Source organism: Hermetia illucens, chromosome 4 (genome assembly GCF_905115235.1).
Source record: "Hermetia illucens chromosome 4, iHerIll2.2.curated.20191125, whole genome shotgun sequence".
Lineage (NCBI taxonomy): Eukaryota > Metazoa > Arthropoda > Insecta > Diptera > Stratiomyidae > Hermetia > Hermetia illucens.
Window position 1 is genome coordinate 157,984,027 of NC_051852.1, and position 72,089 is coordinate 158,056,115.

At 46.0% G+C, this 72,089-nt stretch overlaps 2 protein-coding genes across 2 annotated transcripts; both read right to left on the bottom strand.

Annotated features, from left to right (window-relative positions):
* Window positions 1–3,320: 3,320 nt before the first annotated feature.
* On the bottom strand, window positions 3,321–26,716 carry LOC119653562 (maltase 1-like). Its single transcript, XM_038058275.1, has 8 exons — window positions 26,576–26,716; window positions 26,173–26,516; window positions 18,790–19,368; window positions 18,594–18,701; window positions 18,270–18,417; window positions 3,709–3,907; window positions 3,493–3,636; window positions 3,321–3,433 (listed from the first exon to the last, which is right to left on the bottom strand). The coding sequence occupies exons 2-8, from the start codon at window positions 26,437–26,439 to the stop codon at window positions 3,373–3,375; spliced, it is 1,506 nt and encodes a 501-aa protein (XP_037914203.1). The 5' UTR covers window positions 26,440–26,516; window positions 26,576–26,716; the 3' UTR covers window positions 3,321–3,372.
* A 7,393-nt stretch (window positions 26,717–34,109) lies between these two features.
* Window positions 34,110–41,555, bottom strand: LOC119654734 (maltase A3-like). Its single transcript, XM_038060265.1, has 8 exons — window positions 41,379–41,555; window positions 40,975–41,318; window positions 35,475–36,053; window positions 35,279–35,386; window positions 34,947–35,094; window positions 34,522–34,720; window positions 34,306–34,449; window positions 34,110–34,245 (listed from the first exon to the last, which is right to left on the bottom strand). Exons 1-8 carry the CDS (start codon window positions 41,524–41,526, stop codon window positions 34,185–34,187), a joined length of 1,731 nt encoding a protein of 576 aa, XP_037916193.1. The 5' UTR covers window positions 41,527–41,555; the 3' UTR covers window positions 34,110–34,184.
* Window positions 41,556–72,089: the final 30,534 nt, after the last annotated feature.

The following is a 72,089-nucleotide window of genomic DNA, read 5'->3' on the forward strand; positions in this document are numbered from 1 at the left end:
CTACGGGTAAGCATCTGCCTTTGGGCAGCAAACAGCCTCCGGGAAAACAGCCTTCGAGTAAAACAATACCTCCGGGCAAAACGCCTTCGGCAACGGCCAAGTCTTCATTTGCAGCGAACATTATCAAAGACGATGGATGGGTCCTGTATGACGACACCAATCCTTCCGGTCACGATACATAGCAGTGCGAGCAGCTTAGGAGGAAATTCGTACTAGCTGCAAGGGCTGCATCCTAGCTAGGGATTATACTACGGTATATACCGTAAAATGTTACAGATAAACTTTGTCGGCGAAAGAACGAACGAGTGGCTCCGATTGTACTGCTCCTCCTTCAACGATGTGAGGGAGAGTGTGCCAGTGACCCTGAAGAAGGTTCTACCACCGTTAAAAAGTGATTTCTCTGGCTTCCAGAAGAGGAGTGTAATAGTGCTGAGGTTCTGGAACAACTTGGTGTCCAGAATAACCTGAACACCTCCACCTGGATGCTATTAGGCAGCAAAGTAGGAGGAAGAGCCGATAGGTCGGGAACTTCTCTCACTATCGGCGTTCCTGAACCAGATATTAAGAAGCTTCGAGAACAATCAGGCTGCCGGTTCTACTACGGAAATGGGACCGTCACATTACAAGTGTCGACTCCTAAAATAATCGAAGGGGAGGTGCAGCCCTCGGCATCTTCATCTGAACCATAGATGAGGTGCCATATCTCTCGGATAAATTTGTAGCATTGTAAAGTGATGACAGCACTTATCAGTCGTCGGATCGACAGCTGCAAGACCATTATACACCTCACACAAGAGCCATGGGCTGTTAGTAGGGTAGCCAGGGGCCTAAACTTCCAACATGCTGACCTGTTGTATGCCAATGGAAGTGGTAGACCCCCTTCTTGCATAGTGATCTCCAAAAACCTCTAAGCTAATCTTAGTTAACGACCTATGTTGTGGCGACACCACACCCATCAAATTGACCATAAAAAGCCAATAGGGAGATCAGGAGATTCTATGGTGCTTTGTTTATTTTCCTTATGACATGACCGAAGTTCCCAGTGGAACATTCATCAGAGCTAACCAATATGCCAAAAGTAAAGGCATGAGAATAATAGCAAGATGTGATGTTAACGCTCACCATATACGCTGCGGAAATTCCAATATCAACGTGAGAGGGTCGGGACTAGTGGAGTATTTGCTAGGAACCGAACTGGAGATCCTCAATTTCGATGATGAACTCACTTTCTTTAACGTGGTCTGGCAGGGGGTCATCGACATCACGGTGGCATCCCCTGACATTGCGGCTCTTATCGGAGAGTGGAGTGTATCAAACGATATCACACTTTCGGTCTACATCTGTGATTGATCAAGTCCTTTCCGCCTCAATGGCCTCCGTGATTCCCTGGGGGCCTCGATAAGTTTTCCACCTGTCTCCTCTGAAGTGTCTTTGCTCGGCTTTTCCCTATGCACGTGCACGGGCATGTCCCCAAATCGATGGTTCATATGACAACTCCAACATTTGATCGCCTCCAGGGATCGGTCATCCACCCTAATCGTGAGGACTCTACCCTTGTTTCTAAAGACTCTGCATGAAGATCCTCATTCTGAGCGATTAGGAGGCCTATGAGATTGGTGGATCTCGGTGCAAAACTGGGGTGTCTGGCATTCCTTACTAAGGCAGGTTTAGACCGGATACCAGTTGCTGTGCCGTTGATGATGATGATGAGACTTTCCGTCCTTAGGAAGAAACACTGTACCTATGTTTATTTGAGTGTAATTGCGCGGTGTTTCTACCGATTATTTATTTGAAATAATGAAACTTGTTTTTTCTATTCGCTAGTGGAGAGTTTTATTTGGAAATGCCGATATTTCGGGAACCACTTGTTCCCTTCATCAGTGCTAACAAGTCTCTAAAATTCTCCGCTAGCGAATAGGAAAAACAAGTTTTATTATTTCAAACTGTAACCATGTGCGCTCCTGGCATATCAGCCCCAACACACGTCGACAGTTGTGCTGCTTTTCAACCTGGAAATTTAGGAACTATACTTCTAAGCCACTCCGTAGTGTACTCCGTCGCGCAGTCGACCAGTAAGTGACCTGATCGAAAGCGTATCCCGGTAAACACCAGCTGCGCAGTCCATCCTTCACACATCTGCCTGGCGACAAGACCCTTCATACTTTCCTCACGAGTGAGTATTTTCTGGGCAAACATTTTTGGCAGTATGACCAGTCGAATGCCCTTGACCGCACTAGCATTAGCTAATGGCGGGCTTGCTGGTTCCTGCCGGGTTAAGGTTTGAATTTTTGGGAGAATTCCCCTCATGTGAACTAATCTCCACTGCTCCCTGCATTCTTGGTTCCGATAATGACTTAAGTTTGTCCTGAGACTTCCTTAGGCCCTCTTCTGGTTTTGGGCCTTCTTTCAGATAACGCGGGTACCATTTAACACCTGCGACACTGAGGCCTGTCTCTTGCATGACATCCCAACTTCTCCGTTTTTGGGCGTGATCCACTGGCACTCAGTATTTTGGAGATGTGCCTCCACTTGGTTGGCCAGTTTGTATGCGGTACGGAGTCCGGGTTGTTTAGTTGTAGTACTTTTTGTTTTTACTCGTGTCCTCATTTGATTCTCATGAGTATGGGAGTTAGGAGGTCCACCTTGCCATGGCCGCCCGTAACACGGTAAGGTCAAACTTACTCATTAAGGCGACCAGGTATCTATGAGGCTCTGTTCGAATACAGTCAGTTACCACTGACTGTAAACTATCTAATAGGCATGGTTCGCATGAATTGGTGGAGGTGTTTTCCGACTTGAAAGTCTAGATTCGTAGTGTTTTGTTAATGATAGGGTCACCTCGTACAGGATGTTTCTGTCACCACTGACTAACAGTCTTGGCAGACGAGAGGCTTGGCCTCTGGAAAGCCACACATCACCCTAGAAGAGAGACAACCCACTCTCAATGAGAGATTGGTTGGCCCCAGGGAGCTACATTCCACGTGAGTCTATCCAGCAGTGCACAGCTTGACCCCTGACTTAGGTCAATTAGGAAGGAATAAGGAAAGGTTGAGGAGAAAAAGGGAAGAAAAATGTGACACTTGAAAGAGGACATTTAAAGATGATCAGAAAATTACAAGCAAGCTGAGAAGAAGTAGATTTGACAACGCATCATGGGCACCAATATGCAGGTTGATTACGCAAAACGGATATTGATGGTCAGCTGAGTTTTCGAGGGCTGCCCGAGAAGACATAGCTTCAGACCAAATGCTATTTGCTGCTTTCGGGATTTTACGGTTGACGGTTAATAATAGTTAAACAATTTCTGATTCAGATTTGCAGTTCATATATATTTATTAGAATATTTTTAGAAGTTACATATGCCGAAAGCGACTATTCCAAAACCAATGATTCATAGGGATCAAGAGTGATTGATGATACCTTCAGGGTTTCACTGCAAATATCGAACAAATTTAGATGCATGTCCCCATTCAGTAAATTTCAGATACTCACTTGGCATTTCTTTTCGACTGCACAGAAGCGATTCGAACCTTCATAGATGCAGGTATTGTGGCTGACCATTGTTGCACATAGACAGTCTGGGACTTGTCTGACACATTCATCAACAAGAGTATTGTATTTGATCCTGATAAGCTCCTGTAAATTTTGTGTGCAAAATGAATCTTATTAGTATCTTTTTTTGAGTTAATGATCGGAATATAGCCTTACCTTTGGACAGCAAGTACATTATCGTTCAGTGCCTTATATTTGAGTTCACCACGTTGTAGTGTTTTGGATGTTTGTCGAAGTTGTATTAAGTCCTTGAAGACTTTTAGGTGGCTCCTTGCCGCGGCTTGCTGAACCTTAACATTGACTTCTCTATAGTTGGGGTGAATGGGAAGCCATGTTTTGTTACCCGTTGAGAATCCTTGAAAAATAGGTTAGAGCTAATTATTAGTCTCGTAGACAACACAAGTAGCAACAGCAACAATAAATAGTTTATTTGATGTGCAAAATGTTTGGTTCATGTTGTACAACGACAGAAAGTAAATCCTCTGTCCACCCTTTTCGGTTAGCTGTCTGTCTTTCTTCCCAACACTCTTGCCATCTATTTAGAAATCTCTCCCTTTCGGCTTTCTTCCTCTGCGATCAAGGAGAGAACTTTTTATTATATATATTCGTCGTTTCATCTGACAAGATGTCAATGGGATTATTCTCGAGATGACGAATGCTACATCATCTGAGATATTCCTGAATGCCGAGCACATCCTTAGGGCTGTTCTTCTGTAGACTGCAATCAGTTTGTTAGCATTAAATGTTATCTGCAGTGCCCTTCCCAAAACTTGAGCTGCAAAGAGCAGGATCGAACCCACTATCCTAGCTATAAGCAACTTGGAAGCATGCCGAGGCCCTCCCAAGTTCGACATCATCCTTGCTAAGGAAACACTTGCAGATGATGCTTTGTCATAAGCATACTGCACGTATTGCTTATAGTTGAGCTTCCCGTCTATCATCACCCCCAAGTATTTGATGGCAGGCCTAGAAGTGATGATATGATTCCCAATTCGAATACGGGCATAATTCCTTTTACGGCGCTTGGTGATGAGCACTGCTTCCGGTTTTTCCTCCGCAAGACCAAAACTCTCTAGTCAACCCTTAACAGCACTGATGGCTTCGCATGAGTATAACTCAGCATCTTCGAGATCCTTTGCAACTACAACCAGCGTAACCCACCACCGTGGCTTCCTCCGGAAGGAGAAGGTTAAGTACATCCTTGTACATGATGTTCCACAGCAGTGGGCCCAGTACGGAGCCCTGTGGGACACCCGCAGAGACAACGTACATACAACGTCATTAGTGTTATAGCAAAGCCTCCGCTCTTGTAAATAGTTCTTGACAATAGCCGCAAGATAGACGGGAGTACCAGTCTTGGCCAGAGATTGAATTAAATGCATTCAAACATCCAGGATCACCACCACGCAATATTTGCTAGTACTACCCTTTCCGTGAATTGCACCATCGGCCAGGCCAGTACCCATTTTGATGGCTTCAATGGTTGATCTGGCTTTATGGAACCCATACTGTCGATCTGAGAGGCCTTCCTGGCTCTTTCTCACTCGCCCTAACATTTTCCCCATAGTGTACGAAAGGCAAATAAGTCTGTAGGAGGCTGGTTCACCTGGAGATTTACCAGCCTTAGACAGTAGTACTAATTTCTGTCGCTGGCAATATCCCCTCGAACATGCACGCTTCGAGCAACTCAGCAGACATGCCCGGTCTGGATTTCACGGCAAGCTTAAGGACCCTGGATAATTTTTAAGAAGAGGCACGTAATCTGCTGAGATGAACGGCCTCTGAATCGAGTCACCACGATTCTATAGGCACTTCCCCACGGGTTTACGTCCACTTCCGAGCAGAGCTCCTTAAAGCATTCCCTCTTGCTCCGTTGGATGGCGAGCTTGAAGGTTTTCCGGACTTCCTTAGAGGCGCTCTCTTTGGCTCTCCTTGGACGGTTCTGCTTACCGCCCTCTGAGCCTCTCTTCTGGCTCGGTGACAGGCTGATGGAAGGCTGGCCTACTACTGGAAATGAGCATTTGGACGCATCACACGCTTCGGCGATGCATTGGGCCACATGGGCCGCTCTTTCCGTAGAGGCTCTTGCCTTATTACCTTAGGCTAGCCACACCTCTATAAAGGTTTGCTCATCCAAAGCTTTTGCAGACCAGCCTGACATCTTTCTCGGTTTCGGGTATGATGGTCTTCTGCCCGGTGACTCCACCCATAGCCCAAAGAAGGTTGCCTGGTGATCGCTACGGGTCTAGTCCTCGCTGCCGCACCAGGACATACCACGTGCAGTACAGGGCTGACAAAAGTGAGGTCTACGATTGAAACAGACCCCCCTTTCTGAAAGGTGTCTGTCTGTCCGTCTGTCCGTTTGTCTGTCTGTCTGCCTGTCTATCGGTCACATGCATTTTTCTCGGAAACGGTTGTAGCAATTGACACCAAATTTGGAGGAAAGGTGGGAACTGTGAATGCTCACGCATAGAGTGAATTAGATCATTCTAGGTCAAACTTAAGGGGGGTCTTCATATATGTAAAAGGAGGGTGCAATTTTTTTTTCACCAAATATAGTCATGTGGGATATCAAATAAAAGGTCTCGATTAATACTTTCCGAAGCCGACATCTGTTGAAAATATGGGGAGTGCGGACGGTCGAAAGTGATCATTTGTATCACGGACCCATTCTCAGAAACTACCAAACCGAAAAATCTGAAAAAATCAGGAGGCTGCCATTATATGGTGCCTGGGCTCCGAAATACCCTTTATACCGACATCTGTTCAAATAAAGTTAATAATAGCATATTACTATAATTTTTAGTAAACCCTGCGCACTCCGCAAACAACCAGTTTGGGGAGAGCCACAAGTTTCAAAAGAACAAATGTTTGAAGATTTTTTACTTTACTAAAATCTGTATTAGATAAATATAAATTTGAGCTTCAAGATATATACAACGTTGACGACACAGGAATCGAAACAGTGCAAAAACCAGACAGAGTGGATCCACGAAAAGGATTCAAGCAAATAGGACGTATAACTTCAGCTGAAAGAGGATGTCTGGTGACTCTCGAAGCATGCGTTTCAGCTGGAGGTACTACGATTCCCCCTTTCTTTGTCCTTTCCACGAATTAAATTCAAGGAAAACTTTCTCCAAGGTCCACTACCTGGCTCAAATATAGATGCAAACAAATCAGGTTAGATGATGGAGACTAATTTTATCAAATTTGCAAAGCATTTCATTCATTTTTCCAAAGAGAAACAAGCTCTACTTCTCTTTGACAACCACAACTCCCACATGCCTATTGAGGCTCTTGATTTGCCCACTGTTGCACTGCAGCCATAAGTTACAACCTTTGGACAGGAGTACTTTCGGGCCGCTCAACAAATATATTAGCTGTGCCTGTGACTCTTGGATAACGATCAATCCAGGACAAACAATGACTATTTATCATATTCCGTCAATAGTAAACATTGCATTCTCCCTCGACGATTACTTACCTTGACGTGGTGAGGGAGCTCAGTAAGGAAGATCCTCCAGGAAACGGGAGGTGACACCTGAAGCAAAGCGGCAATCAAAACCCCGAGTGAAGGGGCAACCCTGAGCTCATCGATGGAGAACCTGAGTCTAGACTCAGATTCCCCACTTATTCAAGTGGGAACCAATTCAATTGGGACCCAGTTCTTAACGGACGAGCCGAAGCAGGCCCCTTCTGTCAGTACTCCTGACCCCAGGCTCCAATCGGCGCCACCTGCTGAGGCTAAAGTCTTGCCCATGGGTAAGCACCTGTCCACGGACAGCAAACTGCCTTCGGGCAAACCGCCTTCGGGCAAACAGCCTCCGGGCAAACCGCCTTCTGGCAAACCGCCTTCGGCAAACCGCCTACGGGTAAACCGCCTTCGGGCAAACCGCCTCCAGGCAAACCGCCTTCGGGCAAACAGCCTCCGGGCAACGCACAACCAAAGAGCTGTGCCAAGGTTGAGGGGAAAGGAGCGTTCGGGGCACCTGCGGCTAAGGGGAAACCGAAGCGGCAGCGGTCCTCGGACGATTCTAACTCTTCGACACAAAAGGCGGCAAAGAGGGCTCGGCCGGCAACGGCTAGGCCTTCATTTGCAGTCAAGGCTATCGAAGCCGATGGATGGGTCCTGTATGACGACTCTAATCCATCCGGCTACGATACTGAGCAGTGCGAACAGCTTAGGAGGAAACACCTCCTAGCTGTAAGGGCTGCGTCCGCGCAAAGCACTAAGCTTTGCTTTGAGTCGGTAGGTGTATACCGTAAAATGTTACGGCTGAACTTTGCCGACGAAGATACGAACGAGTGGCTCAGGCAGTACTGCTCCTCCCTTAACGATGTGTGGGATGGTGCGCGACTAACCTTGAAAAGGGTCTCTGAGCTTCCATTGTTCAAAAAGTGCTTTCTTTGGCTTCCAGAAGAAGAACGAAATGGTGTCGGGGTTCTGGAACAACTTGGTGTACAGAACAACCTTAACACTTCCACTTGGTTGCTGCTAGGCAGCAAAACGGGAGAGAGAACCGATAGGCCAGGAACTTTCCTCACTATCGGCGTTCCCGAATCTGATGTTAAGAAGGTTCGGGAAAAATCGGGTTGCCGGCCCTACTATGGGCTGGGGACCGTCACGTTACAAGTGCCACATTTCCCAAGTAAATTTGCAGCATTGTAAAGCGGCGACTGCACTTATCAGTCGTCGGATCAATAGCTGCAAGACATTTATATACCTCATACAAGAACCGTGGGTTGTTGGTGGGGCAGTCAGGGGCCTAAACTTCCAACATGCTGACCTATTGTATGCCAATGGAAGCGAGCGACCCCGCACCTGCATGGTAGTCTCCAAAGACTTCCAGGCTAACCTGGTTAACGACCTATGTGATGGCGACACGACATCGGCTAAGCTAACCATAAAAAGTCAACGGGGAGATAAAGAGATACTATGGTGCTCTGCATATTTCCCCTACGACGCAGAAGACGTTCCCAGTGGAACATTCATCAGAGCTATCCAATATGCCAAAAGTAGAGGCATGGGGGTAATAGCAGGATGTGATGTCAACGCTCACCACATATGCTGGGGAAGTTCGAACATCAATGCAAGAGGATCGAGACTACTGTAGTATCTAGTAGGAACCGATTTGCAGATCCTAAATGTGGGTAATGAACCCACTTTCTTCAACGTGGTCAGGCGAGAGGTCATCGACATCACGGTGGCATCTCCTGACATCGCAGCTCTGATCGGAGAGTGGAGTGTATCAAACGATATCACACTCTCGGATCACAGACGCATTGATTTCGTTATGAGCATGGATCCACCTCCACCCACTCCATTTCGGAATCCGAGGAAGACAGATTGGGTAATGTATCAAACAGAATTGAGCGCCCGAGTCACGATCCCTGGGAAGCGCATCAAATCCATTGCTGGAATTGAGAAGACAACCCAGATGATCACAACTAGCATGAGAGAAGCTTTCGAAGAAAGCTGTCCACTCAAGATGCCAAAGAAGGGTAAAACACCATGGTGGAAATCGGATTTGGCAAAACAGAGGAGAACGACAAGGATGCTCCTTAATCGTGCTCTGAAGGGTGAATCAAGCACTAGCTGGAATCGCTATACAGAATGGGAAGTACACAGAAAACGATGAAGAAACGGCCAATCATTTGCTTGAAGTACACTTCCCAGGCAGCATCCAAAATCTAATCTCGCGGCCAACAGGTGCATACAGCCCTCAACCGAGAGACTGAAATCTGGCATGCAAAGTAGTATCACTGGAGCGAGTGAAATGGGCATTTAACTCGTTCCATAGATACAAGTCTGCAGGTCCGGATGGTATTATCCCTGCACTAGTAATAGAAGGAATGGATGCCCTGGGTCTACATATTCGGAATATATATCGTGCATGCCTAGCACACGCTTATATTCCAATTAAATGGCGGGATGTGAGGGTGTTGTTCATTCCCAAACCAGGAAAACCCATCTACACAGACGCAAAAAGCTTTCGACCGATCAGCCTAACGTCCTTTCTGCTAAAAGGACTAGAAAGACTAGTAGATCGGTTCATAAGGGATACACACATTCCTAAGTGGCCACTTAACCATCGGCAACACGCCTACCAGAAAGGCAAATCTATGGAGACAGCACTCCATGAACTTACGGCAAAAATTGAAAAGGCGATGTCTGAAAAAGAATACGCCTTAGGCGCATTCATCGACATCGAAGGTGCCTTCAATTATGCCTCATTCGCGGCAATTTGTGATGCGGCAAGACAGCATGAAATCGAACCGTTGCTAATCAGTTGGATCCTTCACATGCTAGAGTGGAGAAAAATCCACATATCGGTCGGCCAGAAGTCTATTCAAGCAGGATGTCTCAGGGGCTGCCTACAGGGAGGGGTTCTCTCTCCACTGTTATGGCTCTTGGTGATGGATACCCTGCTGTGGGACCTGGAGGACAAAAAAGTCTTCGCGCAAGCATTTGCGGACGACCTAGCCGTAATAATTACCTGCAAGTTTGCGGACACAGTATGTGACCGCTTGAATGCAACTCTGCATGTAATCCACAGCTGGTGCCGCCGCAATGGACTCACGGTGAACGCTAGGAAGACTGGACTAGTTATGCTCACTAGGAACGTCAGGTGGGGCAACTATATGCTACCCACCTTAGCAGGGGCGGAAATCCAGCTGGCACAAACAGTTAAGTACTTAGGAGTACATTTCGACTCCAAGTTAACGTGGAAGCATCATATCCAGGAACAATACCAGAAATCCTGCAGATTGCTCTGGTGCTGTAGAAATGCGATAGGTAAGACCTGGGGACTTTCACCTAAACGGATACACTGGGTGTATACATCCATAATAAAACCCATTTTGATGTATGCATGCATCGTCTGGTGGCCAAGACTGAACTTTGCTAACAGCAGGAAGCTGCTAACGCAGATTCAGAGACTTGGTTGCGTAAGTATTACTGGAGCAATGAGTACTACGCCGACTGCGGCACTTGAAGCTGTCCTAAATTTACCCCCCATTCACTTGGAGGTGAAACGGAGAGCAGCCAACGACGCATATAGGTTCGGTACCATTGGGGCGTGGAAAGGCGGCCAATCCAACGGGCATACGTCTATCTGGAAATTCCTTGAAACACATCCGGTAGCCCTGATGCCGACCGATCATATGGTTTCCAGATTCGTCTTTGAAAAGACATACACTGTCGTAATCACCGAAAGAGAAGAATGGTCGACAAGTGGTCATGAATCTTTTCAGATTACAGACCTAATAATCTTCACCGACGGGTCAGTCACGGAGGATGGATCGGGTGCAGGTGTGTTCTCGGAGAATCCGATTATAGAACTGGCCTGACCCCTCGGAAAAATGACGACCATATTCCAGGCGGAGATATATGCCATTTCATTGGCAGCAGAAGAATGTCTGCGACAAAAATGGAGGAGTCGCACCATTCGAATCTGTTCCGACAGTCGGGCGGCATTATCGGCACTAAATGGCAACAACATATCAAGCCAGTTGGTGTGGAGTTGTCATCAGGTGCTGCTGAAACTTGGCCGACTGAACGAAACATTCCTGATGTGGGTGCCGGGGCGCTCTAACATCGCCGGTAATGATAGACTGGCTCGCCAAGGGTCTGAATCCACAATGGGGGGGGCCAGAACCAGCTCTTGGAATCCGATCATCTACTGTCAAGCCTACTCTGAAGGGTAAAATTGTAAGGATTCACGCAACCGAGTGGAGAAATTTGGACTCTTGCCGGCAAGCGAAAATCCTTGTGAAGGAGCCTAGGGCCACTAGAGCGGCATTTTTGTTGTCCCTTAAGAAGAGGGACATGAAAACCCTAGTAGGGCTTTTGACGGGACACTGCTCCTTAAACTACTATATGGAAGAGATTGGAGTAGTGGTTTCGGCTGTGTGTAGCCAATGTGAGGAGGAGGAGGAGACAGCCCTGCACTTTTTATGCAGCTGCCCGGCATCCTCAGATCTCAGACGAAGACACCTTGGGAAGGTTTTCTTCAATGAAGAACATGCACACTCTCTGCCTCTTGAGAATGTTCTCAGATTCGCTAAAGCCTGCGAACACCGTAGGCGGGAAGCCATTGAATAGGCAACTTACGGGGATAGTACAATGGGCCTAATAATGGCCTGAGTGCTCGAAGCTGCGGCTCCCCCCAGTTAACTAAACTAAACTACTCCCCCTCGGACACCACCTTGTCGTGGTGGGGGAGCCTGTAGTAGTTTACTACTACACTAAGGGTGTCCAAAAATATGAATATGGAAACGATGGATATAAACTCTCCAAGTGGTAAGAAGTCACAGACTTCGAATCCACCCGCGACCATGAGCAATCATGTCGCGGCCGAGGCGCGGATTTTGGAGGCCTCACCACGTTCATATTTGCCTATAGAGCAATCTGTAGAAGGCATGCTTTCCGACTCAGTGGAAAGTTTGCATTTAGTGCCTACGGCGAAGTTAGCCAGAAAGGAAAGTACGGAAACTCTCAAATTGGGAGAAACTGGAAATCCGACTACGGCCGGCCCGTCCGCGGTACTACAGCCCAAATCTACCCGCAAGCGGAAGAGAAAGGCCTGGCAGAAGGGAACTTCGGCCACTAAGGAGGGGGGACTACAGGCTGAATCCTGCCTGTCAGAACCTTCTCCGCCATCCTTACTGGGAAGAGCGGAAGAACGGGAAGCTGGTGACGTGGACGCTACTGGTTCAACGCCAGTATGTGGAAATGGATCCAAGCGGTCCGAACACCGTGAACCTGGAAAGGCCCTAAGCCGACGGCAGAAGAGAGCACTGCGAAGGAAGATGAAGCACCTTGGGAATGAGGACATGGACGTGGCTGTACCATTAGGCGCGGTAACGCCCAGAGAAATCGGACGCAAGGTAGCGGAATCTCCGGCGGAAGGTGGGGATAAACTGGAAACCCCGGTAAGATCCACACTGGACGCACCAGACTCTTCAGTCAGCGGTAATGCGCGCAAGAAGCGTAAGACCAACACATCTGCTGTGGCCAACGCTTTATTGTGCTCCGCTCCAGGGCTTACATCCACGCGTCTCGCGGGGATTAGGACCGGTGTGCCGGGAGGTGATCAAATCAGCGAGAGAGATCTCAATGAAGCTGGTCCCTCCCACAGGAATACGAACACGAAGGCGGGAAGGAAGAGGACGTATGCGCAAGCTGCGGCCTCTGTTCTGACTGCTGCCGTGGGAGTTTCCTCCAAGGATGGCAAAATGTCAGAGGGACAATTTACCATCCTCCAGGAATGCCTGTGGAAGAAAATGATGGAGCCTGGAACGAAGCCACGATTTAACGATCAAGGTTTTCGTGATGGGCTTCTCCATTTGGAGTGCGCTGACGAAGCTGCCTTAAAGTGGCTCCAGCAGGTAATCCCAACTTTGAGTTCCGGCGGTCGGCCCAAGTTCACTATTGTGAACACTGAGCTACGCAGGACAGAACATGTCGGATGTTGGCTACCGGGCCCTCGAAGGAAGGCAGAGGACATCATCCGCTTGCTGGGTGAACAGAACCCGGGCGTGGACTTTGGACACTGGAGGGTGAAGTTCATGAATGCCAGGAAGGACCAATCTACAAACGTGGAGGGCTTCAACTTGGTATTCGAACTGGACCAACAGAGTCTGAATGTGCTCAGGGGAAGTCACCATATGGTGCTCCACTTTTTCCTATATAGACTGAAATTCAGTCATATCAGGAAACTGTAGGGCATCATCTCCATTTTGAGAGCGAAGAACAATGATGGTCTTCGACTTACACAACATAGAGCAAATTGCAGCATCTTCGGCGCGCTCTCCCACAATGGAGACGTGCGCGGAGGATAGTGCATACAGGGGCGGAACTCCCGTATGGGGGCTCGCACTGGGGAAGGGACTACAGAGTGAATCCTACCTGCTAGTAACTTCTCCTACACCTTCCAAGGAACAGGCGGAAGGAAGGGAAGCCAGAGACGTGAACGAAACTGACTTAATGCCAGTTCGAGTGATCGAATCTATGCAACCCGGACACCACAAACCAAGTAAGGTGCTAAGTAGAAAACAGACGAATGCTCTGCGGGATGAGGTGAGATCTTTCGTGGATGAGAACATGGGAATTGCGGTACTCCCAAGTACGGCTTTTCTCAGAGAAATCAATCACGAGGGGATCGAGTCTCTGGCGGTACGGTGTGGGGGAAACCCCGTCATACGCGGACTGCCGCATACGCTTCTAACTGTTTTCTATAAGACAATAGACTAAGTTTATGTCGAAAAACATAAAGATTGGTCAAATCAACCTGCAGCATGCCAAAGCTCCCTCCTACCTGTTGGCAGCGAGAATGACAAAGCTACAGGATTTCCCCTATATCTTTCTGGTGCAAGAACCGTGGGTTCGATTTAACAGAATCTGTGGTATTGGATCAGTAAAAGGGGCTAGGATCTTCTACGACGAAAGATCCATAAGACCGAGAGCTTGCGTCCTGATGTCAAGACGGTTAGAGGCAACTATGCTGAGACAATATTGTTCCCAGGACTTAGCTACGGTCATCATACAATACCAGATAAATGGCGAGAGGAAAAACATCATAGTTGCCTCCGCTTATTTACCCTATGATTCTTTGTATCCTCCACCGACGCAAGAACTTAGGGATCTGGTGGCGTATGCAGAATCAAGTGGTCTCGAACTCTTAATAGGTTGCGATGCGAATGCTCAACATATTTGTTGGGGCAGTAGCAAATGCAATCCAAGAGGAGAGAAGCTATTTGATTTCATCACTTCAGCTGGTCTTATGACTGCAAACGTGGGGTGCGCCCCTACGTTCGTGGGACCGAGAAGAAGCGAAGTAATTGACCTAACAATCTGTACCCCAAAATTGTTAGAGTTGATTACACACTGGCGAGTGCTAGACGAGGTCTCACTGTCAGATCACCGATATCTAGAATTCAATCTGACTATTGCGGGCGAACAGTCTGCAGTACAAAGACGGAACCCTAGGAAAACGGATTGGGCAAAGTTCAATGAACTTCTTAGCAATAAAGTACAGGTCCCTAGGCGACTAAGGACTCCTTTGGTGCTGGAAGATGAATTGAAAACTCTGAACTACACACTTTTAGAGTGTTATGAAGAGGCTTGTCCTATTTTCCGAGGCCAAAGCGATAAAACAGTTCCTTGGTGGAACCGAGAACTGCAAAAACTCAGGAAATCAACCAGGCGACTTCTAAATCGTGCTTGCAAAAGTAACAAGAACGAAGACTGGTTAAATTTCAGGAACTCACAACGTGAATATAAGAGGCTCGTGAGGTGCTCGAAACGAGACTCCTTTAGAGCGTACTGTGAGGAACTGGAAGGCGAAAGGGAGACTTCAAGGCTGTGCAGAGTCCTCAAAAGGGATGAGTCGGCCAAGTTGGATTCTCTTAGAAAACCCGACGGTACTTTCACGAACTCCAGACTGGACTCAGTACAGACCCTCCTGGAAGTACACCACCCGGGGGAACGGGTGAGAGAAGTGGTAGGGGGAGAGTTGACGGTTCTTGCAACCCCTTCAACACGCAAGTGTTGCAAGAGGAACTGGAACACTGCGAAAGCGGTTGTTACCCATGAAAAGGTGAGAGCTGCCATACTGTCCTTTGAACATTTCAAAGCACCTGGCATGGATGGCATCTATCCGGCAATGCTAAAGGAGGGTATGGAGCATTTAGAGCGACCTCTAAGAAATATTTTTCGAGGATGTCTTGCTCTGGGCTACGTGCCTTCTTCTTGGCAACAGGTTAAGGTAGTTTTCATACCGAAACCTGGGAAAGATGACTATTCTAATCCAAAGAACTTCAGACAGATCAGCTTGACTTCATTCTTGCTGAAAGGTTTGGAGAGACTGGTGGAGCGTCACATTCGTGGGAAGGCACTCAGGTCACACCCACTTAGTGAAAACCAACATGCTTACCAACGTGGAAAGTCCTGTGAGTCTGCTCTTCATTCTTTGGTCACAAAGATAGAGGATGCAACTTTGAATGGTGAGTGCGCGATGGGGGTGTTTGTGGACATTGAAGGGGCTTTTGACTGTGCGCCTTTTCAAAAACTTTGTCATGCCGCCAAAGCGCATGGTGTTGATGATGCTTTAATTAAGTGGATCCATGCTATGCTAACGCAAAGATTGCTGTGCACTGAGGTAGGGGTCGATAGCTACCTGACTACGGAGGCAACGAAGGGCTGCCCCCAAGGAGGTGTGCTTTCGCCGCTTCTGTGGAGTATGCTGATCGACTCACTGCTATGCGAACTGCAAAATTTGCCAATACACGCTCAAGCTTATGCTGATGACGTGGCTGTACTTGCTGTTGATCGGGATCTTGGAACGGTGTGTAGGAATATACAGCGTGCCGTTGATTTGATAGACAGCTGGTGCCTTAGACATGGTTTGTCAGTTAATCCAAATAAAACCACAATGGTTTTATTCACAAAAAGGAGAAAACTGGATGGACTTTGTCTCCCTGAGATGAGGGGTACTACCCTTCAACTCTCTGAAGAAGTGAAATACCTGGGGGTTACTCTAGATAAAAAACTTCTTTGGAACAAACATGTAGAGGTAAAGATGAAACGAGCTCTCACAGCTTATGGGCTGTGCAGACGGACCTTTGCCTCGACATGGGGACTCAGGCCTCATGTGGTAATGTGGATATACGTTGCCATCATTAGGCCGATGTTCATATATGCATCCGTAGTGTGGTGGGTTAAAGTGAGACAAAAAGGTTTTCACCGTAAACTAGCTGCACTGCAAAGAACTGTTTGTCTGGGTATCACTGGTGCCATGAGCACGACATCCGGCGCAGCTCTGAATGCACTACTCAATTTGCAGCCCCTGGATATATTTATTCAAAGCACTGCAATGAGAGCAGCTCATAGGCTAATTCGATTAGATCTATGGGAAAACAACGGATGTGGGGGGCACAGAGCATTGGAAGAGTTACTGGGAGGACTGAATCCAGTTCTTACAATGCCTTCCGATTCTCGTGTCCCCATACATCTGTTTGGTAGAAGATATGTAGTTACCCTGAAGCGTAGAGAGGACTGGGAAGACCCAGAGGAATGCGTGGAGGGATATACGGAAGTCTTCTACACCGATGGCTCAAAAACAGAAGAGGGTTCTGGAGCCGGAGTCTACCTCTCGAATAAAAACGAGAAGTGGCTTTTCCTTTGGGACAATATGCAACGGTTTTTCAAGCCGAAGTTTATGCGATCCTAAGGGTGGCAAACTGGGTGATTGACGAGCGGTTGAAGGGCAGGCGCATCGCAATCTGCAATGACAGTCAACCTGCACTGAGGGCATTGAGCAGTCCTTTGATCACCTCGAAAATCGTTCAGGAATGCAGAAACCGTTTGAATTCTATGTCTAGATTCAATACGGTGGAACTACTCTGGGTACCTGGTCACTGTGGCATAGAAGGAAATGAAACCTCGGACGCTTTAGCGAAAGAGGGGTCAATCTCCCCTATGCCGGGACCGGAGCCAGCAATTGGGGTATCAGTAGCATTGGCTAAATCTGTTTTCAAAAACTGGGAACAAGTTTCCCATAATGACAGGTGGCAGAGCCTTAATGCTGCTCGACACACCAAACTTTTCCTGCCAGAACCCAACATACGTACCGCAAAGTTTATCCTGTCGAAAAGCAGAAGGACTTGCAGGTGTATTGTGGGCATTCTGACAGGCCATAATTCACTAGCTGGGCATATGTTCAGAATAGGAATTACCGAAGATGATACGTGTCCCTCCTGTAATGAGGAAGCGGAATCCACGGAGCATTTCGTATGTGAATGCCCCGCCTATGGACGCATCAGGCATCAAATCTTTGGTGCCGATGTTCTCCAATTACGACGGGTAGCATCACATCCACTAACGGAAATCCTACGATACGTTAACGAATCCGGAATATTCCGTTAGACGGGGGACGCGAGTACAATGGGCTACCATGGCCTGAGTGCTCAGAAGCTGTAGCTTCTCCCCACCACACACACACACACACACACAAACTAAACATTGCATTCCCACTTGCTTGGATTCCATCCAATATAATTCGAGGATTTCGTCTTATGTCCTTTCAATCACGACATATTCGATGATTCTGAAATCCTTCCTTCATCTGTTACTGACCGGCCCCCTCTGATATCAGTGAATGATTCTCTGCAATGCGTCCGTCCTGTCGCTCTCTATGGTTCTTAGTGTTGGCTGACTGTAAAAGACACTGAACCGCGTCTTGCGGATGGAATGGAAACGAAGACGTTGCGTTGGACTAGTGGCTTGCCACGTTTTGATCACATTCGAAATGAGGATATCCGCGATCGATATGGGATTGCATCGATCGTGGGAAAACTGCGAGAGGCGTCACGTAATTCGGGCTAACGAGAATTCACTTGCCAAGATTGGTCTGAACATCGAAGTCGATGGTAAGCGACCAAAAGGCGGACCAAAACAACGGTGGCTTGATACGCTGGACGGGGATTTCAAAGCCTCGAGATTGCATCCAGATCAGGCATTTGATAGAGCCAAATAGCGAGGTCGAGCACGACGTGGAGACTCCGCTTGTGAACGGGACAAAGGCTGAAGAAAAAGAAGAAGATCACAGTAAAAAAAATCTAAAGCCAAAATCTGTGCCAACTATTCCCGGGATATACTGCAATGTATTATACACTCGCAAAATCAATGCAAGGAAGAAATAGTTTTTATACTTTACCTGCATTTTTCGAATCGTCCCATTGGAAAGGTGTCCTCTCCGGATCCCGTGTAAATTGTTGATAAATTTGAGGATTTGAATTGCATGCAGCCGGATCAACCGTATCCTTCCACGATATATCAACATCTAGCATTCCTATTTCTTCACCCTATGAATGAATAGATAACAGATACTTCCAATTTTAGAAATGAAAAAAATCTCTAAGAAGGAAGACAAATGCTCATCCTGTAGTAAAACGTGGTTACGATACATCAAGGCATCAGATGAAGGAAAGTTGGATGCAACCACTGAATTCTTGTGTTCCCGATGTGCATAGATACTTACGTTGTATGTGACACTAGCTCCGGGCAATAGCATAAGCAGCATGTTCATGGCATCAATCATTCCAGGTCCGTAGCGACTTCCCACTCGCCGGTTGTCGTGGTTTCCAATCTAATTTGTAAGGACAGATAGTCGGAGAATGAGACTAATTCCTTGATGCAGTTTTTATCAGGTTATTGCAATTTGGTCGTATGCTTACCACCCAATTGGCAGTGTACTGCTTCGGCATGTTGTCCATCCATAGGGATATAATTGCAGCGTAGTCTGGTGCTTTAGATGTTGCATTAGCTCGCTTGACGAAATTGAAATTGAATGGGATGTGTGCACCATTATGGGTTTCATTTCCATAATACTGCATTATTATCTTAATTGGTGAATAAGTTTCAGCTAGAAATACTCTTGTATCGCCACCATGTTTTCGTTTATATTCGTCGAGAAAAGCTCGAATTAGATAGACAAACTCGATAGTTTCGGGTTGATCTTGTGTGAAAATATGTTTCAGATAGTCGAAATTGTCCGGGTCGTCGGTGGAACCACTTTTTGGCTCATCTGGATATCTTCCTTTACTGTCGGGTCGCACTTCGTAAATATATGGAACCGAATCCACGCGAAATCCAGCTACACCTTTATCAAGCCAAAAAGTGAGGACATCTTTCATAGCTTCGAGTACAAGCGGATTGCGATAGTTTAGTTCTGGTTGTTCAGCTAAGAACTGGTGAAGATAAAATTGTTGGCGCTTTGTGTTCCATTTCCAGGCGCTTCCACGAAATACCGATAACTGAGAAATGAAAAGATTTACATGTGAGTGAGAATTTTAAAGGAAGTAAGTTTGGAAGTGGTGGGCTGTCCGGATAGCTGAGTGGTTAGAGCACAAGGCTGTCGTACGGAAGGTCGCGGTTCAAATCTCACTGGCGACAGTGGGATTTGTAACGTGATTTGACGTCGGATACCAGTCGACTCAGCTGTGAATGAGTACCTAAGTCAAATCAAGGTAATAATCTCGGGCGAGCGTAATGCTGACCACATTACCTCCTACAGTGTTCTGTAGTGTACCGTTACGGTCTTGAATGAAGTGCTCTAACACACTTCAAGGCCCTGATCCAATATGGATTGTTGTGCCAACGATTATTATTATTAAGTTTGGAAGTTCGACTTTTTACTACGGAAGATTACCCCTCGACGATTCCCTACCTTGTCGTGGTGAGGGAGCTCAGTAAGAAGGATCCTCCGGGAAACCAGACGTGACACTTGAAGTTAAGCGGTAACCAAAACCTCGACCCAAGCTGTCACTACCGTGCCGAGGGCTGAATTGTCACAGGGGTTAAGATATGGCCGGGAGCGGCTGTTCAAATCTCCCGCTTCTCATCTCATCTTATCTCTGCGTTAGCGCTGACTGCTTGTGTAAATTTACAGCGGTTCTCTGTCAACATCTCCGCTTGACGTTTATCATCATCTTTCACGCGCAATTCGCTTTTTTACTGTTTTCACGTTCTCGTTTCGTTTTTTCGTTTCTTTTTCTCATCCTGCTTTGTGCGGGCAATAAAATTAATCAATTAACACTAATCTTTGTGTTTTGTTTTGATATCAACTCGTTCTCACCCAACCGTGAATTGGGTTGAATCTCGAAAGAAGTCCGGTCCCAGTATTTTCTTAGAACACGTTTTTCAAACATTGTATTTGAAGCGTTTCTCGAACAGCGGCAAACTCTGGGTATCAGGCGATCCCCAGATGCAACTAGTCTTGCTTCGGTAAAATGGGGCCCTGCCGAGATCGACTTATTTTTCCCGATAAAATAAAGGCCATGGCAGCTAACTAGGAAAAAACTTAAAAAATAATAGATTTCAACAGCACTTCGATCATGACGATTTAACCCTGAACGAATAGGCAACCCTGAGCTCTTCGATGGAGAACCTGAGTCTAAAATCATATTCGCCACTTATTCAACTGAGAATCAACCCTATTGGGATCCAGTCCTTAAAATGCGAGCCGAAGAAGTCCCCATCTGTCAGCATTCCTGGTAACGGGCTCCAATCGGTGCCACCTGCTGAGGCTAAAATCTTACCTACTGGTAAGCATCTGTCTTCGGGCAGCATACAGCCTCCGGGCAAACAGCCTTCGGGAAAAACAATGCCTCCGGGCAAAGGCTTTCAAGCAAATCGCTTCCGGGAAAACCGCCATCGGGTAAACCGCTTCTGGGCAAATCCCTTATTAAGAAATGCGTGACCTGTGACGTCCCTCCAGACAAAAAGTCACCAGAGGGGCGGAGAACGGGCTGATGGAGCTGGAGTAGCTCCTGGAGAGAATTTAATATTATAGGCGAACGTGAAGAGTAGGAGAAAATCCGCGAGAAGCAGAAACAACCGCATTTGCCGGTGAGAAAACTGCGAGCAACAAACAAATCGTAGACAGCCCATTGCAGAACAAACTGTGCAAAAAACGAAAGGAGGAAGGGGCATCTGAAGGAAACTTCACTCAGGTACGCTCCAGGGATCAAAAGAAGAAAGCGAAGAAGGACAAGGGAGAACAACACACCCCGACTGACGGAGCACCAAAAGAAAAGGCGGGCCTTAGGGCCGGACCTCCGGAACGCTAACTATGATAGTCTGCTAAGACTTGATATGCCAGAAGAGCCGTACATGGTCGGTTATGTAGATGATGTCGCGGCGCTTATTGCTGAACGCACTATCGAACAGGCGGAAAGCAGACTTGGCATATTGATGCATTGAAGCGGATGGTTACAACCTTGCACTGGACAAAAACCCTGCGTCCTATATCGTTCGGCAAGTCAATAATTGGCTCAAAACCAACGGTAAAGTACCTTGGGCTGACTCTTGACTCAATGATGAGGTTTTTTGAGCAAAGCAACAGCGAAAAAAGCTGTAGCTGGAGTTTCGGCGTTATGTAGGCTAATGGCAAATATTGGGGGTCCTACGTCTGGCAGTTCTCCTGATGAATTTAATCCAGTCTGTCTTGCTCTACGATGCAGAGATATGGACTGACGCTCTTGGCAAGGAGGTATATCGTAAGCGTCTCGCGCAAGTACCGAGACGGGGAGCTTTGCGGGTGGCGCCTGCGTACTGCATTGTCTCTAAATCGGCCTTGACGGCGATCGTCTCGCTAAGAGCGTCAAACCATATATAAGCGCAAGGGAGAAACGCCAAGGGAGGTGGTTGCCCGTGAAGAACGGCAAGGGACCCTAGACGATTGGCATCTTTCTTGGCAAAATGAAACTAGGAGCAGATGGACTGCGCGGCTCATCGGCAACTTAGGTGCGTGGCTGAGTCGGAAGCATGGTGAGACTGACTATTTCCCTCCCCAGTTCATAAGTGGGCATGGAGGTTTCCAGTATTACCTGCACAAGATTGGAAATGCACGATCTCCGGATTGTGTGTTTTGCAATGGAGTTGTAGATGACGCCTATCACACGCTGACAGGTGGAGCGTGTTGTTCATTACATCCGGGTCCTTCTTGTTGCAAAGAAGATAGTGCTCGACCGCTGGAGGAGCCGGATGGCAGGGGATTCATTTGAACCGATAATTGCCTTCCTCCTCTCTCCTCCCATTGGTGAGAGGAATTGAAGTTTCCGCAAGGCGGTAGAGTTCGGGGGCTAGCCCGAAGTGATGTGTCAAATGGTTCCAGGCTAGCTTTCTGACGGGGAGGTGTTTAGTTGGTAGTCCGGCGACGTATCGTTGCGGGAGTCCAACACTTTTTGCCTAAACGCATTCACCCCACCCCTCCAGAAAAAGGTGGATTGGTGCCAAACAACAAAAATTTATGACCCTCTTCAGTTCTATGTAGTTCATTTTCTAGGCGTCCAGTTAGAGTTGGCTTGTTAACAGCAGGAGTGGCGGACACTCAGTTCGGGATATTATATGTGAATTTTTGTGCTTTGATTTAGAAATTGCAGAGATTTTAGTTTAGCTTGTTTTCAGCGCATGCATGTGTAAAATACGAGTATCTGCCCTATTGAGAGTTAAGTTTACATGTAAACTGTGTGTGAGGACAAAGAAAGAAAGGAATCTGCAGCTATTGAATGTGCAAGCATTTCACTTAATAATTTAAATGTTTTATTCATGTGTATATTTATCTATGTAGATATCTAATCTAGTATCTTGCTTAGGACGGCATAGCGAAGCTTTATGAAAACTGTCATTAAAACCAAAATACAATTAGCAACATGGTGGAATGACAAATAGATTTAAAAATTGAAATGGAATATCAAACATGCGCCGTTTAGACAGCAAATTCTAGATGATCTAGACCACCACCTTATCGTTTTGGGAGAGCCTGTGGTAGTTTACTACTACACTAAGGGTGTCCAAAAGCCCATGAAGTTGGAAACAAAGGATTGTAAGTCTTGAAGTGGTAAGAAGTCACAGGCCTCGAATCCACCCGCGACTTTGAGAAATCAGGTCATGGCCGAGGCACGGATTCTGGAGGCCTCACCACGGAGAAATCTGTGGAAGACAGGTTCTCCACTTCAGTGGAAAACCTCCTCCCGGTGGCTACGGGGCGGTCAGCCATAAATGATAGTATAGCAAGTCCCTTAATGAGATGAACTGAAACCCTGACTACGCCCAGGCTGTCGGTGACACTGTTACCTAACACTTCCCAAAAATGGAAGAGAAGGGCTCGGCAGAAGGAAACTTCAACCGCGAAGGAGAAAGGACTACAGACTTGCTTGTCACAACCTTCTCTTCCGTCTCTACCAGAAAAAGCGAAACAAAGGAAAGCTGGTGACGTGAACTGGTCAAACTCTGGTATGTGGAAACAGATCCATATAGCCAGGACATCGTGAACCAGGGACGGCTTCTAGCCAATGACAACGGAAGGCACTGCGAAAGAAGCGAAATTTCTTGGGAATGAGGACATGGGCGTTGCTACACCACCAAATGCGGCGGTGTTCGGTTTCCCTGGACGCAAGAAAGCGGAACTTTCGGTGGAAGATGAGGACAAGCTGGAAACCCCGGTAAGATCCACACTGAACGCAGCAGACTTTTCAGTTAGCTGCGGTTTTCATATTAAACTGCACTTATGGCTACAAATATAAGAGCTAGTCAAATCAACCTGCAGCATGCCAAAGCTTCTTCCTATCTACTGGCGGCAAAGCTGGCAAAGTTGCAGGACTGTCCTTATATATTTCTAATTCAAGAGCCATGGGTTCATTTTAACAGAATGTGGTATTGGATCAGTCAAAGAGACTAGGATCTTCGATGAAAGGTCTTCGAGACCGAGGGCCTGCGTTCTGATGTCAAAATTGTTAGAGGCAACTATTCTGAGACAAATCTGTTCGCAGGACCTTGTTGCGGTCAACTTACAATACCAGCTTAATTATAAGGGGAGAAACGCCATAATTTCCACTACTTACTTACCCTATGATTCTTTGTGCCCTCCGCCGACGCAGGAACTAAGGGATCTTGTAGTGTATGCAGAATCAAGTGGCTATGAACTTTTAATAGGTTGTGATCCGAATGCTCAGCATATTTTTTGGGGGCAATAGCAAATGCAATCCTAGAGGAGAGAAGCTGTTTGATTTGATCTATTCAGCTGGTCTGATGACCGCGAACGTAGGGTGCGCCATTACGTTTGTGGGGCCAAGAAGAAGTGAAGTAATTGACCTGACAATCTTCACTTCAAAAATTGATAGACCAAACTACAATTTTTATTTTACAGTGTAGATATATATTTCGGGAGCAACTTACCCCCTTCATCAGTATAGCAGCTTTTAGTAGCTTTGTACTGATGAAGAGGGTAAGGTGCTCCCGAAATATACATCTACACTGTAAAATAAAAATTGTAGTTTGGAGTAAGCTACTGGTCTATCAATTTTAGGGTTAACTACAAATTGAAGACAATATCTAACCTCTTAGAAACTGTACTTCAAAGTTGTTAGAGTTGATTAGAAACTGGTGAGTGCTAGATGAAGTCTCACTCTCAGATCACGGTTACTTAGAATTTAGTTTGACTATTTCAGGCGAATAGTCTGTAATACAGAGACGGAGCGAGAAAGTGGAGTTCCCTTGGAGACTAAGGACTCCTTTGGCGATAGAAGATCAGTTTAGAATGCTTTGAAGAGGCTTATCTTATTTTCAGAGGCCAATATGGTAAAACGGTTCCATGGTGGAACCGAGAACTGCAAAGACTCAGGAAATCAACCAGGCGACTTCTAAATCGTGCTTACGAAAGCAATAAGGAAGAAGACTGGTTAAACTGTTGGAACTCACAGCTTGAATATAAGAGGCCCATAAAACGTTCAAAACGAAACTCTTTTAGAGGATACTGTGAGGAACTGGACGGTGAAAGGGAGACTTCCAGGCTGTGCAGGGTCTTTAATAAGGATGAGTTCGCCACCTCCAGAGACTCTCTTGGAAGAGCAAGGGGGGGGGGGAAGAACAGGTCTCAGAACTGGGAGGAAGAGAATTGGCGTTTTCGGCAAGCCTTTCAACATGAAGGTGTTGAAAGAGAAATTGGGACACCGCGGTTGTTACCAATAAAAAGGCGAGAGCTGCTATACTATCATTTGAACATTTCAAAGCACCTGGCATGGATGACATCTACCCAGTGATGCTAAAGGAGGGAATAGAGCACTTAGAGCGACTTCTAAGAAATATTTTTCGAATACGTCTTGCTCTGGGCTACGTACCTTCCCCTTGGCAGAAGGTAAAGCTGGTCTTCATACCTTAGCCTGGGAAAAATGACTATACAAATGCAAAGAACTTGAGGCAAATCGGCATAACATCATGTTCGCTGAAATATCTGGGGGGACTGGTTGAGCATCATATTCGCGAGAAGGCGCTAAGGTCGCACCCACTAAATGGAAACCAACATGCTTACCGACGTGGAAAGCCCTGTGAGCCTCCTCTTCACTCTGGGGTTTCAAAGATTGAGGACGCAACTTTGAAAGGCGAGTATGTGATGAGTGTGTTCGTGGACATTGAAGGGACGCTTGGCTATGCGCCCTTCCAAGAGCTCTATGATGCCGCCAGAGAGCATGGTGTTGATGAAACTTTAATTAACTGGATCTACGCTATGCTTTGTGCTGAAGTGGGTGTTGACCTCTTCGAAGAAATGAAATATCTGGGAGTTATTCTGGACAAGAAGCTAACGTCTTTTACACCGATGACTCAAAAATAGAATAGAGTTCTGGAGCAGGAGTATGCTTCTCGAATAAAAGCGAGAAGCGAGCTTTTCCTTTGGGATAATATACAATGGCCTTTCAGGCTGAAGTGTTAGCCATCCTTAAGGCAGTAGCCTGGGTGATTGACGAGCAGTTAAAGGGCAGGCGAATTGCCATCTGTAGCGATAGTCAAGCTGCATCTGCTACAACTGCAGCGGGTAGCATCACATCCACGAACAGAAATCATGCGATACATAAGCGAGTCCAGAATATTAGACGGGGGAATCGAGTACAATGGACTACTTGGGTCTGAGTGCTCAGAGGCTTTGCCGCTCCCCCACCTCAAACACACGCCACTAATATTGTAATATGAACATTCATTGAGGGCTCAGTAACTAAATTTCATTGGAGAATTTAGAAAAAGAATAGAATAACTGAACACCTCTTTTATTAGAAAATACTCACCCAATTGTTAGGTGGAAGCCTATTAGAGGAGTTCTTAGGATCTGGATAACCGTCATGCCATATATAGAAATCCTCATACCCTTTAACTCGATTCACAGACTTTTGGAACCAGTCAAGCAAATCACTTGTATAGTCGGGGACTAAATCCATTATCAACTTTATACCAAGTTCATTTGCTCTTTTCAGAAGCGCATCGAAGTCCGCCATAGTTCCGTATTCTGGTTGAATGTCTTTATAGTCGGCAATGTCATAACCGAAATCCTTCATTGGTGATTTATATATAGGAGAAAGCCATACAGCCGTGATCCCTATATCCTTCAAGTAGGAAAGTTTTTCTCGGATTCCTGTAAAGATACCAGAGCTAAACTTCATTGATTACTTTAAGATAATTGGTCAATCTCACCATTAAGGTCTCCAATACCATCCCCATTTGAATCTTTAAATGAACGAGGATAAATCTGGTAGAATTGTCCTGTTTGCCACCAATCACTTTGAGAAAAAATCGTGGGAACCCACAGGGCCAACACTAGTACCGATAACTTCATTTCCATGATGAAATTGGATTGGAATAGCGCCAGGGCCCATTTTATAAAAGTTTCTTTATCTTTAACTATTAATGAAGTATACCTTTATGCTATAAACAAGGTGGCATTTATTGAGTGAATATTTACAATGCAATTTTCTCTAACAGTACCGCTTGGGATTTCATAGTTTTTTTTTTAAGTAGTAAATATTGAACCTAGTACCTTATCAGAAAACATGTTTAGGTGCACTTAATAACATAACAATTATTATCTAAACTTTGTTGTCGACAGCCTGGATAAGAAAATGGTTGAAATTACTTTCAACAATATACGAGTATGGTCAGGCCTAAAGAGAGGAAGGTGAAAAGGGAGAGATTCCCCCCGGGCCCGGAATTTTCTCAGAAGTCCGCACTAGAAGTTCCTATGAAAAAAGAAGTAAAAGAAAGACCCAAACAATTTTCAGCCCTGGCCCATATAATTGTCACCCTGGGTCCATTTTTCTGAATACCTTTCACCTTGGGCCCGAATTTTCTCTCTACGGCCCTGTGTATGGCCATTCCAAACAAATTAAACCATCATCATCAACGGCGCAACAACTACTATCCGGTCTAGGCCGGCCTTAATAAGGAACTCCAGGCACCCCGGTTTTGCGTTGAGGTCTACCAATTCAATATCCCTAAAAGTTGTCTGGCGTCCTGACCTACGCCATCGCTCCATCTCAGGCAGGGTCTGCCTCGTCTTCTTTTTCTATCATAGATATTGCCCTTATAGACTTTCCGGGCTGGATCATCTTCATCCATACGGATTAAGTGACCGGTCCATCGCAACCTATTGAGATGGATTTTATCCACAACCTGACGGTGATGGTATCACTCATAGATTCCGTCGTTATGTAGACTACGGAATCGTCCATCCTCATGTAGGGGGCCAAAAATTCTTCGGAGGATTCTTCTCTCGAACGCGACCAAGAGTTCACAATTTTTCTTCCTAAGAACCCAGGTCTCCGAGGAATACATAAGGACTGACAAGTTCATAGCCTTGTACAGTAAGAGCTTTGACCCTATGGTGAGACGTTTCGAGCGGAACAGTTTTTGTAAGCTGAAATAGGTTCTGCTGACTGCCAACAACCGTGCGCGGATTTTATCTTCACAGCTGTTAACGATTGTGATTTTCGACCTTAGATAGGAGAAATTTTCAAAGGTCTCAAAGTTGTAGTCTCCTATCTTCGTTGTTCTCGTTTGACCAGTGCGATTCGATGTTGTTCGTTCTTTTGGTTTTGGCGCTGATTAACAAATTCAATGTAAGACAAAAACCCAAATCCACAGTGTCGACTTTTTGACTCAAGCCAAGCTGCTTGCCTGCTCAGAAAACACCAATGCACTTGGAAGCGTGTGGATGGCGATGTTTGGTTCCCCATATTAATTCAACGTTTGTGGAGGTTTGGAGCTACGTGACGTTAAAATGGGATTCAGGTGACCTAAAAAAAAGAGACATCCCCTGTGAAGGCCCTTTTTTCCGTTTTTTTAAGAACTGAATGAAGATATAAATGCGAATTTTTTATCATATATTTTGAGCATACGTAACAACTTTTTCAGTCCCCGCATGGAACCATACCTCTACGTCACTTTACTCTTATTATTCTGGACAATATTCGTGCTGCTTTCAGCGGAATAGATACCCAGAGACAATGAACAAATGTACAAGAGATCAGGCGGAATGCTTCAAACAACGAGAATCGAACGTGATCCAACGTGCTGTACTCTGCAGTAGTAGTTCACGTCTTCGCTGTGCCGCCACATCACTCCGCCCCTAGTAATTCCACCAACGGTGTTACCGGACGAACCTGAAGCTTCGCGGAAGCTTTTTCGCAGCCACCCTGGACGTCGAGCTTGAAATAGTGTCGCCTTCATTCCAAGACTTTAAAGGGCCCCTCATAAGGTGGGTGCGCCGGCCTCCGAGGAGCTTCCACCCTGATCAGGACCCACGAGCGTGTCTCAAGGTCTTTGAGGGTGCCGATCTCCGGCGTCGTATGTCGTCGCAGCTTCGAAACTCGTCCCTGAGCAGACGCCGCATGCTCGAGTCTTTTGACCCTGCACCCAGCACAGGGTCGGCGGGAAGCCACGGATTCTCCCTGTAAACCATCTCCATGGGACTGGCCGTGAATTCCTCTCAGTGGGCTGTGCGAAGGCCGAGGAGGACGAAAGGCAAGGTGTGGACACCTATTAGGCGATCATTCCAGTCTACACTACTTAAGTATAAGTAATGTTCTCAATGGTTGTAGAGGACGATTACCCTTAAGAATGAGGATGAGGAGGAAAGAAAAAGATGGTTTACAAATTAACAGGTTTATTTCACCGTGCTAAGCAATTCCCACACTGAGTTTCTTAATCCGAACTTACTCTATATATCATAATTGTATTTTGTGAGAATTCCCACTATGATTCAGAGGTTATTTTTGGTGAGGTTAAAGCAGTCCTTTGTGCGCATGGGTTCCTATCCCCCAACAAGCACCCCGGACTACTCCATTCCTGGTGGGCCCGCCCAGTGTGGTTCCCTCAACCGTTCTTCTTCATTTTTTAATGTCATAGCCATGAAACCGTTTCCGATTCCACAGAAGGGTTCTGGCCCGTGTAAACGCATCTCAGCTCCCTTCTTAGCTAGTTCGTCCGCTGCCTCATTGCCTTTCAACCCAACCTGGCCTGGAACGCAGAGTATCCAAACCTTGTTGGACGAGCCGAGCGTGTTCTGTTTCTTAAGGCATTCTCGTGCCAGTTTAGAGTTCACCTGGTGGGACCTAATTGCCGTGATCGCTGCTTGGCAGCCGGTGAGAATAACAATGCTCTGCCCCCTGTAGTTCCTTTGGAGGTTAAAGGAGGCACATTTGTCTATGGCGTATATTTTCGCCTGGAATATGCTAGCTAGCTACCCATGATACCCGGCACCCGCTCCCTCCGCTGTGAGGGATCCGTCAGTATACCAAGTAATCAGTTGCTGGTATAAGCCGTTTGTCGCAGCCACGCTCTCCTAGTTTGCCTTGTTACTCCAACGTGTTTCAAACCTCTTATCGAAGTGAAACCTGGTTGTCATGTTATCCCTTGGTATCAGTAATTCGAGATACCGCCAAGGTTTAGGCAGCTCCCCAAGGCTGCCTCCTCGCGGCGATCCTGAAATTTGCCCTCCTTGCCTGCACTTGTATATGCAGATGGAGAGGGGTTAATCTCAGAAGGATCTCCAAGGATGCCTTTGGCCATGTTCTCATTGCCCCACTGATACACATGCACAGCCAGTCTTTTCAGTTTGTGTAACTCGGTGGGTTGTGTGCAGAGATCGGGTCTTTCTGCCCAGTTTACTGCTCCCTAGGTAATCACTGGCCTTACTCTCACGGTATACATCCAAAGTAGTATCTGCGGGCTGCAACCCCATTTTTTTCCTGTTACAGGTCGGAACGGCTGGTTTGACGATGAATGTAAGCTAGCAACGGAACGGAAGAATACCGCATACCGAGCAATGTTGCATTCTCAAAGAACGCGGGCACGCGCAGAGACTTATCACGAACTCCGTCGAGCGGAGAAGTGACTTCACAGACAGAAAAAGGAAGCCTGGGAGAACCAACAAGTCTGTGAACTAGAAAAGTACAGGGAGCAACCGCACCAGGTACGCAAGTTTTACCAACAAGTGAGCACACAGATATCACACAGTGCAGCAATTATAGAGGTATCACGTTGCTGAGTATCATCTATAAGATATTCTCCGCTATCTTGCTAGGCCGGATAGCCCCATACGCTCAGAACATCATTGGACTATACCAAAGAGGCTTCACTCCAGGCAAATCAGCAACAGATCAAATTTTCTCTCAGTGGCAAGCGATGGAAAAACTGTTGGAATATTGACATCAGTTGCACCATCTATTCATCGACTTAAAAGCCGCCTATGATAGCATAATAATAATAATAATCGCTGGCGCAACAGTCCATGTTGGATCAGGGCCTTGAAGTGTGTTAGAGCACTTTATTCAAGACCGTAACGGTACACTAAAAGGGCAATGTGGTCAGCATTGCGCTCGCCCGAGATTATTACCCTGATTGGACTCAGGTACTCATTACAGCTGAGTCGACTGGTATCCGACGTCAAATCACGATACAAATTCCACTGCCACCAGTGAGATTTGACCCGCGACCTTCCGTACGATAGCCTTGCGCTCTAACCACTCAGCTATCCGGACGATGCCTATGATAGCATAGCCAGGGTAAAACTGTGCATGGCCATGAGAGGATTCGGTATCCCGACGAAATTAATAAGATTGATTAGGCTAACCCTGACCAAAGTGCGAAGCCAGACAAATGCAGCAGGATCACTCTCAAGACCATTCGATATCAACAACGGTCTACGACAAGGGGATGCCCTATCATGCGTCCTCTTTAACCTGGCCCTCGAGAAAGTGATCCGTGATGCTGAGGTAAATGCAAGAGGTACGATCCTCTTTAAGTCCACCCAACCATTGGCCCATGCTGACGATATCGACATCATGGGAAGAACCACCCGAGACGTACAAACTGCCTTCATCCAGATCGAGCAGGCGACAATCAGGGCGAGATCTTGGGCTGCACATCAATGAAGGCAAGACAAACTATATGGTGGCAGCGTCAGCACCGAAAACAAACCAGCCAACAACATCAAACCGCACTGGTCAAACAGGAAGAGTAAGGATAGGAGAATACAACTTTGAGACCGTTGACAATTTCTCCTATCTAGGGTCGAAAATCACAACCGATAACAGCTACGATGATGAAATCCGCGCACAGTTGTTGTCAGCCAACTGAGCCTATTTCAGCTTACAAAGACTGTTCCGCTCGAAGCGTCTCAGCATAGGGTCAATGATCTTGCCAGTCCTCATGTATTCCTCGGAGACTTTGGTTCTTAGCAAGAAGAATTGCGAACTCTTGGCCGCGTTCGAGAGAAGAATCCTACGAAGAATTTTTGGCCCCCTACATGAGGATGGACGATTCCGTAACCTACATAACGACGAAATCTATGAGCGGTACCATGACCTTCCGGTTGTGGATAAAATCCGGCTCAATAGGTTACAGTGGGCGGGTCACTTAATCCGTATGGATGAGGATGACCCCACCCGGAAAGTCTATAAGGGCAATACTTATGGTAGAAAAAGATGGAGCGATGGCGTAGGCCAGGACGCCAGACAGCTTTTAGCGATATCGAATTGGTGGACCTCAGCGCAAAACCGGGATGTCTGGAGTTCCTTATTAAGGCAGGCCTAGACCGGATACCGGTTGTGGCGCCGTTGATGATGATGATGATGGACCTACAGATCATCAGAGCCTTCTTGGCTATCCGACAAGTGTTTCCGACATGTTTCTTGCAGAGTAATTTTTGGTCTAGTGTAGTTTCCAAGTATTTGACGTCTTCTTCTCGTTTTACCTTCATGCTACTCCGTTTTGCCTCCCTGCTCGCCTTGCTAGTCAGTGCATTTTTGTACTTCTTCCAGTCCCCGGTTTGTTTTGCCCGGTTGAAGAGTTTTCCCGCGCATCGTTGTCCATCCTCCGCCTAATAGGTCCTAGGTCTAGGTCGTCCAGCTTCTGCTCTTCACTGGGCAGCAGGTCTACTTTCCTGACTGATTCAGTCCTTTCCGCCTCTATGGCTTTCGAGACTTCTTCGGGGTTCTCGGTATGCTTTCCACCCGGTGTCTCCTCCGAAGTGTTTTTTCGCGGCTTTTCCATGTATGTTTCTTTACCGCTTTCCGCGCAAACCAGGTACTTCCAACAACCATTTCGTGTGGCATTGCCAGTTGAATAATCCGGAGTCCATTGTCATTGGTAGTTTTGTGCTATGGGAGCCAACATATCACCTGTATACGGGCACCGGCGTTTCCTGGCTGCTAAAATCCCTAAGTGTGGTTTTGATATCACACCTGGGGGAGGCTTCGAGGTTTCATTCTACTGCCTCGTAGAAGGTATACTTCTTCGGCTCTGCAGTCTCCTTTGTGCATGAACGTTAATGAGGTTTATATTCCTAAATTTGCCTCGGAAAAGCAAAGTACATAATCGTTCACTTATATTTTCAAAGCCGATAGCAGCAGGTTTCATTTTTGGCTGACTAGGAAACCTACTCCGAGCACATGGTTTCCCGGATGGACACTATAATATATGGTGTAGTGACTCTTCTCCAGGAAACCGGTCCCTGTCCAACGTATCTCTTGCAATGCTGTCATATCAGCCCTAATTGGGACAGGGTATGAACTAGCTGCTTGGTAGCTCCTTTTCGGTATAGGAAGCGCACGTTGAATGAGAAAGTGCGCAAATTGTTATTCCGTTTTCGTTGCCGAGTTCGTCGTTGTAAAATCCATCCAGTGTGAGGCTCCTATTGTGGCTTCGTAACTTTTGTTTTCCAGGTAGGGTTGTCAGCCCTACCCAACCCCCAACCTTGACGACCAGTTGGTGCGGGAAAAAACATTTTGAGGCGCGGGAGACTCGCCTTCATTCTTCTCCGTCTGCAGCTTTTCGTTAAGATATGGTTTGATAGTAGAGCTGTTGGTGTTGGTTCAGAAGGCATTTCTCAGGTTTTATGCTCCATCATATATTCCAGCCATTATAGTTGAATAAGATGACGTTGAGAAGGACTCGAATTGGGGGTGAGATTTGAGGAAATCTCGTTAGAAATTACTACGAATTGATTACATCTTCCAGATAAATAATGGATGAAAACATTTAGTATTATGTGTGCAGCTGCGCTTTCTCTCATTTGGCAATAGATGGCTGTAGGGGTAAGAATTGGGGGCAATTAAAACTATGTAAACTTCAGGAATATTGAAGGTCGCGTGCTTGCTTGTGGGCAGGTGCTTGAAAGGCAAACCCGCAAGTGATTTCTACATCGTGTTAACCCAAAGAGAAGGCAATGAATCTAAATGACTCCAGAAACGTTAATTATTTGAACTGTAAGGGCAGCTGAAAGACATAACTTTTCCAAATAAAATAGCCAAGGTTAAGCGTTGCTAGTGGCGATTAGTTCTTAGATGGGGCACCAATTGATAACATTAACTATTAATTATGAATCAAATTCTGTTACTTGAGAATCGGTGAATGGGCACAGGACAGGTTGTCATCTTGATCTACTATGTATGCAATTGAGTTTTTAGTTGCTGCAGGTGGAGTAATTAGGTAGCTAAAGTTTCTCCTATAAAATAACAACTCGATTTGTATTATTTGACTTCAGGTCTTCGTGTTTGATTTTGATCCATAACTGAGTGTAGCATGAATAATAAGATATGACAAAAGATCTCCAACCTTCATTAATACCACATATCAATGCATAGATACGATTATAATTAATATTCTCTTTGATTCTATTTAATATCCAATGAAGGTAAAAGATAGCAGATATTAATTAAACAATTTCCAATTCAGATTTGCATTTCATATCTATAATATTTATTAGAATATATACCGCACATAATTTTATAAAGCATGCCGAAATCTATTCCAAAACCAGTGATTCATAGGGATCAAGAGTGATTGATGATACCTTCAGGGTTTCACTGTAAATATAAAATAATTTTAAGATACATATTCTCTTTCGGTAAATTTAAGATACTCACTTGGCATTTCTCTTCGACTGCACAGAAGCGATTCGAACCTTCATAGATGAGGGTATTGTGGCTGACCATTGTTGCACATAGACAGTCTGGGACTTATCTGACACATTCATCAACAAGAGTATTGTGTTTGATCCTGATAAGCTCCTGTAAATTTGGTGTGTAAAATTTATCCTATTAGTATCTTTTTTTGAGTTAACGATCGGAATGGAAACTTACCTTTGGACAGCAAGTACATTATCGTTCAGTGCCTTATATTTGAGTTCACCACGTTGTAGTGTTTTGGATGTTTGTCGAAGTTGTATTAAGTCCTTGAAGACTTTCAAGTGGCTTCTTGCCGCGGCCTGCTCCACTTTAACATTGACTTGTTTATAGTTGGAATGAATGGGAAGCCATGTTTTGTTACCCGTCGAGAAGCCTTAAAAAAATGAATTGTTTAAAGAACAAACGCAAACATCTAGGATTGGCATTAACATTAGAGACTGGAGCAAGAGATTGAGAAGCTGACACTCAACTACTTTGGCCATCGCATCGCTTTTTTGCTGCTTCTACTTTCCATTCTGACAGGACTACTTTTGAAGCACATATTCGTGTGTATATAAACCCTGAAGTAAAGGAGAAACAATTAAATTTTTAAACTTTACCTGCATTCTTGGAATCGTCCCACTGGAAAGGTGTCCTTGCCGGATCCCGTGTAAATTGTTGATAGATTTGAGGATTTGAATTGCACGCAGCGGGGTCGACCGTGTCGTTCCACGATATATCAACATCTAACATTCCTATTTCTTCACCCTATGAAAGAATAGATTACAGCTGCTCTCCAGCTACTATTAAATGGAAAATTCTCTGCGAAGGAAGACAAATGCCCAACCGATTGCGAAACGTGATAACGATGCATCAAGGCATCGCATGGAGGAAAACTTAATGCAACTACGAATACTAAGCTTTTGTATTCCCGATGTGCAAGGATACTTACGTTGTATGTGACACTAGCTCCGGGCAATACCATAAGCAGCATGTTCATTGCATCAATCCTTTCAGGACCATAGCGACTTCCCGCTCGTCGGTTGTCGTGGTTTCCAATCTAATTTGTAAGGACAGATATTGAGAGAATGGGACTAATTCCTTGGTGCAGTTTTTATCAGGTTATTGCAATTTGGTCGAATGCTTACCACCCAATTTGCAGTGTACCGCTTCGGCATGTTATCCATCCATAGGGATATAACTGCAGCATAGTCTGGTGCTTTGGAGTCCTTATTAACTTTTGTGATGAAATTGAAATTGAATGGAATATGTGCACCATTATAGGTTCCATTTCCATAATATTGCATTATGATATCAATAGGCGAATAAATCTCTGTTAAAATTATCCTTGTATCGCCACCATGTTTCCGTTGATATTCATCAAGAAAAGCTCGAGTTCTATAGACAAGTTCGGTGGTTTCTGGTTGATCTTGAGTGTAAATATGTTTCAAATAGGCAGAATTCTCTGGGTCATCGGTGAAGCCACTTTTTGGCTCATCTGGATATTTTCCTTTACTATCAGCTTGCACTTCGAAAACTGTTGGCACTGAATCCACGCGGAATCCAGCAACGCCTTTATCAAGCCAAAAATTGAGGACATCTTCCATAGCTTCAATTACAAGTGGATTGCGATAATTCAAATCTGGCTGTTCAGCTAAATATTGATGAAGATAAAATTGTTGTCGTTTTGCATTCCATTTCCAGGCGCTTCCGCGAAAATTTGACAACTGGAAAATTAAAGAATAAAGTAAATGGACACGAACATTGAAGATGAGTTAATTGGAAGCTCAAAACTTTACGATGAAAGGTAGTCATTAGAAAAATGGCAAAATGTCTACAGAAACGATCATGGTTGATGCAAGGCAATGCTGGTACTTAGGCTGGATAAGTAGGAGGACAACAAAAAATTGTGGACAAAAAAAGGCAATGGGAAAGATATCCCTAATTTAAAATCAGGAAAATGCAGATAGCAATGTTTATAGGGATCAAAATAATTAGACGCTTTCCACTGAGGAAGGGAGCTCATCGAACGGATCTGCGAAAATTTGAAGGAATTTGTCAACGACAAAATGCTAGTATCCTTCAATGTCAAAGCTGTGTTTCCTATTATCCCTGTAAATGAGGCCCTGATCTACAAGTTCACTTGAGTGTTCAGTTTATAAAATTGACCTCCTGACCTTTGTATGAGCGAAGCCTGTTTCATTTGCAGGGGTAGACTCTACAAGATAACATCAGGAATTACAATAGGTAAGATATGAGGATGATGTCCTTGGCAAGTCTCGACAATATCCACAAAATAGTTGCCTCCACAATGGAGATGGAAATGGACCACAGCCTTCCTTTCTTGGACGTTAAAATGATGGACAGGGATGAAAGGGTTGAATTTAAAATGGTCCACACCCGGTAAACATTCTCAGTAACCTCCGAACATTCATCAGTCAAAAAAAGACCCCTTCAACTCATCACATATGCACGGTCCTGCTGAGTGAGAAAAACTTCCAGAAAGAGAAAGGATACACCCTCAGTACCGCGAAGATGAACGGTTACATGGAAAAAACAGTAGAATATCTAATGAGAAGAAAGGACATTCATCTATATAGAAGGGAACTAGGAGTCAAACAGTGCTCTGCAGGATAGACTGACGCGGAATATAGCTCCCTGAGGCCAACATATCTCTGTTTGAGGGTGAGCTGTCCCTCCTCTATGGCGATCTATGACTTTTCAGGGGCCAAGCCTCTCGTCTACCAAGGTCGTTAGTTAGTACTGATAGCCACATCTTGTATGAGGTGACCCTACTATTAACAAATATTACGGATTTAGACTGTGGAGTCGAAATACATCTCCCCTAATCCAGGGTGTCATGCGAACCGTACCCATTGGATAGTTTGCAGTCGGAGGTAATTGACTGTATTCGAACGGAACCTCACTGATACTTGGTCGGCTTAGTGAGTAAGTTAGACCTTACCGTGCTACGCAGGGCTATGGCACGGCGGACCTTCCAACCCCCATATTCGTGGGAATAAAATAAAAAAAAAACTACTACGTACCGGACACAAACTGACCAACCAGGCGGAGGCACATCTCCGAAATACTGATAGCCAGGTGATTACACCCAAGAAGGAAGAAGTTGGGAAGTCAAGCACTGGATCCAACATTGGTATACTGCGAGGACAACAACCAACAACCACCACTGCTCAAAAGCAGGGACTAGCAAAAGCACATCTGAGATAAATATATCAGACGTCAGTAAGGAGACAGACCTCAGTAGTGTAGGTGCTAATTGGTACCTGCGCTACTTGCAGGAAGGCTTAAAACCAGAATAGGCCCTTAAGAAGGCTCGAGATGGACCTAAGCCATCTTTATCGGAGCCGAAAAAGCGACGAACAGCAGAGATTAGCCCGTATGAAGGGAATAATAATAATAATCGTTGGCACAACAATCCATATTGGATCAGGGCCATGAAGAGAATGCTCCCAAAAAATCCAAACATGATCCCAAGGGGGAGAAAACCCGAGCAGGTCGGGGGTGAAGGCAGTAATCAAGAAGCCCCCCATAAGCTATGCTTGTGCGGTCATAGGCATTCGACTGGCCATACTGCCAAAAACATTTCCCGAGCAAATACTCACTTGTGAGGAGCAGCAAACCGTCGAAAACCTTGTCGTCAGGCAGGTGTGCAAGGGATGGACTGCGAAAATTGTGTTCACCGTGATACGCTTCCAACCAGGTCATATACTGGTGGACTGTGCGACGGAAAGCACTGCAGAGTAGTTTAGGACCATAGTTGCTAGATTTCCAGGCTGGGAAGGAGCACAACTGTCAACATGTGCTGGGGTTGATATACCAGGAGCACACATGGTGATAGTTTTTCCCCTAAAAGCCACGACAATTGAGTCGGAAGATCTCATCTCAGAATGAGGATCTCTATACGCAATTATGCAGAGTTTTCAGGAGCAAGGTGGATGGCAAGGGAAGACTCCTCACGAGCGGGGTAGATGATCGATCCGGCAATCAAACGTCGGAGTTGCCATATCAATTATCGATTTGGCAACAACACGTGGACAGGGAAAAGCCGAAGAAAGACACCTCGGGAGAGACACTGGGTAAAAAGCATACCGAGGTTCCGAAGAAGTCTCGAAAGCCATAGAGGGGAAAAGGACTGGATCAGCCAAGGAAGTGGACCTGCTCCCTAATGAAGAGCAGAATCTGAACGACCTACACCTAGGACTTCTAGGGCTCAGAGTGGACAGGGACGCACAGGAAAGTGCCATGTCGAAGGAGGAGGCTGATACTCCGACAGTGGAAAAGGACTCCAAACAATAAAGGAGCCAATGGCTAGCACTGAGATAGCCTAGATAAACCTCCACCATGCGAAAGTTGCATCTGCGATAATTGCAAGGGCAAGTTCCATGGAGAACATTGGAATAGTGCTGGCTCAGAAGCCTGGGTCTAAAGGGTACAGATTTGTGGTCTGCAAGGAGGAAGCATGCAGATAATTTGGGAATCCTCTTGCGAAAAACCAAGAGCTTGTATAATTCTTAAACGTAATTCAAAATATATGTTTTTCAGAGTTCCTAACCGGGGAGCTTGAGGCTATCTAAGTCTCATTGGAAGCCGGAAGTACCACTCCTGAGGCAGTCGTAGCATCGAGGTACTTACCAGAAAACGACATCCGGGTTCCACCGGAACAAGCCGCTAAAATGGTAACGTACTGTGAGAAAAGGGCGTTACCACTTCTCCTCGGCTGCAATACCAACGCCCATCACCAAGTCTGGGGAAGCAGCGACACCAATCGAAGAGGTGAGTACCTTCTTGAATTTATTCTTAGCAATAAGTTAGAAATATATAACTTAGGGAACACTCCAACATTTGTCATCAGCACTAGGCAGGAGGTACTAGAAACAACTCTAGGAAATACTTTAATGAATGGGATGGTCAGGAATTGGAGGGTGTCGCATGAGCCCTCTAGAATAATCAGATTTGACAATGAGGGTAACTCTGAAATAAAAAGAATAATAAGGAATCCCAGGAGAACGGATTGGGAATCCTGTGCAATGCACTTGAGCAATAACATGGTCCTCCTTCAAGAGGGCGATGACATCAGGAGTGAGCTGGAACTAGGAACAGTGCCACCATTCACCATTCACCTTCACTAGGAGAGGTAAGCTTGATCACCTGAGAGCCATAAGGTTACATGACATGGAGGTAAAAGAAGAAACAGAGGTCAAATATTAGGGAATTACACTAGACCAAAAATTACTCTGGAAGAAACATGTCGGAAACACTTGTCGGAAAGCCACGAAGGCTCTGATGACCTGTAGGTCCATAGCAGGAAAAAAAACAGGGTTTTAGCCCGCAGATACTACTTTGAATGTATACCGTGAGAGTAAGGCCAGTGATTAGCTACGGAACAGTAAACTGGGCAAAAAGAACCTAACTCAGTACACAAGCCAGGGAATTACCCAAAGTCCAAAGACTGGCTGTTTGTGTGTATCAGTGGGACAATGAGGACATGCCCAACGGCATCCATGGAGTTCCTTCTGGGATTAACCTCGGTCCATCTGTACATGCAGGTGCAGGTAAGGAGGGCAATATTCAGGATGCCCGGGGTATCAGTGAGGTGGGGAGCTGCCGAAACCGAGGGAAGATTGATATTCTTTCTAGGCGGTATCCCAAATTGTTGATACCAAGGGATAACATGACAACGGGGTTTCATTTCGATAATAATTTTGAAACACGTTGGAATAATAAGGCAAACTGGGAGAGCGTGGCTGTCACAAACGGCTTAAACCGGCACCTGATTACTTGGTACATTGACGGATCCCTCATAACCGAGAGATCGGGCACGGGGGCATTGTACCAAAGAAAATGAACTTGGAGCCAATTGGTAAACACAACCAACCAGGTGAACTCTAAACTGGCATGGGAATGCCTTGAGAAACTGAATACGCTAGGCTCGTCCAACAAGGTCTAGATACTCTGGGTTCCAGACCGTGCTGGGTTGGAAGGCAATGAGGCAGTGGATGAACTAACCAAGAAGGAAGCAGGGACGCCTTTACACGGACCAGAACCCTTCTATGGTTGCATGGCTATGATATTAAAAAATGAAGTGGAACTGTTGAGGGAAATATACTGGGCGGGCTTACCAGGAATGGAGCAGTCCAGGATGTTTATGGGGGGATACGAACCCATGCGTACAAAGGATTGCTTAAACCTCACCAAAATGAACCTCCAAATCATAGTGGGAATTCTCACTGGTCACTGGCGGCTAAACTATTACCTAGGGAAGCTAGGGATATTTCCCGACACTCCCTGCAGGTTTTGTGTGGATTGTGATGAAACCTCGATTCACGTTCTGGGACAGTGTCCGGCACTTGCGCAAAGCAGGTCGAGGCATCTGGAACAACACTTAATACCAGATGCAAAGTTGAAAGATCCGGAAGTAGGGAATATACTAATGTTCCTGATGGTTATAGGATTGCTTGAGATATAATGATTAATAGGTACACTATAACAATCAAAAGGGCACAATAGTTCTTTAAGGATGCGGTGCGAATTTCCCTTAACAGAATAATAATAATGTAGTATGGAGAATATAGAACAATGAAAAATTGTTTGCTAGACTCCTAGTTTGCACTAAAAAGTACTCACCCAATTACTTGGTGGAAGCCGGTTGGACGAATTCTTAGGATCTGGATAACCGTCATGCCATACATAGAAATCCTCATATCCTTTAACTCGATTTACTGACTTTTGGAACCATTCATGCAGATCGCTAGTATGATTCGGGACTAAATCCATTATCAGCTTAATTCCAAGCTCCTTTGCCCTTTTCAGGAGTGCATCGAAGTCAGCCATAGTTCCGTATTCTGGTTGAATGGCTTTAAAGTCCGCAATGTCATAACCGAAATCCTTCATTGGAGATTTGTATATAGGAGACAGCCATGCTGCCGTCATGCCAATGTCTTTTAAGTGGGGAAGTTTTTCCCGGATTCCTGTAAAGATACCAGAGTTAAGCTTCAGTGATCACTTTAAGATAATTTGAATAATCTCACCATTAAGATCTCCAATACCATCACCATTTGAATCTTTAAATGACCGAGGATAAATCTGATAGAATTGTCCTGTTTGCCACCAGTCACTTTGAGAAAAAATCGTGGGGACCCACAGGGCCAGCACTAGTATTAATAACTTCATTTTCATGAGGGAATTGGACCGGAATACCGCCGGCGTTCGTTTTATAAAGGCTTCGTTATCTGCAGCTGGGAATGAAGTATATTTTTATGCTGTAAACCAGATGATTACAAGTCAAGAATTAGATAAACGACCCCTAATCGAAAGGTACCACTTTAACGACTAAATATTTACAATGCAATTTCCTCTATCGAAAGCTCTTGGGATTTCAAGGTTTTTGTGTTATAAGTAAATATTGAACCAACCACCTCATCAGAAAACATGTTGAGGTGGTTTCGATAACTTAATAATCATTACGTAAACTGCAGTTCTGAGAGCTTGGACAACAAAACGGTTGCAATTACTTTCAACAACAATATACATGCAGTCACTCCATTTTGTTGCACTTTTATGCATTTTACACGAACTCAAAATTTGTATGCTTTTTAGGCTTTGACCGGATGTCCTGGCGGTTATGATTAGCTTATTAGCCCCCACAATCCACTCATCAACTAAAAAGATTGAATGTTTTTTCAGAAAAAAAGCATATTTTGTTCAGCAACCAAAAAACTGAATTCATCTGTACCTGTGCATCTAATCCTTGAAATTAACGTTGGCTTCCATAGTACTATAAAAATTCTGTAGCCAAATTCCGTGACTCCATATCAAATAAATTCTATGAGCTCCTATTATCCACACACATTCAGTTTTCATTCAAATCGGGATATCATATCTATCTGCCTCGCATATAAAAGCTAGAAAGGGTCAGTTTCATTGCATTCCGTTAGCTTTTTGTATTCCAATTCCTGGGGGATGAAAAACAGAAAAACCATCGGTAGTTCTCGTGAAAAAAGTTACATTGCTTAAAAAATGCAATTTCGTTTTCAAATTTATTCTGATTCTGGCGAAAATTGCTCTTTGGGGAATATTTTTCATTTTGCTATCCGGTTACATTTGAAAAATTTAGGATTCACGGTTATGGGGCAATACGAGATAGGACACTTGAAAATGACATAAAAGTCTGCTTTACTCCGTGAAGCCTTAAAAAAGCTTTTCATATTTCAATGTAAGCAGAAAAAGAGTGAGAATTTAAAAAAATACTTGTTACATTTGCCGCCTAGGAAATCCGCATAAAAAAACTGTTTTGAAAAGCACTAATCGAGCCTTTTCATTTGGTATGCAACATGGCGGCGGCCTGGTCTGCTTTAGATTAAAGTTGCATAATTCAGCAATTGCTCACATGACCTCCTCGAGGTGGCGGCTGGAAACCGTCTCTGAACGGGCCTAGAGTGTGTAGGATCGGGCTGAGAAAAGGCTCATCCAACTGACAAGGGCCTGCTTGCCTGCTGATCATGAGTTAGGAACAAGTGGATCCGGCGAGGGGATTTTTTTTTTTTGGGTAGGGTAGGTGAATGCATTTACGCACACAGTGTTGGACTCCCGATTCGGTACGTCGTCGGACTACCAACTAAACACCTCCCCATCGTCAGAGAGCTAGCCTGGAACCGTTTGTCACATTACTTCGGGCCAGCCCCCGAACTCTCCCGCTTTGCGGAGCCTTCAAATCAGGAAATTCCTTTCACCAACGGGAGGGGAGAGGAGGAAGGGAACTGTCAGTTCAAGGAACCCCCTGCCATCCGGCTCCTCCACCGGTCGAGTTCTATCTTCTTAGCAACGAGAAGGGCCCGAACGTAATGGGCAACACGGTTCCAGCTATCAGCAGTCCTCAGCATCTCTTCCACAATGTTGTCTGGAGAGAGATCCCCTGTGTTTAAATAGAGCTGCTGACGAACCCCATCCCACCTTCCACAAGAAAAAAAAGTGTGGTGGGCATCGTCCACAACTCCATTGCGAAACACACAATCCGGAGAACGCGCCTTTCCAATCTTGTGCAGGTAAGACTGAAAACCTCCATGCCCACTTAAAAATTGGGTATGGAAATAGTCAGTCTCACCATGCTTCCGATTCAGCCACGCACCTAAGTTGCCGATGAGCCGCGTAGTCCACCTGCCTCTAGTTTCATTTTGCCAAGAGAGCTGCCACTCGTCTAGAGTGTGTTGCCGTTCTTCGCGAGCAACCACCTCCCTTGGCTCATCTCCTTTGCGCTTGTATATGGCCTGACGCTCCCTAGCAAGAAGGGCAACGGGGATAACTCCTGCGATCACCATCACGGCCGGTTCAGAGGCTGTGCGGTACGCAGACGCCACCCGTAAAGCTCCCCGTCTCTGTACTTGCGCGAGGCGTCTACGATATACCTCCTTGTTAAGGGCGCCAGCGAGCGCAATGCTGACCACATTGCCTCCTAGTGTACCGTTACGGTCTTGAATGAAGTGCTCTAACACACTTCAAGGCCCTGATCCAATATGGATTGTTGCGCCAACGATTATTATTATTATAAGGGCGCCAGCCCATATCTCTGCGCCGTAGAGCAGGGTAGACTGTGTTGAGTTCATCAGGAGACGTCGCCTACTAGACGCAGGACCCCCAATGTTTGCCATTAGCCTACTTAACGCGGAAACTCCAGCCGCAGCCTTGTTCGCTGCTGCTTGGATTTGCTCAGAAAAACTCATCTTTGAGTCAAGAGTCAACCCGAGGTACTTTACCGCCGATTTTGACTCGATTATCGACTCGCCGAACGATATGGGACGCAGGGTCGGAATTCTCTTCTTAGTCAGGATGACTACTTCGGTTTTTCCCAGTGCAAGGTTGAAACCATCAGTAGTCATCCATCCGCTTACTCGTCGCATCAATATGCCGAGTCTGCTTTGCGCCTGTTCGACAGTGCGTCCAGCAACAAGCGCTGCGACATCATCTGCGTAGCCGACCAGGCGCGACTCCCCTGGCATGTCGAGTTTAAGCAGACTGTCATAGGTAGCGTTCCAGAGGTCCGGCCCTAGGATGGATCCCTGTGCTACCCCCGATGTGACCTCCATCCACCTTTGACCCTCTAGTGCTTCATAGAGCAGGGAGCGGTTCCTCAGATAGTCCCTCAAAATCCGTAAGATATAGTTCGGCACGTTGAAGGTACTCTCTAGTGTGCCTAGAATGTCTTTCCATCTTACGGAATTGAAGGCGTTTCTGACGTCAAGCGTTACGAGGAGCACCACCCGTCGAGTTCGGCGGCTATGTGCCTCTGCTCGTCGAACGACGTCCACGACCTGCATGACAGCATCAATTGTCGATCTCTCTGCCCTAAAACCAAACTGCCGGGGAGATAAATCTCCGGCAGCGCGTATCGCTTCAGCGAGTCTACTTCTGATGAGCTTTTCGAGCACTTTCCCAGCAGTATCAAGCATACATAGCGGGCGGTATGAAGACGGCAGTTCGGGATCGCCTTTCCCTTTAGGAATCAGCGCAAGCCTCGCAACTTTCCAACGAGCAGGGAAAATGCCCTCTTTCAGGCAAGCGTTGAATGCGCCGAGCAGTAGGTCTGGCCGGTGTTGGAATACCAGTTTGTACACCTCTGCTGGAATACCATCGGGTCCTGGCGCCTTCTTGTTTTTCATAGAGAGGACTGCCTGTTCCAACTCTTTTACAGAGAAAAGTGGACAGTCCTCTGCGCTCTCCGCGCCGACGTCACCATCCCATAAGGGGTGTGCAGGGAAGAGTGCCCTCACAATGCGGTCCATCTCCTCGGCCTTAAGTGAACAGGGGTTCCGCAGAGCCCCGATTTTTCGGGTTACAAGTTTGTAACCGAGTCCCCACGGATCCCCCTCACCTCGTCGATCAGATCTTGCCAGCAGCGAGCTTTGCTCTTGTTTATTGCGCTGCGGAGTCTCCTTTTGGCTGATTTGTACTCCATCATTGTGGTACATGCCTCCTCCCGGTCGCCTAGACGTTGTGTTAAGCGGCGGAGCCTGTGACATTCCTTCCGGAGCTCTGCGATTTCCACTGTCCACCAATACATGGAAGGTTTGCCGCGCCTCGATGTCTTCCTGGGCATGGAGGCTCAGCAGACCGTCGTTATCAGGTTCATAACTGAATTTACGACAGTGTCAGCAGCGGCGCCACCGCCCCCAGGAGTACCCTTCAGCGTGGCCCCACCTGTTCCCAGAGTTTCGACAAACTTCCCGGTGTTCGCTTTCGCTGGGGTGGCGCACACCGAGAGTTTGTGTCCACCACTTCGAAAGTAATGTATTGGTGGTCACTTGCCGAAAAGTCTTCCAGAACTCGCCACCCGTCCACCAGCGACACCAGTGATTCCGATGCGAAGGTTACGTCTGGAATGCTTCCTTCGCAGCCCGGGCGTCGGAACGTTGGGGTGGATCCGGTGTTTAGAACTACCAGTCCTGTTCTCGCCGCCATTTCCAGAATTCGTTTCCCTCTGGAATCTGTGTGAGGCATGCCCCATTCAAGTGCCCTAGCATTGAAGTCACCTCCGACCAGGATCCGCCCATCCGTGCTTAAGATAGCGTTCTCCAAAGCCTCAAGCCTCCGACGAAAGTCCGGCATCGTCTCATTCGGCGTAAGATAGACACTAAAAAACGTTATCCCTGAACACCGAATCCAGACAAAGCCGTCCCCTCGGCCTTGGGCAGGAACCCCCAGGACGGTGCCGTCCCGAACCCAGATGGCAGCGGTACCTGATATGTCTGGGTGCCATGAAACTGGGCCCTTGTTTCGGTACTGCTCACTGATGAGTACTAAATCAGCTTTGGTCTCCGCAGCGAACTGCGCTAGCAACTCGTGAGCGGTTGCACTCCAGTGCATATTGATTTGTAGGATGCGAATCATGTTGACCGTATCCTAGCTCTTTCCAGTTCTGTTCTGAAAACTGGACACCGCCCCGATCCCGCAGTGTGCGCAATGCTCTCATCAGTCGCGCCACGGTCCCTGCATAGGACGCAGCTTTCCTTTTCATTGCAGCTGTTCGCTTTATGGCCATCCTGACCGCATTTACGGCATGTTGCCCTTCTGTCAGGTCCCCGACAGTTTGCAGATGTGTGCCCATAGTCCAAACATCTGTAACATTTGGTTGTGGCGGCCCGAATTCGTATCCTACACACTACCCAACCAATTCTTATTTTTCCGCTGTTTAGAAGCTTCCTCACGTATTGCTCGGCAACTTCCACCAGAGCGAGTTTTTGGCCTCGGGAGTTTGCGGAGGTGATACCAATCTGGACATTGGTTACCTCCGGGCATTCGCGTTTGATGGCCTCTTCTACCTCGTTCTTTTCCGTGAGACAGTCAAGGTCTCGGATTTCTAAAGCACACATGGGTTCCAGGCTAGAAACCAAAGCTTTTTCTCCTAGAAGCCCCTTGACTGCTTCACAGAACGTGACTTTATTTATAGTCTTCGGGCCTAGTTCGACTAAGACTCCACCACCCTTCGTTTTACGTATGGAAGACACCTCCGCTCCGTTTGGGTTCGGGAGTTTGATTTTGTGACGGATTTCGCTGAGGACTTCCGCAAAATTCTTGCTTTCCGTCGGCTTAATAAGCAAAGCTGGCGGACTAGTCCTCCTTCGTCTCCCCACCTTTTCTTTTGGCACTCCGTCCTTCGTGTCCGCCTTAATTTTAGGCGGAGGTTTTTTTGATGGCGCGACGTGTTGTTGTCTTTTGATCCTCTTCGCCTTATTCTTTTCAGCCCTGGAGAGTACCTGAATGAAGTCTCCTTCAGATGTCCCTTCCTCCTTTCGTTTTTTACCAAGTTCGCTCTGCAATGGGCTATCAGCGATCCGTTTGGTACTCGTGGTGTTCTCCTCCGGAAGCGCGGTTATTTCTGCTTCTTGCGGATTTTGTCTTACTTTCCATGTTCGCCTATAGTATGAAATCCTGTCCAGGAGCTCTTCCAGTTCCATTAGCCCGTTTTTCACCCCCTTACCGACGTTTTTCTGGAGGAACGTCGAATATCGCATGTGCTTCGCAACTGCCGCGCATTTTTTAATAAGTCCTTCCTCTTCCGCTTGCGCCAGAGTAATCGACAGTCTTCCCACTCGGCTTAAATTCGAAACCATTTTATTAGTTTCGGCAGTTTCCACTGTGCCTCTTTCCCCAATTACAGCACTGTGCTGTATGGTCTGGGTTCCTCCTATCTGTGTTGCAGATGCTGCATCACTTTCCGAGTCTTTCTCTCCGTTTGCGCGTCCTGATGTCTCGCCGGGTTTTTCAGCCCTTGTTGCGTCCTTCGCTGGGCGCTGGGGCGAAGGGCGCATTTTCGTGCTGCGAATAAACGCAGTCAGCTCACTCTCCATTTCCACTATCTCCTCGTTTTGTTCGTTTTTTTTCTCCATTTGAGTTATTTATCAGCGCATCGTGCGCAAGGGAGCGGGCCGCAATAGTCAGGAACGGGTATACCCGAGTTCCCTGAGGCCTGACCAACGCTTAGCTGATCCCGGAATTCACGGACGGATCAGCGCTCGCTCGGGGCAACGCGGTCTACTAACACCGGTTCAATGCGCACTACCCGACCAGGGTCCCGAAGGGGCTGGCTCCTGATACACGCCACAACTACCACCTTGGCAGAGCTAGGCTCACATCACCCCATCGACGTCGACAGGGAGTTGTCGACGGCTCCGGGGACTCCCAGTGTGTCCCGGCGTGTATCGGTCATTAGCAGTTCGCTCTTCACCGAGAAACTTTCTCGAGGCTACTACCTAGGACGCAAGTATTATGCCAGCTAGGGGGTCAGAACTACTTGCTCGGGCACCTCGGGGACGCCACTCCCCGTATCGTAAACGACCCACGAAGGATCGTTGACGATCCCTGAGGGAGATCCGGCGAGGGGACAAGCCGAAGTAACAGCCCGGGGATTATCCTCCCTGCACTGAAGAAGATGCTAATAGGACCCCAAACCAAAGTGGACCAGCATACGCCGGGGAATGCGTGGCCAATGGGGAGCATGGTCCTTAGGATACAAACTCTGCATACCTTGGGCACGTTTAGTTTCAAATAAGACCCTTACCCTGGAGGCGGGGCTAGCCAGGGTGGACATTCTTCCCGGACTACTCGTGGGATCAAAACATATTGCTGGAAATATTTTCAGGTCTGAATGTCGTTCAGGCAAATATTGGTGGCGTCAACACTTTTCGGAGACGGGATATAGGATCGGTTATAGACCTTACGTTTATTACACACACATTATATAAGGATCTCCAATGGCAGGTGAGCGAGGAGTATACGCATAGCAACCACCGGGCTATCATCTTCCAGATGGAGCGTAGTACAGGTGGAAAACGTATCAAGAGAGCTGCAGTAGCGAGTTGGATACCCAAAAAGCTTGACAATGAAATGTTCGAGGAAACACTTCTGCAGTAAGCGATGCCGTTGAGAAACGCGGAAGAAAAGGTAACGCAGATTCTTGAAAGGATACAAAAAGCATATGACGCTTCCATGCCACGCAGCACTATACTCAAGAAACGAATGCCCAACTTCTGGTGGAATGATGAAATTGATGAACTTCGCAAAGTTTGCTGCAAACCAGGAGACATAGCCAACGCAGCAGAAACCACCTTGAGCCTGAAGAATTGCACAACCGATACAAGAAGGCGAGGAAAGAACTGCAACCAGCCATCTCTAGCAGTAAAACTGACCACTTCAAGAGGTTATGCAGGGAAGCGGACTCCGACTCATGGGGAGGTGCATACAAGGCAGTCATCATCATCATCAACGGCGCAACAACCGGTATCCGATCTAGGCCTGCCTTAATAAGGAACTCCAGACATCCCGGTTTTGCGCCGAGGTCTGGTCTAGGATATCCCTAAAAAATGTCTGGCGTCCTGTCCTACGCCATCGCTCCATCTCAGGCAGGGTCTGCCTCGTCTTCTTTTTCTTTTTCTACCATAGATATTGCCCTTATAGAGTTTCCGGGCGGGAGCATTCTCAGTCATACGGATTAAGTGACCCGCCCACCGTAACCTATTGAGCCGGATTTTATCCACAACCGGACGGTCATGGTATCGCTCATAGATTTCGTCATTAAGTAGACTACGGAATAGTCCATCCTCATGTAGGGGGCCAAAAATTCTTCGGAGGATTCTTCTCTCGAACGCGGCCAAGAGTTCGCAATTTTTCTTGCTAAGAACCCAAGTTTCCGAGGAATACATGAGGACTGGCATGATCATAGTCTTGTACAGTAAGAGCTTTGAAATAGGCTCTGTTGGCTGACAACGACCGTGCGCGGATTTCATCATCGTAGTTGTTATCGGTTGTGATTATCGACCCTAGATAGGAGAAATTGTCAACGGTCTCAAAGTTGTATTCTCCTATCTTTATCCTTCTTCATGTTTGACCAGTACGGTTTGATGTTGTTGGTTGATTCGTCTTCGGTGCTGACGTTGCCACCATATATTTTGTCTTGCTTTCATTGATGTGCAGCCGAAGATCTCGCACCAAGCGCCGCCTGCTCGATCTGGATGAAGGCAGTTTGTACGTCTCGGGTGGTTCTTCCCATGATGTCGATATCGTCAGCATAAGCTAGTAGTTAGGTGGACTTGAAGAGGATCATACCTCTTGCATTTACCTCGGCATCACGGATCACTTTCTCGAGGGCCAGGTTAAAGAGGACGCATGATAGGGCATCCCCTTGCCGTAGACGGTTGTTGACGTCGAATGGTGTTGAGAGTGATTCTGCTGCTTTTATCTGGCCTCGTACATTGGTCAGTGTCAGCCTAGTCAGTCTTATTACTTTCGTCGGCATACTGAATTCTCTTATGGCCGTGTACAGTTTTACCCTGGCCATGCTATCATAGGCGGCTTTAAAGTCGATGAACAGATGGTGCAACTGTTGTCCATATTCCAACAGTTTTTCCATCGCCTGCCGCAGAGAGAAAATCTGATCTGTTGCTGATTTGCCTGGAGTGAATCCTCTTTGTTATGGGGCAATGATGTTGATGTGTAAACACAAAACCTTAATAAAATCGGTTTAATGTCTGTCTGTCTGTCCGTCTGTCTGTGTTTTTTTTTTTTTGAGGAGGCGGAAATCTTCAAAAGACACTGGTCTGGACACGCCAGCGTGTGGGATTTTTACCCACTAAAACCACCCCCGAATCCCTCCCTGCCCCGCGGAACCACCATAAGGTATTACATCACGGGGCGGAGTCAGCTCACTCTAGCTTAATCCCATTTCTTCTATACGCGGCGCACGTGACCGCGCTTTTCTCCTTTCCTCTGCCTTTCGCAATTTATCTTGAATAGATGCGACCATGGAGTTGACCGCATCCCAATTCTCTTGATATGCTAGCATTTTTGGCACCAGATTTTCTGGTACCAGCACCTCTCCTAGAGTCTCCTCTAGATTCCTCCTTTCTTCCACAAATCTCGGACAGTGGAAGAATACATGCTCTGGGTCCTCTGGGACTCCATCACAATTTGGACAGTCGGGTGAGGTCTCCAATTTAAACCTGTGAAGGTATTGGAGATATCCTCCGTGTCCCGTGAGAAACTGGGTGAGATTATAGTTAATCTGACCGTGCCGTCTCTCCAACCACTCTTTGATGGCAGGAATGAGCCTGTGAGTCCACCGACCCTTTTCCGAGCGTTCCCACCCCTCTTGCCATCTATTTATGGATCTCTCCCTCTCAGCGTTCCTCGTCTGCAATAAGGGAGAGATTGACTTCGCCATGTATATATTCGCCATCTCATCTGCCAAGATGTCAATCGGCATCATTCCAGAGATGACGAATGCTGCATCATCTGAGACAGTCCTGAAGGCAGAGCATACCGTCAGAGCTGTCCTCCTATAGACTGCATTCAGTTTGCTTGTATTAACTGACATCTGCAAAGCCTCGCTCCAAACTGGGGTCGCGTAGAGCATGATTGAGGTCACCACCCTGGCTATAAGCAACTTAGAGGTATGCCGTGGCCCTCCCACGTTCGGCATCATCCTCGCCAGGGCCACACTGGCAGTGGACGATCTATCGCAAACATACTGCACGTGTTGCTTATAGCTGAGCATCCTGTCTATCACCACCCCCAAGTATTTGATGGTCGGCTTGGAAGTGATGATATGATTCCCGATTCTAACACAGGCGTAATTTCTCTTCCGGCGCTTAGCGATGAGGACCGCTTCTGTTTTTTCCTCCGCGGGCGTCAGGCCAGAGCTCTCTAACCAGCATTTGACAGCACTGATTGCTTCGCTTGAGTATAACTCAGCATCTTCGAGATGCTTTGCGACAACAACCAGCGCTATGTCGTCAGCGTAACCCACCACTGTGGCTTCTTCCGGAAGGGGAAGATTAAGTGCATCCTTAATCTTCCCCGCGGAAACAACGTACTCCTGGGGTCCGTCATCGGTGTCATACCAGAGCCTCCTTTCAGTTAAGTAACTATCGACGATAGCAGCGAGATAGGCGGGAATACCAACCTTCGCTAGGGATTTGCGTATTAGATTCCAATTGGCCGAATTGAATGCTTTTTTCACGTCCAGAGTTACTACCACGCAATATTTGCTGGTATTACCCTTTCCGTGAATTGCATCTTCGGCCAAGCCAGTAACCAATTTGATTGCATCGATGGTTGATTTGACTTTACGGAACTCATACTGCCGATCTGAAAGGCGGCCTTGGCTCTCAACAACCGGGAGTAATCTATTATAGGTTACCCGCTCTAACATTTTCCCCACCGTATCCAAAAGACATATGGGTCGGTATGACGATGGTTCACCTGGAGGTTTACCAGGTTTAGGCAGAAGTACCAACTTCTGTCGCTTCCATGCCGCTGGAAATATTCCCTCGGACATGCACGCTTGGAACAACTCAGCGAACATGTCCGGCCTGGATTTCACGGCAAGCTTAAGGGCCTTATTCGGTACTCCGTCCAGGCCCGGCGCTTTATTGTCTCCTATTCTACCGCAGATCTCCAGCAGCTCGTCTCTGGTGACCGGCGGAATTGGCGTCACATTCAGAGGTGGTTGGCATGTGTCGGTGCTCTCCTCTTGCTGGGGGAATAACACCTGGATGATTTTCAGCAAGAGGGTGGGACACGTGATCTGCGGAGATGAACGGCCTCTGAACCGTCCCATCACAATTCCATAAGCTTTCCCCCACGGGTTTACGTTCGCTTCTGAGCAGAGCTCCTTAAAGCATTTTCTCTTGCTTCGCTGGATGGCGAGCTTGAGGGTTTTGCGGGCTACCTTGTAGGCACACTCTTTCTGCCCTTGATCGACTCTACCTACCGCCCTCTGAGCCGCTCTTCTGGCTCGGTGGCAGGCTGATCGAAAACCGGTCAGTTCATCATTCCACGAGTAGTTTGGTTTTCTACTGGGGAATGAGCACCTCCTAGGCATGGACGCGTAACATGCTTTGGCGATGCACTGAGCCAGATGGACGGCTCTTTCCGTAGAGGCGCCTGTTTTATCAGATTGATCTAACGACACCTCTATGAAGGTCTGCTCATCCAAAGATTTTGCAGACCAGCCTGAAATCTTTTTCGGTTTCGGGCATGATATCTCTTTGGCCTGAGGCTCGACACGTGTCTCAAAGAAGATTGCCTGGTGATCGCTGTGAGTGTAGCGTTCGCTGACGCACCAGGACATACCACGCGCCAGCGAAGGGCTGACAAAGGTCAGGTCTACAACTGAGCCTGACCCCCCTTTCTGGAAGGTATTTACAGCACCTTCGTTAGCCAAAACTATGTCCATCTCCGGGAAAGCTTCTATTAAACTGCGCCCCCTAGCATTTGATTCACTGCTTCCCCACTCTAGGACCCAAGCATTGAACTCACCAGCAATCACCTTTGGACTTCGTCACCTTGCGTTGAGAACAAGATTATCAAGCATTTGCTCGAATTCAAGCAGTGTTAAACTTGGTGGGGCGTAGCAGCTGTATTCATATACACCACTTATTTTCGCCCACACAAAGCCACTGGAAGCCTGACCTGCAGTACATTGTATGGCCTGTCGACCACAAGCCCATATCACCGCTCCACCAGCCGAATCTGTGACCCATACGCCACCGTGACGGTTTCTGTAAGGCTCACTTATGATGGCCATTTCCATCTCAGATTCGAACGTGGTCTGCTCAAGCAAATCCTGAGCGACCCTGCAATGATTGAGGTTTATTTGAATAAACCTCATTTTCTTAAGAAAGTGAAGCGATGGCGGCTTTACGGTTTCTTACTGATTTTCTTATTGCAGTGAGCGCCTTCCTAAATTCGGGACATTTACTACTTCCGGCAATATGCCGGTTATCTTGTCCCTCCTTCACCTCGAACAATAGGCATTTGGGGTCCCTATTGCACTCCCTGGCAATATGGCCTTTCTCCCCACACCTTCTGCATCGATCGGATCGATCAATGCTGCTGGTGCATACCTTGGCGAAGTGCCCAAACATGAGGCATTTAAAGCACCTCTTCAGTGAAATCTGCTCTCTTAAACGGCAGACAACCCATCCAATCCGAACTTTTCCGGCCGCCAAAAACTTCTGCGCTGTCTCCGCTGGTACTCGTATTGTGGCCGTTTGAGTACCGCCATAGGCTTTTCGTAAACTCACAACAGACTCCTCGGCAAGTTCTTCCAACTTGAATTGCTCCTTCAGAGCAGTACAAATTTCTGCTTTCGATGTTATTTCATCGAGATGCTTGCATTATATGTAGATCTCATGTTTTTGGGCACGCACTGCGGCATTCTCCCCAAGTGAGTCCTTCACCCGAGTGCGAAAGTCATCAGCCTTGCCCACGCTGGATCTTTTCAGCTCGAACATGAGATCCCCTTTCTGGGTTCTTCGGATTCGATTCACATTTCCGCTCAGATCTTTTAGGTCGGGATCCGCTTTGACCTTTCTGAGTATCTCCGCGTAGGACAGATTGCCCTTACTGGAGATAACAATCGCATCTGGACGGGTTCGCGCTTTTGCTTTTCCTTTCGCTTTTTTGCTCGTAACCTTAGTCCATCCATCGTTTCCGTTCATCTTGGGTTTCGCAACGCTGGTCGACTTTTCTACATTCGCTGTACGCTTTCCTCCTTCAGAGCTATTAATGCTGGTTTTCAGAGTTTCCTGTCCGCTTTTTTTTCTCATAGGCGCCTGCTGATTATGATCTCCCTCTTTTTCACGTACTCGCTTATTTCGCTGGGATTCGATGGTAGTACGATTAGGCGTCACTTGGGTCGCTTGTGATACTGTTGATACTGTTGGCACAGCGAGGTTCGGCGTGTCATTATTATTCTTTTCCTCCATCTGTGATCTATTATAGAGGACTCTAATAGCCCTCACCATATTCTTTATGGCTTGGTGCACGTTGTGCTTGTCCTTGATAGACTCGGACAGCTCAACTATTTTTGCCCCAAGCTGAACAAAGGGTAATTCCTCCGGATCGGGACTCCGCTCCCTATAAGCCCCGACAGGGTTACTCCTTTTATACGCTGTTTCACTTTTGCCAGTTATTGATCTTGCCTGTACTTTATCCTTCATCGTCTTTAGCATTGGTGGAGATCTCAAAGTTGATGAGCTTCTTTTGAATGGATCCTTTTCTTGTTCCTGGAGCACCTCCTGCTCTCGCGCATCTTGAACATATGCGGTGGGTGTTGCCACAGTTTTTGTCGTCCAACGATCCGTCTTCAGTTCATCCTTAGTTGTTTTTGCTACTGGTGTTCTCGGTAAGGTCGTACTTCGCTTGAACACTTCCTTCTCTAGATCCAAATCACTTGTAACATTATATGCCAAGGTGGTCAAGTTGTCCACCACCGAGGCACTGCGGTCGAGGGATATCGACGGCCGGGAGCCCGCTTGCTCACTCCCAAAAGCCGCCGGTACTGGGGTTCCGAGCCCCTGCACCGTAAGTTTACTCCTTCTCTCGTCTTCCATGGTGGTTTTATATTCTGGGTATCCTTCCCATAGCCGTTTTGGTCCGCGCACCAGAGATGAGCAAACACTAGCCCATGCACAGTCAGAAAAGAAAAGTGCATGAACACATATTTACACATCAATAGGTATGCCCCAATCCGCCAGCTGGGGTCGCGCCTGATGGGAGATCTGGCCACTCCTCACAGGCTGTCTGTCTGTCTGTCACACGCATTTTTCTCGGAGACGGTTATAGCGATTGACACCAAATTTGGTAGAAAGGTGGGAACTGTAAACGCTCACGCATATAGTGAGCTACATCCTTTTACGATGAATTTAAGGGTCCCCATACATGCAAAAGGGGGGTGTAAATTTTTTTTTCCTCAAATATAGTCATGTCGGGTATCAAATTAAAGGTCTCGGTTAGCACTTTTCGAGGCCGGTCTTAGTTTTCACTTTTGTTGAAAATGTGGGGAATGCGGGGGGTTGAAAGTGGTAATTTTTTTAACGAACCCATTCTTAGGAACTACCAAACCGAAAAATCTGGAAAAAATCAGGGATATCACTTGAAAGTGGCTATTTTCCAATAATATATGCATATTTTACGTGCTACATGTTAATGGGATAAATGCACACCCAAATCTCTTTATAAAAGAAATACACAAAACCTTTGATACCTGAAGCGTCTAGCTTCCGGTTTCCCGACTTGTTATGTATGAGACAGATAATGCCTCGTTGCCAATCGTCAGCCATTGATTTTACTTCTTGTCAAAATAAAATCGCAATCTACCAAACACTTCACTAACGTTTCGTATTTAAGACCGAATCATAATTTTCCGACTCATTAATAAAGCATAGAACGCTTTAATTAAATATACACAATATAGAGGGAGTGAGACCTCTCCGTGGAAGTTGATTATTTCTTAATTAAAAACCATGCAGAAATGTACTTTAGTTGAACACTGGAAAAGGATCCATTTAATGATGATGCATTTGAAAGCTTTCCAATATAAATGGAACAGACTGACGTTGTTGAGATTTCGTAAAATTAATTATCACAAATAATTGAAAGTTCACAATTTTACTCGTAAAAGATAATAGATTTTCTAATTACTTTATTCCGGGCTTTAATTCAGTTCCTCATAATTCGATCTCTAAGCTGCTTCGTCCATTGTAATCCTACCACAATCTCAGAGGAACGTATTTCCTCCTATGTGGATATCAATCCCATAGTGTGATTCAACTCCAGGAAGTCACAGCTTATCGGATATCTATACATATATATATGGCCTATTAGAGTTTGTAGCTTAAAGATACTCATACGCAGTTAGTAATTACTTTTTGTTCCTTTCTATGGTAGCTCAAAAAATGCTGTTGCAGGATTCAATGCAAAATCATTGTAACATTCAAGTCACCACCTGACTCGTGCCTGACCACTTTTGTGACGTTTCCTATAGTTTTCCAAGAGAGGAGTAAATCGATAATCACCGTAAAGGGTTTCCTTATGTTTTTTTTTTCGAATTTTCCCATTCGTCGATGTTAAGGTGGCTACTTTCCGGTTATACGCTGGCTGAATCCGTAAGTAAGGCAGTTCTACGAGGAGGAGAGATTAGGTTCTAAGGAATATACGTGACATGAAACTACATGCTGGCTATCCGAAAACAAATTTAGCAGCTCCGGAAAGTTTCAAGATAGTATGGCACCCTTTTTATTATTGGGAGTTACGTGTAAAAGTGGCTTGTCAAACTGCTCATATTCGTTAGAATATTGGCCATATCGAGGGATACATTATGTATATCCTTGGTAATATCTGAAATCGATTTCAAAATAATACCCAAAACATTCCAAAAAGATTCGGTTGTGGTCCAATTTATTGAGGCTTTCAGATAAAAGAGAAGATTCCTGGGAGTAGGGCACTATATGTACTCAGTTTGGGGCTATCTAAATCAACTTGTCGGAGCATCTTAAAAATCGAAGTGGCTCCCGATACTACTAACAATATTCGTCGACTTCATTTCTTGTTGAATATTGAAGGGCTGGGATACGTTGGGAGGTTCCCAATTTCAGTTTTAGGGTGATACAAAAGCCTTCTCTTTTCCCTCAGCATTATCAATATCGTTATTTAAATGTCCCTTAAAATCTAAAACCTATAAAATATGCATATGTCCTCTATCAATAAAGCTCGATTCCCTTTATGATAAATAGGCTGCGGTTTGTTTCCCGTTTATTTAGATTACCATAACGAGCAATACATGTCGTATTGCTTGTCTACTTGTCACACCATCTTCAAGCCCCCTTTTCAAACATTTGATGAAATTGATTCCGTTCATACCCGCAAAATGTCACTACTTTATCTCCTTTTTCACTTTCCAGGAATATTTACATGTAGATAACCGAAAGGGTTCGCAGATACTATAATACCTACATATGTGATTCCACTGGAAAAAGACAAAGCGCATAAAGATCTCCGTGGTATTAAACTTGGGGTTGTTTTTATTCTGTAAAAGAACCAAAAGTATCTTTTTGCCCAGTAAAAGTTTTTATTTAAGCATCGATTGTACATATGTATCAACATCATGCACGTTTGTTTCCTTTTTACGGGTGACTGCAACGGATGCTTTGGAAAAGTTTTTCAATCTTTACTGCAATATTTCTTGTTTCATGTCATGTGCCACAGATATTTGTTAGGAAAGTATTTTAAAATCCATTGAAGAGTATCTTTGTTTTCCTCATTTTTCTTTCTTTCCGAAAATCGGTAAGGAACGAACAAACTGCCAATATTGGAGGAACACGTTTATATTAAATTTTGCCGGATTGTAATGCATAGCGAAAGCTTGCTGTCAGTGGAGGGTGTTGTTTTGTTCTGACATCTCTAAGCTGCTCTAAGCTGATTTTGGGATCTTAGTTTCTCTGTTGTGGGTTGGATCCGGGTTTGCGTTTTGTTCTGTGTCATTAGTTAGAATGAAAGCGAAATTCAAATAGGTTCCATATAATTATGACGAAGTGACGAAAAACAACTCAGGAGACAGTTGGAAGCAAGGGTATGTCTACACTTAATTTTTCCATTTTTCCTCCAACAAGCTCTCTTTATTATCCAAGTCCTTTTCATGTAGCAAGACAGTGCAAAGTTACTGGATGGCAACGATCCTTGCTATTTCCGAGCTAAGTTGAATCACACCTCTCAGTTGGTGGCCCTGGATACCCATTAGTCAACCTGGTGGTGAACTAACGTGAGCGAGTATAACGACGTCGCTTCGGCATGGCATGAATTTATGATTTGAAAAACGATTCGGAATAGGATGCACATGGCCTGACTGCTGTGGAATTCTGTTATTTCAGTACATGAGAGTGGAAACGGCTTTCAGGTTAATGTCACAGCTGCTTCCGTCCCCAGGTTGCAACTACACTTAAAGCTACCTTTAAGTTAGTAATACAGGCTCAGTTGAAATGGACTCCCGAATAGCTCTTGATTCCGGCTCTGAACCTGGACCTCCCTGCTCCCATAGAAAACCACGCAGATCACTTAAGGCAAGTGCACTTTCTACCAGAGTAAGTGGTTTGCAGCTAGGATCCAAACTACATGGACAACTTCAACAACACCAACAACAAACACGGTCACACAACATGCAATAGCCGAAACTTTTAGAAAGAGCAACAATATACCACGATCACCGCTTCTGGCAGCTTCAATGGGAGATTTCACTATAAATCTCTTTGTAAGGAGTGTGAAATTGCGATGGTTACCTATTCAAAAAGTAGAAAGACAAATTGTCCAAACGGTGAGGGTGGCTGGTAAAAAAGGAGGTGACACCGCAGCGGCTACGAGCCCTGGCGGCCAAAAAGAAGAGACAACACTTAATTCGATTCCGGAAAAGGAGCCACGAGAAAATATGGCAACCTCCGAGTTGCATGACAGACCTTTGTTGAAAAAAAGCATGACGAACTCCCCAATCAAGCGGAAAAGCAAGTCATCTCACCGGAGAAGATGGGCCTCATTCGAAAGACAAGGGAACAGAAAGAAAGCCTACTTAAGAAGTGTGGGATAGTCCTAGAGAATATGAAAGCTACTACCACCGTCCAGCGAAACATGCCCATGGATGTCAAAAATAGGTTAATTGGGACGGAAGAACTACTGGACCTTATTGCACACCAGCGAAACTCCTGGAAGACAACCCAAGAGAAGCTGAGGGAAAAACACATCGCTAGTGCAGCCCCTAGATTCACAAAACGCAGTGCTCTCAGCACACCACAAGGGGAATAAACAATCGACAAAAGAAGTCAAGGAGAAAACAGGGGTCTGCTGGACAAGGACGAAGCAAGAAGAATTCTTTGAGGTGGTAACCAAACGGACCAAGTAACGTCGAAAAAAGGAGAAAATCCAACAACTACAACCTAAGTTGAATAGCGACAGCAGTGGCTTCGATGCAGTAAAGTCGAAGTCGACTACGACGGTAACATCAGCGTCAAAGAAAAAGAGATCAGAGGCCATTCTTACTAAGCCAAACGAAGGTAGATTTTTGGCGGAATTTTTTCAGAGAAGTCCGCAACAAAGTTAAACCAGAAGACACTGGGGTGTATGTTAGATATATTCGGCGGACTGTAATCGTCGATATGCTTGTTGAGCTTGGGTAGAGGACCGATAAGAAGAGTACATTTTGCGGGACATCTAGAGAGCATTCTAGTGGTTTCCAGCATAGGACCCATTTGCGCTCTTGAAATAAGGGATCTAGGTTCACTCACTAAGACGGAAAGGAGGGGGGCCGATAAAAAGGGATTACCCAGATGCAAGCAACCTTGAGGTGGAGTTACATCTGTCAACTCTATAGGTCAAAAATTGGTTATTGTCACTGTCCCTGAGAAGACAGCGGTCAGCTTCTCCATTGCGGGAAAATGAAGATCATGTAATCATTTGTAGAATAAGGCGAAGGGCAGTTCCAACCCGATGTTTTAAGTGCTGAGCATCCGGATGTGAAGCAGGAGTTTGCAAAGGGCAAGACAGAAGCACTTTGTATTAGAATTGTTGCAAGTTCAGGCACAAAGCGAAGACTTGTAAGTCAGCAAAATCCTGGGTCCTTTGGAAGGACTGAGGTCTGTGGAAAGAAGATGTGTCTTATGTTCCCGGTTCTAGGCAATACTAGAATTACTGAAAGCACAGAGCCAAGCACCATTATCCACATCTTGCAAGCAAATATTCATAGGATCGCAATTTTTCACGCCATAATGGGACATATAGTGCAAGAAGGAAGAGCTGACTTGTTGCTTCCCAGCGGGTAATACCGAGATAGGAGCTCAACATCGTAGTAGGCCGATATATCTAGCACTACTGCCATCCGAGTGAAAGATACGATTGATTTATGACTGAGGGACCAGGATTGTAAACATGGCTTCATTTCGGTTCGCTGTGCGGAAATGACGTTTTTTTTATCGACTGCGTCATACCGAACGAGTTTATATTGGCCCTTCAGGATAGGCTCGACTAATACGACCAGATTAGAAACACTTAAAGGGGAGTTCTAGTCGGAGAAGACTTTAACGCCAGAGCCCTCCAATAGGGCATGTCTCGCCCAGATTCTCGGAGCACACAAATTTCGGAGATGACCCCCAGGAGAGGACTTACTGTAATAAATAGCGGTAGCACTCCGACATTCCGACGGCTTGGCTGCGAAGACACTACCCTTGACGTAATCTTTGTTACGAAGTCCTGAGTGCAGCGGTCCGACGATGTAAGGCACTGGAGTATTTTACGATTAGTAATCATCAGTACATATCTTCTGAAATGACAATCGACTCTTCTTAATGTTCTGACGTCCGGAAAACACCTACCCAATTTGTCGAAGCTCTCTCAAGATGGTTCAATCAGCGAATAAATCCACGCGTAAACAGAAGAACTGCGATTGAATCGCTAGTTATCAAACCATGAGCCTCATTACCGCAACTAATAATGCATGGGCTCCAAAAAGGAAACTGCGTCCTGTGGGGTACTAGTCGACGTTTGTAATTGCATGGCTACGAAGAAACTGCCTTAGACATCGGTGGATTGATCTTAGAGGCCAAGACGAAGTGCCGCATAGATTCGCGGAATATAAGAGTGGAGAAAAGGAACTGTGCCACGAAATCAATAAGCAGAAAGCGCACTGCTGACAGGAATTGTTCACCACGTTAACATATAGCCATGGGGCCTCGGGTATAAACTGGTTACCAAAAAAATCGGTGCCCATCCTTCACCGTGTTCTATGGAAGCAGGGAAGATGAAAGAAATCCTGCAAGAATTTTGTCCTGTTCACCCTATCCAAGCTGACGGTGGGAGTGAGTACTGAGGATTGCCCATCTATCACTGTAAAGGAACTAGAGTAGGTAGGTTTGCCCATGAAAGACAAAAAATACACCAAGATCGGATGGTATTCCTAGCGTAGTGCTGAAACTCGTGTGTAAATACAAGCCGAACTTGCATTCAATCTTTGACAGCGGATATTCAAGAAGCTAATCAAGTCAAGACTGACTGGCACAATACGTGCTTCGGGAGACTATTCACCAACACATTATGGTTTTAGAGTGGAGCGATTCAAAATTGATGCGATTGAGGAGGTGGTCCCAACAGTGAAACTGGTTGAGGTACCCAGGTGCCACTGTCGGCGAGTGGTACACATGTTTGAGACTCTGGAAAATAATTTTTACACTCCAGGCTAGCTATTGCGGATATTAAGGGACTATTTAAAGAACCGTGACTTGCTCTACGATACTCACCAAGGACTACACAGAATGAAGGTCACGTCGGATGCGGTTCAGGGATCTATCCTTGGCGCGGACTTTTGGAATGTCTTAAACGATAGCCCTCTATGACTCGAGGTACTTGATGATTCGTCTCTGGTCGGATACGAGGATGATGTTGCGGGACTGACTACTGTGCGCACGGTTGAGCGTAACAGCGAACAGGAATTCTCTCTACCTCCGAAAACCGAAATTATTGTCATGACCAAGGAAAGAGTTTCCACACTCCTTCTGTTCTGGTTTGGTGAAACCACTGTTTTGTCGAAGCCGGTGTTGAAATACTTTGCGCCATAACATACTTGAAGTTGAGCTTCATCGAGTTTGCAATTGGCCGGCTGATGTCAAGGGTCGTGGGGCGCCTATATAAAGCACGCGTCACTTGCTAGATAAATGGGGTTCCGTCCGTCCTTTTTTTACGGTTCTAAAAAATGGGTTGATTTCCTCAATAAGGAGATGTACCGCCAGCGGCTAGTGCAAGTTTATAGAGGGGGGTCTGTGATTTGAGTCCGCCTATTCTACCGTCACCGTCTCGGATCCAGTAGTAATGGTTATTGCAGGAGTTAATCTAATAGCTCTCCATGCTGCCCAGGGAAAATTGATACACCTCAGAAAAAGCCAAGAAAATAAGGAAATTGTCGCTTGGGAATGAGAATCGAGTGACACCTCATGAAAGACCGGTTCAACCGGCAACACAGTGAGGTTTACCATTATCTGACCTAGCTGTTCAGCGGACATGGCTATTTTCGATCTTATCTGCACAGAATCGGATCACCCGATTGCATTTATTGCAAAGATATGGTGGATGAAGCTCGACACAGGTTTTTCTTCTGCAAAAGGTGCAAGCGCCAGTGCCATCGCCTTTCGATGGAGGGGTACCTTGCGTCCCTGAACACCATAATTGAGTCCATACTGCACACTGAGGATACGTCGAGACGAGTGTTAGGAAGATAGATAGAGGAGATGCCGGAGTAGCTGAGGCTGAATGAATACATGGCTTTTGCTCCTATACTGAATAAGCTTTTTTTTTTGAGGAGGTGGAAATCTTCAAAAGACTCTGGCCTGGGCACGCCAGAGTGCGGGATTTTTACCCACTAAAACCACCCCGACTCCCCCCTACCCCGTGGAACCACCTTTAGGTATTACATCACGGGGCGGAGTTAGCTTACTTTAGCTAGGTCTCCTTCCGTCTACCCGCGGGGTTCGTAACCGCGTCTTCCTCACTTCTTCTGTTTTTCGCAGTTTTTCCTGGATTACAGCGATCATGGAATTGATCGCATCCCAGTCTTTTTGACAGGCTACCATTCTTCGGACAAAATTTTCCGGTGATAGCACTTCACCTAGAGTTTCGTCCAGGTTCCTCCTTTCTTCCACGAACCTAGGACACTGGAAGAAAACGTGCGCCGGGTCCTCTGGGACCCCACAGTTTGGACAATTAGGCGAGGTGTCCAATTTAAACCTGTACAGGTATTGACGGTATCCTCCATGGCCGGTGAGAAACTGGGTGAGATTATAATTGATACCCCCATGCTTTCTCTCCAGCCACTCCCCGATGGAAGGGATCAACCTGTAAGTCCAACGACCCTTTTCTGACTGGTCCCATCGCTGTTGCCATCTGCTATGGATCTCTTCCTTTCGGCTTTTTTCACCTGAGATAAGGGAGAGATGGACCTGGTGTTATAAATGTTCATCATTTCGGTTGCCAGGATGTCAATCGGCATCATTCCCGAGATGACGAACGCTGCATCGTCTGAGATGGTCCTGAAGGCAGAACACACCCTTAGGGATGTTCTTCTGTAGACCGCACTCAGTTTATGTGTATTGCCTAAAACCTGCAGTGCTTTTCCCCAAACTGGGAGTGCATACAGCATGATAGAGCTCACCACCCTGGCTATGAGCAGCCTGCAAGTATGCCGCGGGCCTCCTACGTTCGGCATCATCCTTGCCAGAGAAATACTCGTGGTGGATGCTCGTTTACAAGTATGCTCTATGTGCTGCTTAAAATTAAGTCCTCCGTCTATCATCACCCACAAGTATTTGATGGCCGGCTTGGAAGTGATGATACGATTCCCGATTCTAATGCAGGCGTAATTCCTTTTGCGGCGCTTAGTGATGAGGACCGCTTCCGTCTTTTCCTCCGCGAGTGCCAGTCCAGCACTTTCTAACCAAGCCTTAATAACACTGATTGCTTCGCTTGAGTACAACTCAGCATTCTCAATATGCTTTGCAACCACAACCAGTGCTATATAATCGGCGTAACCCACCACCGTAGCCTCCTCCGGAACCGGAAGGTTGAGCACATCATTATACATGATGTTCCACAGTAGTGGGCCCAGTACAGAGCCCTGGGGGACACCCGCGGAGACAACGTACTCTTTGGATCCGTCATCGGTATCATACCAGAGTGTCCGCTCTTTCAAGTAGCTATCGATAATAGCGGCGAGGTAGGTGGGAACACCAATCGTCGCCAGAGACTTTCGTATAAGGTTCCAATTGGCCGAGTTAAATGCATTCCTCACATCCAGGGTCACCACCACGCAATATTTGCTGGTACAACCCCTTCCGTGAATTGCATTTTCGGCCAAGCCAGTAACCATTTTGATGGCATCAATGGTTGATCTGGCTTTACGGAACCCATATTGCCTATCTGAAAGGCCCCCTTGGCTCTCGACGACTGGAAGTAATCTATTATAAATGGCGCGCTCCAACATTTTCCCCATAGTGTCTAGAAGACATATGGGTCTATAGGACGGTTCACCTGGAGGTTTGCCAGCCTTAGGCAACAGTACCAGCTTCTGCCGCTTCCATAGTGCAGGAAAAATACCCTCCGACATGCACGTTTCAAACAGCTCCGCGAACATATCCGGTCTACTTTTGACGGCAAGTTTGAGAGCCTTATTCGGTATGCCGTCAAGACCCGGGGCTTTACTGTCGCCTATTTGACTGCAGATCTCTAGCAGCTCGTCCCTGGTGACTGGTGGAATCGGCGTCTCATTCAGGGGGCGCTGGAAGGTGTCAGCACCCCTCTCTTGCTGGGGAAATAACCCCTGGATTATTTTCAACAAGAGCATAGGGCACGTGATCTGCGGAGACGATCGGCCTCTGAATCGTCCTGTGATGATTTTATAGGCGCTACCCCACGGATTTATGTCCGCTTCCGAACAGAGCCCCTTAAAACATTCCCTCTTACTCCGCTGGATGGCGAGCTTGAGGTTCTTGCGAGCTTCCCTATAGGCATGCTCCTTTTGCCCCTGATCGATCCTACCTATTGCCCTCTGAGCCGTTCGTCTGGCTCTGTGGCAAATCGATCGAAGATTGGCAATACTGAATAAGTCTGACTCGAGGTAATGTATCAAATGGTTTCGTGTTAGAGTCCTAGACTCCTTCTCATTTTGAAGCTTAGGGAGCTTTAATAAAATCTTAAAGGTTAAAGGAGCTGTTTTTCCCTCAGTATCTCCACCCGCAGAATTCATATAGTTTTTATCATTTATGACTGGACGTTTAAGGATTTCGATTTTTGACAGGCGTGCAAAGCCAAAGAGCTAAATCTTATAGGTCCAAGTTGGTGTGTGTATATTTCAGTTCTAGTTTGGCGTGACTGTTGAACAGCCGTATGATTTGGTCCTTGAATTTTAAGTTTTTTTCGGAGCTCTTTCGCTTCAATGTGCCTCCTATTTAGGTGGTTGCAACGGTATGTGGTCTTAATACATTGCGGAATGAGTTTGACGAGGCGGCCTGAAAGAAATATGACATGATTTCACCTCCTTTTGCTCCCAAAGGAAGCTGGCTGGAAGCCACTCCGAAGTTCGAGTATATTCACACTATCGCTGTGTTATCTACAAAGGTATTTAGAAGATACAAGAGAGGTTAAAGCAGACAACCTTGAGGTTCTTCAGTTTTGGTTCTAGTTTCGTGGGAAGCATGGCAATTACGATCACTGAACGCTTAATTTTGTACACGGGATCATCTTGTTGGTAAGACTTTCGTCAAACGCGTTGTTTATGTTTTTTATTAGGGGATATACTTCTTCAGCGGTTCTACGTCATCTCTTAACCCAAAGTAATAGGATAAAGTAATTTTTTCGTGTCCAAGTGTTCCCGAAGTCATACAAGGAGCGGAAGAATTTTGGCAAGTTCCAAAAAATGGGGAAGAGGGTTATTGATTTCCTCGAGGTAACCCTCGTCAGTTCTGGACTCTCTTGCGAGAATGAAGGCCAGAGTAGATATTTTGATTTGCTTTTTGATTACTTTTGGGACCATCAAGGTAATGATTAAACCCAGCTTAAAAGTAGTAAAATATCGTAGTGGAGAAAGTGTGAAGCCTTGATGCCGGATAGTGATGTCAGTGAGCATATAACCCAATTCAAAATCCTTGGTGGATACCGCTGGGCTTGGGGCCATGTCAGATCAAAGCACAAGATTGTGCTTTTTGAGGGATAATTTGTCGCACTTTGGTGAAAGGTGGACGATGGGTGGCGGCAGGACCAACAATGACCGCTTAACATAGAGGTCGCTAAGAAGGCCGTCAGCTCTATTAGTGTTATTTACGGTTTTGATTCGTTGGAATGATTTCAAAGTTCTTAGAAATTGCTAAGAGTTGGGGCTTACGCTCTTCAGTTCAGTACACGTTTCGAAGATATAGAATTTCTACTAAAAGATATCATATAATCCGACATCATGAACCCAAATCCACACAGAACAGGCTAGGGAAACTGCATCCGTTCATTGACAAAGAAGGCAGTCAGCTTCAAGAATGTCATCTATAACGAGAAGTGTCAGTGGCATACTTCACCTATGCTGGACTTTAGTGTGGACTTTAATTCAACCGAGGAGCCTTTGATGATAAAGCTATGCAAGGCAATTTTGATACATGAATAAAGCTTCCTTTTCTTTGAAACATAGCAAATAGATAAAACACTGGCTAGACGGCAGTGGTAGTGTGTCTTCCAACCTTTCGATGTTCGCCTTCATGAAGAGTATTTTCATTACCAGAGTACAGTTTGTCAAAGACTTCAAGGAAGTTAATTCATTGTGGAGACATCCTGTTCCTCTTCATTGACTTTTGTGTAGCAATAACATGATAATCCCACTATGAAATTGGGATTATCGGAATTTGTGGTACAAATAAATTGGTTGGGGGAGCAATTCAGCTGTCAACTAAAGACCACAGCAAAGGATTATAACAACAATTTGTTAATCCGCAAATGTCCTTCGAGGGAAACGACATAATCCCATACCAAAGGAGAGTCCCTATAAAGTTGTGGATAGAAAGGAATATGTTAGGTAACATGATTCGAACAATTGATTAACCAACTACCTCCAAGCAAAGTTCCAAATAAATTTGAATAACCAGAAATTATTGGACCTCAATCATCGCCACAAAGGGACGCTTTCCAACAGATTCCAATAATGACTCCACTGTCTTTTCAAAGCAATCAAGGGAGAATTAACAACATTCATCGTGATGATAACATGTGGAGAGAGAAGGGTTGGTTGTTGCTATGATGTACTGCAAAGAATAGGTTTTATTCTTCAACTCCCCCTCCCCCACGCGGTTAAATTTCTCGGAAAATATTCTATTTTTGATGTGCAAGAAAAGGAAGTCTCGCGTGAAAATGTGCTCCTTGATAAGATAATCCCTACCTTACAATGTGGTTAAGCTTGAAACTTGGGGGAATATAATATTGTTGTTAATAAAGTGTAGAATGAAAATAACATTGCGATTGATAGAATTCCCAAAGTAATTTGGTGTTGAGGGAACGGGGCGTAATGGCATAGGTATTTGTTAATGCGTTTTAAGTGGTCTGGAATTTTATAAAATATGCAAGACAAGCTTTAAAAGATTCTTTCAGAGTTATTAGATAGTTTCAGCAATTAAAATAACCTTTGGGGGATGGTGAAGGTTGAAACCTAAAAACCAATTCAAGCTTAATGTCTCCCTAATCATAAACAAGGCGGCGAAAGCAGATATGGTAATACACCATCAAGTTCAGAACCGCCACAGCAGAAACCACGCTTCCTAGATCTATTCTATTGGCATTTATCTACAGTCCAACTCCACTTCCCTCTCATTCCAAATCCAGGGCCATTTCGCTGAAGTTCATGACCCAGTGAGTGAGTAAATGGAATGGCAATGGGGCAAGTAAATTACCCTTTTCTGTTGAAGTTGCTGAGCCTGCTTGTCAAGCGCTAGTGATAACTACCACTGTGTCGTCACTTCAGTTGTTTCAAAGATATTATTTATGAGGGCCCATGAGCAACAGCCCATTGCTTGTCAGATGCTTGTAATTTGCGCTCCAAACACAAGCAGCCCCTCCTCCCGTTCAAGGGTTGAAGTACATTTACACAAAGTACTGAACTCCTTCCTCAGACAGTCTACCGGCTAAAACGGAACCATTTTATACATTACCTCAGGCGAGACCTTCTCAGTTTAGGAGTAGACCTTGCGATTCAGAGAGCCTCAGCTACACTGCCGTCTCTCCTGTCCATCTTCTTCGTCTCACAAGTCCCTTGAGTATAAGGTGCGATTCCGCTCTATGTGTCGTCGCACCGCATAATGTCCGTTGATCCTTGGCACCATTAGCAAGAGAGATAGGTGTGGCAGGCATCATCTTCTATTCGTGTCCGTAGAGCAGCAGAGGGGTACGAAATAGTCAATTTTATCTAGTTTTTGATTAATCCGCGGTCGCACATTTTTTATGGGATGCGTAGCCCGTCTACCCCTGACTTCTCTTTTCTATGATTGCAGCCGTGGGCTGAGAGTCCGGGCTCACTCTGCACAATCGGCGGCTTTTTTCTTTCGTTTCCTTTTTCTGAGGTAAGTAAGTAAATAAACCCTCTGCTTTGAATTGAGGCGCGATAGGCGATTCAACTCGCAAAGCTCCTCGTTGCTGTAGTTGCACTAGGCACTTTCGGTATACTTCTTTACACAGGGTACCAGCTTATACTTTGTAAGGAAAGAGAAACGAACTAAACGGCAGGCTTCATCAAACGATATCCACTCGATAAGGGATCATTGACATTGGTCATCAGCGGGTAAATGGTAAATATTCTAGATTTAGCCTTGTCTGCGATGTTCCGAGTCTACTCAAAAAAGTTTGCTTTGGTGTCTATCATGATGCAGAGGTATTTCTCCGTCGGGTTGGATAAAACGATGATTTCACGTTACTGAATTAGGTGAACCGTGGGAATCTACTCCTCGGTCGGAGCGACCTCTTTGGTTTCCTTCAGGAAAAAGCTGAGGGAAATCTATGGCATATGAGGCATTGCAAGGGTCCGAAGTAACGTTAGATCTTTGAGTCGCTCTCGATGGGACTCTTACGCTGCGATGTTCTTCCCGGGTCTTGTCATGCAGAGTACCGTCTTTTAAATAGTTCTCCAATATCGACAAAAGAAGCCTTGAATATGAAAACAATTTCCGTGTATCTTGAGCACTTAGGATGCACCGATTTGAAGATATTTCTTAAATTCAACGTTACGTTAAGGTCTTCCTCTGCCAGTCTTTCCGTTTGCCACTTCCTCAGCCGCATCAAGTGAGAATTGTTCTGCTCGAAAATTGTTCTGTTTAGTGGCTTGGTTTGATGCAAACAGTTTCTCCACTGCACCCTTTACTGAGAGAATGGTTCATTGACGTGTCCCGGTGTCACCTTGGCTTTTGTTTACCAGCACGAACCTTTTAGCGGGGGGAGGGGGGAACACCTGCTGCCAAATATTTCTTGAACACGCAGAGCAACAGGTGCAGAATGCGCATGGTTACAAGTGTCAGCATTTTATTGGGAATACTATCCGCCTCCGGTATGTTTTTATATTCCATGGACAAAGTCGCCTCTCTAAGTTCCTTTACAGTGTAGAAAGAGCATTCCTCAGGGTTTCTCATACGATTTCTTGAGTAACTAAGTTATACCCGATTTGCCACTGATCTCTGTCAATGTCGGCACTTGTCAGCAGCATGGTTTTTGCCTGTTGATTTCGGGGCGAAGTTCTTTTTTCATTCTTTTGTATTCTGCGGATCCTACAATTATCTCACCTTGGCTTCCGCGTGCTATACATTCCATTGAAGTCAAGGGGCAATTCTTTTGTAGACTTACAGTTTCAGCTTGTCACCAAACCAGGATGGTTCCCTTAATGGCTTCACCTTTTAAGCGCCGACGTATCGCAAGGTGTAGTGATAAAGTTTATTGTTGATTTCACTAACGATTTAGTCGCAATTGTTGTCTGCTCATCCGAGTCCTGTGGCTTATTTACCGCTCTTGAGGGAGCTTCAGAAAATTTATCAACGTAGATTTTGCCGGTGCTCTACCCGGTAGATGCTTGCCGGGAGAACATTGGAAGAAGCCGTTGGTTACTTCGGTGTGTGCTGGTGATGACTGACAGTGAGATATTTAATACCATCCATCGTTCCACCGCTAACACTGTGTCCGTAATCAGGGACGGTGACAATGGTCAATTTTTGTCTTTTACAGTTGACAGGTGTAACTTGGTGTTCATCTTGATGTTGCTTTCATTTGGATAATCCTTTGCAAACAAAACCTTATTAAAATCGGTTTACTTTTGTCTGTCACATGCATGTTTCTCAGAAACAGTTGTACCAGTTGACATTAAATTTGGTTTAAAGGTGGGACCTGTGAACGCACAAGCATACAATGAGTTGCATTGTTTAACGTGGAACTTAAGGGGGTCCTACTAAATTTGGTGAAAATCGCACTATTACTAACAAAGTTGTAACAGGTCAAAGTTGTCGCTTCAGTGTAAATTCTAAGATTTTGAATCCGGGGTCCGGATCTCTTATACCCTTTTCTTTCTTTGGAGAGTGCATATAGGCTATAGACTCGAAATTACTGCTTTCGTGCCTGAAATGCCCCTGATTGTCTCTCAGAATGTATTTTTCTTGTCAGTCTTTCACCCAGATTCGACAAGTTGCCGTTGACTCGAGTGCATTAAACAGATTTGACGTCTACACCAGAATCTTCGGAGTTGGTGTTTAAGTAGATTTCTCGAAGAGATTTCTTTCGTTCTCGCTTCTTCTTTTCTTTGACGCTGATGTTGTCATCGTAGCTGACCCTCAACTTTGGTACAGTAGGATCACTACACACTATTTTCACACTATTTCTACGCTATTTGGCCCATTCGATTACCACCTCGCGGAATTCTCTTTGCTGTGTCATTTGCGGTTGAACTACGCTGTTTTAGGCGGCCTGGTCTGATTATGCTTCAGGTTAAAGTTGCGTAATTAGGCAAGTCCTCACACGACCTCCGCGTGGTGGCCGCTGGAAACCGTCTTCGGGCGGGCCAAGAGTGTGTAGGGCCGGGCTGGGAGTAGGCCCATCCAACTGACGAGGATCTGCTTGTCTGCTGGTCATGTGTTAGGGGCAAGTAGATCTGGCGGGGGGATGGACTGAAGTAACAGCCCGGGGATCGTCCTCCCTGCATCGGAGAAGGTGCTAATAGGACCCCAAGCCAAGGTGGAACAGCATACGCCGAGGGCTGCGTGGCCAATGGGGAGCTTGGTCTTTAGTATGCGAACTCTGAATAACTTGGGCACCTTCAGTTTCAAATAAGACCCTTACCCTGGTGGCCGGGCCAGCCAGGGTGGACATTCTTCCCGGACTACTCGTGGGACCAAGACATGGACTCAATTAATAATAAAAAAACCAAAATGACGATAGAAGAGGAGGCGATGATGCCAGGCGCATCATCGGAGGACGAGCTGCTGGCCTCCAGCCAGGAGACAGTGGCCGTCGAGACCAGTACACTCGGTGCCAGCCGTAGCACCGTTATGCTGAAACCAACCGCAGGGACCTCCCGGAGCGAGGCGTCAGACGGACTAGTGGATTCTAGCCTGGAATCCACTGCCGTCAGGCTGGGTGTAGCGAGTACCAGACATAGTACTCCTGACCCGAAGCCCTCAGCGTCGGGGGATCCCTCGAAAACGAAAACCGACAAGAATCGCCGGAAACCGGCTAAGAAGCGAAGGTCCTCGGGTGTCCTGCTCAAGAGTCAGTACCAGAAGGCCATGCATATTCTCGGCAAGATTGCCAAGAATAAGGAGGCCGGTACTGTCGACGAGCGGGATGAAAAAGACCTCGCTAAATACCAGGCGATTGTTGATGAATAC

Excerpts from the sequence above, each read along its gene's own strand:
- LOC119654734 (XM_038060265.1), bottom strand. The coding sequence starts at position 41,526 with ATGAAAATGAAGTTATTAATACTAGTGCTGGCCCTGTGGGTCCCCACG. Across the intron at positions 41,319-41,378 it reads TGGTATTGGAGATCTTAATG|GAATCCGGGAAAAACTTCCC; the intron begins GTGAGATTATTC and ends GTATCTTTACAG. Across the intron at positions 36,054-40,974 it reads GGCTTCCACCAAGTAATTGG|TTGTCAAATTTTCGCGGAAG; the intron begins GTGAGTACTTTT and ends TTAATTTTCCAG.
- LOC119653562 (XM_038058275.1), bottom strand. The coding sequence starts at position 26,439 with ATGAAGGATTTCGGTTATGACATTGCCGACTATAAAGACATTCAACCA. Across the intron at positions 18,418-18,593 it reads GAGCTAGTGTCACATACAAC|GGTGAAGAAATAGGAATGCT; the intron begins GTAAGTATCTAT and ends ATTCATTCATAG. Across the intron at positions 3,637-3,708 it reads AATGTACTTGCTGTCCAAAG|GAGCTTATCAGGATCAAATA; the intron begins GTAAGGCTATAT and ends CAAAATTTACAG.